The sequence below is a fragment of the Lepisma saccharinum genome, chromosome 3 (genome assembly GCF_977018435.1).
Source record: "Lepisma saccharinum chromosome 3, izLepSacc3.1, whole genome shotgun sequence".
Classification (NCBI taxonomy): Eukaryota; Metazoa; Arthropoda; class Insecta; order Zygentoma; family Lepismatidae; genus Lepisma; species Lepisma saccharinum.
In genome coordinates, this window is record NC_139231.1 from 21,399,113 (window position 1) to 21,471,201 (window position 72,089).

The following is a 72,089-nucleotide window of genomic DNA, read 5'->3' on the forward strand; positions in this document are numbered from 1 at the left end:
GATGGATGACAAGCATAGATGGCAGTGCGATCAATGTCGGTGCTAATTTTCTTATGAAAGTAATGCGGCTTTGTTAGTTTTTGGAATATATTATGTAGATTTGTTTGTGTTGAAAGGCGGTACGTGAATTGATGGAAACAGTTATATTTGTGGAGTGATTTCCAGTCACGAAATGGCATTAATTTGGAAAGAAAAGTAAATTAAAATGAATAAATAAATGGCATGCGTGCGTAACACAAGAAGAAACATCGCAATGTGATTTCGGACGTCAGGTCTTGGACTGTGTATTAGAGTTTATTTTCTATGTTATTAGAATATAAATATTATCCTGAGAGATATTTCATACCGAGGCGACAAACCACAAGTGTCGCTTGGAAGCGAGCAGTCGGAAATCAATGCAGCCTTTCGAACCGTAGGGACACAAGCTCTGACTCCACCGTTTCCTCAAGGAGATTTTAAACCAAAGCGGCACGCGACAAACGATACGAGGATTTCACACCAAAGCGACACGGGTCATTCGGTCCAAGGCAACTTTCATACCGAAGCGACACATGTTGCTTTCAAAGGAGCCAATCAAGAGCAACATTTCACATCGTAGCGGCATGACGGGAAGCACAGGCCAGCCTTCGGTTGGTGAAATCCTCAAGCGATAAGTGTCGCTTGTCGCTTTGGTGCGCAATCTCACTAAAGCAAGACACTCATTTCATCGCGTATGCGCGAACAACAAACCACGGCAACATGTAGCAAGCTATTTTTGAGCGACGCAGAAGCGACACGTGTGGCTTATCGTGTCGCCTAGATCTGTTGTTGTAATATGCGGTTTATCGTGTCGCCTATCTGTTGTTCGCAAGCAACGCTTGCTAATAGACTGAAGACACCATGTGGCTTGTCACTTAGTTAGGAACTCCCCCTGTAGCGTGTCGCTTCGGTCTCAGCACCCTTCCTTTAAGGAGTTTTCCGACCGAAGTAACAAGTAGCACGCGAATACGCCATATGAACGTGTCGTTTGCTGTTTGGACCCTCATGTGCAATGAATGCTATTTTACAGTCTGGAAGTGTGTGTCACTAGTGTGACAGTGTGTACATCCCGTGTCGCTTGTCCCATTGGTTTGAAAGTTGCCTTACACTCATGTGGATGGCACTAAGAAAGTTTTGTGGGGTTCCCCTTGTCGTTTCATGGAATCATCATTATCATCATCGCCGCGATTAGTTTAAAGCGGAAGAAAAGAGACAGTAAATATCCAAAATACAAATGCTTCAGTGTGTATATCTTTAAAAGAAATGATGATGATGATAATAATAATGAACCTAATTCATACACAAAAATTTAGTTGCCAAGAGCATTCCACGCATATTTTTTCTCCCGTATTATTAACGAAAGTATGACGATAACAGGACGTGGTCGACTGTCTAGAATGTTCGTTAATATCTTCGCGACCACTGTACCAAATATCATAGCAATTATCACATTCATAGAAATGCTTCATGTAAAAGAATCAGACGTTGCAGCGAAAACTCCATTTACTTCCATTATAAGCAGACGGATGCCAAGCACCGGGTTCAACACCAGCGCCTCTAGCGGATCATTTTCCAGTGGAACCAGCCAGAGAGCGCAGAACCGCGCCGTTTTCCACACTACATTATTCAAGGCGCTATAGGTGAAACTAAGGACTTGAACCTTATTGCAGCAACACTGATCGGCTTCTGTCAGGTTTATGACACAACTGTGATATCAAAATTGATTCGTACTGATTTAACACAACTAACAAATGGATTAATATGTAAAACAGTTTACCACAGTAATATTTTCAGTTCGAATTGCTGTAAATTGTACAGTGAGGAGCATAAGTATTATTAGACAAATTGACTATCACTATTGAATTGAGCAGGCCCCCGTAGCGGAGTGGTTAGCACATCGAGCTACGATCAAACTTAAAGAACCTATCTTATTTATGTGAGCTACGTCCCGGCGCGACTTGATCCCGTAACATACCCTACGTCACACTACAATATGTACTAATACGAAACTTAAATTTCCCTTTTTTTAAAATTCAATAATTTTTATTATCAAAAATAGCAGATTTTTTAAATAGAATAATATACAAAATACTAATCATGTTATACCGTAAATAGTGTCATTTTCATTAAACTGTAAATAAGTATGGCAGCTGATATTTGGCTAACTATCATTAAAAACACTAAAATTCGGCTACAAAGACTGTAAAATAGATTTTAAGTTAAAATTATAAAGTGCATTCACTCTAAGGAAAGTTACTGAAATTATATTAGTTTCATTAACACACTCAACAAACATTTTCATATGAGGTTCATTATGTTCAGCTCCAGAAACAGAGAAATGCATATAGACATGTAAGTTGTTATTTGCTTTAATCAAATTGTTCAAGATATACAGAGCCGTTTACCAGAAAAAGCCTTTCTATATAAAAAAAATATTTCTATGCGTCCGGTACCAAAAAAGATCATTTTTTTAAAAAAATATGAAAAAATATAAATAAAAAGCATTATTTTTATCCACCTAGCTGGGGATAAGTAAATATTTGTGTTTTCTTCTTTTGAATACATAAATGTCAAAGAAAGATATCTGGTAATAAGTGAAAATTCAGAGGTTGAGCATCGATTTGTATAATTATTAATGTAAGTGTAGCCACAACTAGCCATTCTAAGTAATTACATGAATTTCCTGGAAGAATCTGACTGTACTTGAGGGACCCAAATTTGTTTCTTGCGGAGGCGTACTTTATGATTTTGTTACGCTACTGCGTCAAATATTTAATATTACAAGAACATTAACACGTAACAACAAAATAAGATTCACAATTATTATTATCATCTAAGTCCTAAAATTCAAAGTTAACTGTTACAATTAATGTGCAACAGTCAAAATTGATAATTAAAAAAGTCAAATTAGCTATAACAATTGATTACACCAAAGACTGCACACTTATGTGGCAAATGACTATCGTTTTTAAGATTTGATGATGTCGAAACCGATTGTGTCGAAGAGCTTGTAGGTAAATACTTTGGGCCCCTAGAGAGGATTGTGGTTTAGTGCACCACTTTCCCCCCGCTCTATCAAGCACCGACATTTTATGTGCCTCCTTCGTTTTTTTCTTCTTAAGCCATGGTTTGTGACGAGAGGCAAAATCCTTTGCGCAGAATTTTGATCTCACTGACGATTTCCCGGCTGTTAATGCTATCGAAATACAACAAATTTTAGAAATTGTGCCGAACCATTCCCCGGGATATGACGGTCTCACTTATGACATGCTCAAACATCTGCCATATCAAGGTATACAATTACTTACTCACATATTCAATACTGTCTATCGCACCGGACGAATCCTTATCGAGTGGCGTCACCACATAGTCCTTCCCATATTAAAACCTAACAAACCTCCCGCAGAGGTCATACCGACCAATAGTATTAATACCAGTAGTCGCCTAACTTTTCAAACGAACACTTCAACATCGCATTAACTGGGCGTTGGAAAAGAATAAGTTATTTTCGCCAACACAAATGGGTTTTCGCATGCAGCATGGTAGCCAAGATGCCATATCCACCCTTATAGTTGAAATTCAAAATAGCCATATTACTCAAGACTATTGCTTTGAGCTATTAACTGACATAGAACATGTTTATGATGCTGTTCACATCCCGATCTTATATAAAATGATGGTCGAACTAAACATACACCCAATAGTAGGGACCCTAATCTGGAATTTATACCACGAACAAAATTTACAATTCTGGTTTGAAGATAGGCTGGAAGGCCCCCGTATAGCTCGCACGGGGATCCTTCAGGGTTCGCCCCTTAGCCCCCTACTATTTAATATCTATACCCACTATATACATCAACTAAATGTGCACGGCTTTAAATTGGTACAATACGCCTACGATGTTTGCTGCTATAAATGCACTCCTGACGCCACGCAAGGCCTACTCGCCCTAAAGAAAAACCATCACAATTCTTACAGATCACTTAGATACCTTAGGATTCACTATTTCCATCCCGAAATCCAAAATTATAATTTTTAACTCGAGAAAAATGAGCAGTTACCCTAACAATATCACAGAAATACAGCACATTCCTGTAGTCGACAATGTCAAATACCTGGATATATATACTTCGATAGGAAACTAAATTGGGCAAGGCATATACAATATCTCAAGGAAAAGGGGTTAAAAATTGTAAATTTACTTCGTTGTATTTCCACGACCAAGTGGGGAGGACACCCCCACACAATGTTATTATTTTATAAAAAATGTTTTCGCGCATTGTTTGATTATGCAGCACCAGCATATGGTGGGGCCAATCCAAAACTTCTTACGTCTATAGACGTATTACAACGACGAGCCTTACGCACATGTCTAGGACTCATGCCGTCCAGCCACAATGTTACTGTATATTTAGAAAGCAATGAATCCTCTTTGTCACACCGACGTATTAAACTCACCGTGCAATATTTGTTCAAATGGTGGGCGCGACACGCTCATCCCTTTAATAAAACATTTCCGATTTAACGACAATGGATTGGCCTCCCGACCACTCGACCCCCACTAAACGTTTTTTTTCTTACAATGTTATAATATTGGCTTACCATCAAACTTTTACCCATCCGGATCCGCTTATATATCAACTGAATATTCCCACAGAACCCCGAGTAGAGAACCCCGAGTATGAAGATCATGGCAGACATGAAAATTATAGAGAATTGTGGCCCACATCAACTTTTATTTATACTGACGGATCGAAGTCTGCAGACGGTGTGGGATGCGCTTTTTACGTACCATCTCATAACATCACTCGACAATTTTCCATCCCATCCGATATGTCTATCTTCTCGGCGGAATGTTATGCTATCTATAAAGTATTACAATTTGCCCTGCAGTTACTACTCGATCATTCTTTAATTCTCACGGACGAATTGAGTGTACTTCAAGCGTTATCACTAACATGTCGGGCAGCATATAAGTTAACGGTATTTCCCTATATTTGTCTCCGAATCGTGCTAGACCATCAACAACAGGGTCTGTCAGCGACCTTTACATATATTCGCGCCCACAGTGACCTCAATAAATATCAAGATCGCGTTGATGTCATGGCTAAACAAGCGAGAACGAAAGAAACTGTTACCCCGATGCGCCTGCCGTACACTGACCTCCAACGGGTCAAAATCAAAGTAGAACAACAATGGGACGATTGCTGCACCCAGCAACTCCACAATACCAATACATATAAATGGCATGCACAAGTCGGCAAAAAAACGCCCTTGGTTTCAACACATTAACCTACCTCGTGCAGTTTTAGTGTTTACCATGAGAATGCGTACAGGTCACGTTGTCATACATACCAGTTCATATACCGTGCCTGCAACTTTCTGTCAGTGTGGAGAACCTATACAATCAACCACACATTTCTTTTTACAATGCCCAATTCGACAACAACATCGCAATACTCTATACAAACAGTTACAACGTGTGGATATCCCATTTCCGATGTCCCTTTCGACTCTACTCTACGAACCACGGTCTGACGTCATGTGGATATTATACAGATTTGCCAGAAAACACAACATTGTAACATAAACAAACAGATACTTGGACTGTAAACAAACTTTCTCAAAACAAAACCCTTAGTCCAGGAACCTCCCAAAGTAGTCCCCACCCGGAGATCCGAACGGGGGACTATTTTACCTCCGGAATATTTTACCTTTTGAACATCCATGGCCTTATATTGCTGATTCTTGACATGGCTTTTTACAGTGCAGAGTTGTCAGCTCTACGCCTAACACCCAATATGAATGGAGGAACTACTACACAAGACAAACACATTAGACAGCACAATTACTACACAAGACGAACACAAACACATTAGACAACACAACTACTACACAAGACACACACAAACACATCACAACTATAACACAATATAAACACAAATACACCACAACTACTACACAATATAAACATACTAATTTGTTTGTGTTTGTCTGTCTTAATAATAATAATATCCGCGATATAGATAATAGTTAAATATGAAATGATTAAAGCTGATGCTTCAATCAAGTGGTTCCGGGTTCGATTCCCGATGTTGGCAAAATTGGATATCCAATTGTCTTTGTTTAAAACTTCCGATTAGCTTTTCTGCACAAAGAAGAAATGAACTAAAGTGGAAATAGGGTGCAAAAGTTAATGCTGTAATCAAGAGGTCCTAGGTTCAATTCCCGATGTTGTCAAATTGCCTAATAATGATTTTCTCTTTAAATAAAGAAGAAGTGTGTTATCAGTCCCGATTAGTATTTATGTACGAACAGATATTCAAAAAGCAAAAGAAGATGGTTGACATTGTTGTTTTGTATTAAAAATGTCCCGGGTTCGATTCCGAACGTTGTCAAATTGTCTGTTAATAATTTTCTGTTTAAATGAAAAAAAGTGTGTTGTATAGTATTTATGCACGAACAGATATTCATAAAGCAAAACAAGATGGGTGACATTTGTTGTTCTGTATTTAGAAGGCTCTGGGTTCGAATCCGAATGCTGACAAATTGCAGAATAACTGATTTTTTAAAAAAGTGAGTTACTATTCCCGATTAACCTTGATACACAAAGAGTCCTGATTAGCCCAAATGTGTAAAAATAGTATTTGTATAAAAACAATATGGCGGAGGATATGAGCGCGCAACCAATGTGTAAGATGCAAAGTTTTGAAGAAACGTGATTTTAAGATGGTGCCGAAGCTGGCGTAACCTCCCTCCGAAACCATACTGGCTAAGGTTTTTGCTTTGTAAAGAAGGTGTCGAGGGTTCGATTCCTGGTAGAGTCCGTAATGAATTGTGTCGATTAGCCTTTGTGTAAATAAACCCCAAGAATATGGCGGTGTTCGAATATCAAGTTGGGTTAGTTCTTCAAGTTGTTGCCCTGCTAACATAGAGGTCCAGGGTTCGATTCAGTACGCCGTAAAATGTAGTCAATTTTATTGGTTCCCCCCCCCAAATAAAGGTCTCTGCAAAAATAGTATTTTTATTAAAACATTATGGCGGCTGTGTAATGTGTGCAGTGGCGCCGGCGACGACGCGGTTGTGGCCGATATAGATAATAACGTAAATATAAAATGGTTAAAGGTGATGTTGTTGATCAAAAGGTTCCGGACTCGATTCCCAATGTTGGCAAAATTGGGTACACAATTTTATTTGTTTAAAAGTCCCGATTAGGTTTTGCGCACAGTAGTATAAATTCATTGTTTTCACGGCATCTTTTTGGTAGTTTTCCATCCATTAGGTAGTTTTCCATTTTCTTGGTCGAAATGCATCGCTACTTTTGTTTTTACGACCTTTTACGAGCTAAGTTAACCTACAAGGGTTGTTCTTGTCTATGTTACTTTTCTTATGACTTTTTACGATCTTATGTGATATAACTTAACCTATTCGCTTTTTTTACGATCCTTCACGAGTTAGAAATCATACACATACTAGTAGTATAAAAAGGTCGTTTCTAACTCATCATAAGTAAGAATTTCATCATCAGTAAGGGCCCTCAGAGTAATCTTCTACGATGTATTTTTTTTTTATTTTGATTTTTCGCGTCTTCGAGGGGCCCTCAGAGTAATCTTCTACATGTACTATTTCTTTTTTTACGTTACGTTCGATCCTCCGAGCAATCATAAAAGTTTTGGTGAAGCAAAGAAAATATATATTTCGTACACATCGTCCCCGTGTGTGTGTTTTCGAAACTTTCATTGCGATTTATTTTCTAGAAATGATATGAAAGAAACTTTTCTACTTGTGATAGTTTTCAAAATTGTTCCGTGATCCTCTCGTTCTTGGCGTCTTGGACGAAAGATTTCTCTGCCACGACCACGACTTGTTTTCTCTTCGATGTGTTGAATACGAACATGGGTCTTCGTGATTTGAATTCGCTGGGTGTATAGTACATGTCTTTGTTTCCCTCGATCACTCCTTTGTAAGCGCAGTACGGTTCGTATAATATGAGATAATCATCTTCTGCTATGTTCAGATTGTAATTTTCACGCGGGAACACTTCGTTGCGTCCGTTCTTGATGTATGCGTTCTTGATCTTGCAGTTGTCGAACATGCTGGAATCTTTTTCCTGGTTGTTGTCCCTCCCGGTCTGGAAGAGTACTATGACGAAATCTGGCATGTCGAACTGTATGTTGTTGAACTGCGTCGTGAGGTCGAATTCGTAATGGTTTCCGGAAGCTGGATTCTGCATGCACTGGTAACCGTAAAATTGAACGGGCACTTTGGATTTTTCAAGATTTCTGCTTTGTACTTGCGGGTGTAATTCGTTTCGTATTCTACCACCGGCATTCTCAATTCCATTGTCTGGATCACGCATTTTGCTGCTTCGGGCAATGTGTTTGGAAGCGGAGTGATCCCTTCCAGACCCATGTTACTGTATCTCATCAAGATATTGTTGTCGTTCGAGGATCTGCGAAAAGTGATTCTCAATCCTCCATTCCACATTATCTCCTTGTAGTCCGAGAAGAAACCCGGAAGCAGACGCATGGAAAACAGCACCGTGTGACTTTTCGTTGATATTTTCGTTCCCCCTTCGAATCCTCCCGCTTGGTAGTAAGCTACATCCGTTTTCGAAAATTTCAAGGTTCCCACTACAGTGGAAGTGATGCCTGGATAATCGACGCAATCGATGACCGTTCTGTGTTTTCTGACTTCGACCTGCGAGAACAGGTAGGGTAAGAAGTTGTCCATGTGCTTCAAATTTGCGTTTGGCGGGAATGCATCTCCGTTTTCTTTTTTCACCACGTGGAATTTAACGTAAAGGTCCGATCTGTGAGGATGAACGAATCCATCCCCGACCGAACCGAGAGATAGAGGTGGACATCGACGTCGGGGATGGATTCGTTCATCCTCACAGATCGGACCTTTACGTTAAATTCCACGTGGTGAAAAAAGAAAACGGAGATGCATTCCCGCCAAACGCAAATTTGAAGCACATGGACAACTTCTTACCCTACCTGTTCTCGCAGGTCGAAGTCAGAAAACACAGAACGGTCATCGATTGCGTCGATTATCCAGGCATCACTTCCACTGTAGTGGGAACCTTGAAATTTTCGAAAACGGATGTAGCTTACTACCAAGCGGGAGGATTCGAAGGGGGAACGAAAATATCAACGAAAAGTCACACGGTGCTGTTTTCCATGCGTCTGCTTCCGGGTTTCTTCTCGGACTACAAGGAGATAATGTGGAATGGAGGATTGAGAATCACTTTTCGCAGATCCTCGAACGACAACAATATCTTGATGAGATACAGTAACATGGGTCTGGAAGGGATCACTCCGCTTCCAAACACATTGCCCGAAGCAGCAAAATGCGTGATCCAGACAATGGAATTGAGAATGCCGGTGGTAGAATACGAAACGAATTACACCCGCAAGTACAAAGCAGAAATCTTGAAAAATCCAAAGTGCCCGTTCAATTTTACGGTTACCAGTGCATGCAGAATCCAGCTTCCGGAAACCATTACGAATTCGACCTCACGACGCAGTTCAACAACATACAGTTCGACATGCCAGATTTCGTCATAGTACTCTTCCAGACCGGGAGGGACAACAACCAGGAAAAAGATTCCAGCATGTTCGACAACTGCAAGATCAAGAACGCATACATCAAGAACGGACGCAACGAAGTGTTCCCGCGTGAAAATTACAATCTGAACATAGCAGAAGATGATTATCTCATATTATACGAACCGTACTGCGCTTACAAAGGAGTGATCGAGGGAAACAAAGACATGTACTATACACCCAGCGAATTCAAATCACGAAGACCCATGTTCGTATTCAACACATCGAAGAGAAAACAAGTCGTGGTCGTGGCAGAGAAATCTTTCGTCCAAGACGCCAAGAACGAGAGGATCACGGAACAATTTTGAAAACTATCACAAGTAGAAAAGTTTCTTTCATATCATTTCTAGAAAATAAATCGCAATGAAAGTTTCGAAAACACACACACGGGGACGATGTGTACGAAATATATATTTTCTTTGCTTCACCAAAACTTTTATGATTGCTCGGAGGATCGAACGTAACGTAAAAAAAGAAATAGTACATGTAGAAGATTACTCTGAGGGCCCCTCGAAGACGCGAAAAATCAAAATAAAAAAAAAATACATCGTAGAAGATTACTCTGAGGGCCCTTACTGATGATGAAATTCTTACTTATGATGAGTTAGAAACGACCTTTTTATACTACTAGTATGTGTATGATTTCTAACTCGTGAAGGATCGTAAAAAAAGCGAATAGGTTAAGTTATATCACATAAGATCGTAAAAAGTCATAAGAAAAGTAACATAGACAAGAACAACCCTTGTAGGTTAACTTAGCTCGTAAAAGGTCGTAAAAACAAAAGTAGCGATGCATTTCGACCAAGAAAATGGAAAACTACCTAATGGATGGAAAACTACCAAAAAGATGCCGTGAAAACAATGAATTTATACTACTGTGCGCAAAACCTAATCGGGACTTTTAAACAAATAAAATTGTGTACCCAATTTTGCCAACATTGGGAATCGAGTCCGGAACCTTTTGATCAACAACATCACCTTTAACCATTTTATATTTACGTTATTATCTATATCGGCCACAACCGCGTCGTCGCCGGCGCCACTGCACACATTACACAGCCGCCATAATGTTTTAATAAAAATACTATTTTTGCAGAGACCTTTATTTGGGGGGGGGGAACCAATAAAAGTGACTACATTTTACGGCGTACTGAATCGAACCCTGGACCTCTATGTTAGCAGGGCAACAACTTGAAGAACTAACCCAACTTGATATTCGAACACCGCCATATTCTTGGGGTTTATTTACACAAAGGCTAATCGAAACAATTCATTACGGACTCTACCAGGAATCGAACCCTCGACACCTTCTTTACAAAGCAAAAACCTTAGCCAGTATGGTTTCGGAGGGAGGTTACGCCTGCTTCGGCACCAGCTTAAAATCACGTTTCTTCAAAACTTTGCATCTTACACATTGGTTGCGCGCTCATATCCTCCGCCATATTGTTTTTATACAAATACTATTTTTACACATTTGGGCTAATCAGGACTCTTTGTGTATGAAGGTTAATCGGGAATAGTAACTCACTTTTTTTAAAAATCAGTTATTCTGCAATTTGTCAGCATTCGGATTCGAACCCAGAGCCTTCTAAATACAGAACAACAAATGTCACCCACCTTGTTTTGCTTTATGAATATCTGTTCGTGCATAAATACTATACAACACACTTTTTTTCATTTAAACAGAAAATTATTAACAGACAATTTGACAACGTTCGGAATCGAACCCGGGACATTTTTAATACAAAACAACAATGTCAACCATCTTCTTTTGCTTTTTGAATATCTGTTCGTACATAAATACTAATCGGGACTGATAACACACTTCTTCTTTATTTAAAGAGAAAATCATTATTAGGCAATTTGACAACATCGGGAATTGAACCCAGGACCTCTTGATTACAGCATTAACTTTTGCACCCTATTTCCACTTTAGTTCATTTCTTCTTTGTGCAGAAAAGCTAATCGGAAGTTTTAAACAAAGACAATTGGATATCCAATTTTGCCAACATCGGGAATCGAACCCGGAACCACTTGATTGAAGCATCAGCTTTAATCATTTCATATTTAACTATTATCTATATCGCGGATATTATTATTATTAAGACAGACAAACACAAACAAATTAGTATGTTTATATTGTGTAGTAGTTGTGGTGTATTTGTGTTTATATTGTGTTATAGTTGTGATGTGTTTGTGTGTGTCTTGTGTAGTAGTTGTGTTGTCTAATGTGTTTGTGTTCGTCTTGTGTAGTAATTGTGCTGTCTAATGTGTTTGTCTTGTGTAGTAGTTCCTCCATTCATATTGGGTGTTAGGCGTAGAGCTGACAACTCTGCACTGTAAAAAGCCATGTCAAGAATCAGCAATATAAGGCCATGGATGTTCAAAAGGTAAAATATTCCGGAGGTAAAATAGTCCCCCGTTCGGATCTCCGGGTGGGGACTACTTTGGGAGGTCCCTGGACTAAGGATAAGATCTACATTAGGAATAAGGATATTAAATTAGGCACCTGGAATGTTCTGAGCCTTTACCGGCCTGGGGCATTTCAGTGTACAGTTAATGAGATACTTAAGTATAAATTAGATGTAGTAGCTGTCCAGGAAGTTAGGTGGCCAGGAGAAGGGAATTGTAAAATTAAAAATTATACTTTTTTCTATGGTGGTACTGAAAATCATAATTTTGGAACACGCTTTTTCATAAATAATAGAATTATCTCGGCTCTTAAAACAGTAGAATTTATTAATGATAGGATATGATATGCAGTTTTACAGGGTAGGTGGTGTAAAATTATTTTAATAAACATACATGGACCAACGGAAGATAAAGATGATAATACTAAAGATGATTTTTATAGAGAGTTAGAACAGGTCTTTGATAAATTTTGTCAGTATGATATGAAAATTCTGTTAGGTGACTGTAATGCACAGATTGGCAAAGATGAGACATTTAAACCCACGATAGGTAAAGAAAGTCTTCATGAATTAAGTAATGATAATGGTACAAGATTGATTACTTTTGCAACCTCAAAGAATTTAATTGTGAAAAGTACCACTTTTAAACATAAAGATATCCATAAATATACCTGGTCTGCTTCAGATGGTAAAACTCATAATCAGATAGATCATATTCTCATTGATAAGAGAAGGCATACTAGTATAATTGACGTTCGTACACATAGAGGTGCTGACTGTGCCAGTGACCATTATTTAGTAATTGCTAAATTAAGAGAAAGACTCTCAGTGATAAATCATAAGCAACAAAATCTAAAAGTTCTAAAATTTGATACAGGAAAGTTTACTGATGAAAGAATTAAGAAAGATTACCAAATTAAACTGTCAAATAGATTTGATGTTTTGCAGGATTTAAATGATGATGAAAATATAAATGAAACAGACGTAAATAAGAATTGGGAGCACATACGTTGTGCAATAGAATCAGCAGCTAAAGAAAGTATAGGATACCATAAATCGAGAAAGTAAGCCATGGTTTGATAATGAATGTCATAATCTAATATAAATAAGAAATCAGGCTAGACTTAGGTGGTTAAATAACTCTGATGATACAAATCTAAGCAATTATAATAGAATAAAGCGAGAAGTTAACCGCACGTTTAGAAGTAAAGAAAGAGATTACTTGAAAAGCAAAATTAACGAAATTGAAACAAACAGCAAAAATAAAAATATCAGAGATTTATATAAAGGTGTACATGAGTTTAGAAAGGGGTGGCAACCTAAAGTAAACTTGATAAAAGATAAAGACGGTGATTTTCTAGCCGACCCAAGCGATATTCTAAATAGATGGAAGAACTACTTTAATGACCTTTTAAATGTCCATGTAGGAGATAAATCAGAAGTAAATGAAGTCCACACAGCAGAACCTTTAGTTCCAGAACCTAACTTGACTGAAGTTAAAGATGCTATTAAAAGGCTAAAGAATAACAAAGCACCTGGCATTGATTTAATACCAGCTGAGTTATTTAAATATGGTGGAAATTCATTAATATGTCAAATTCAAAAATTAATTTGTTTAATATGGAATAAAGAAGAACTCCCTCAACAGTGGAAGAATCCATAATTGTTCCTGTGTTTAAAAAATGTGATAAAATGAACTGCAATAATTATCGTGGAATTTCTCTACTCTCAACAACATATAAAATATTATCTAACATTCTTTTAACAAGACTAACCCCATATGCTAATGAAATTTTAGGTGATTATCAATGTGGATTTAAACGTAACAGATCAACTACAGATCAGATTTTTCACATCAGACAGACACTTGAAAAAAGTGGGAATATAATCAAAATGTCCATCAGCTATTCATTGATTTCAAAAAAGCATATGATTCGGTCAAAAGAGATAAATTATATAATATATTAGTAGAGTTTGGAATACCTAAGATGCTTGTTAGTATGATAGAAATATGCACCAGTAAAACAGAAAGTAAAATTCGTGTGGGTATTAATATGTCTGACAAATTTACAATTCATGATGAGTTAAAACAAGGAGATGCATTATCTCCATTGCTCTTTAATTTTGCCTTAGAATATGCTGTAAGGAAGGTAAAAGAAACTAAAGAAGGACTAAAATTAAATGGTGTGACTCAGTTGTTAGCATATGCAGATGATGTAGACTTACTGGGGGATGATGTGAATAAAATTAAGAATAATGCTAAAATATTTTTCAAAACTGCTAAAGAGATAGGTTTGGAAGTTAACAAAGAGAAAACTAAATATATGCTTACAGGCCGAAACCAAGTGTTAGGTAATAATCAAAATCTAATTATTGATAACAACTCGTTTGAACCAGTTTCCAAATTCAAATACTTAGGAGTAATATTAACAAATGAAAATTATATTAAAGAGGAAATAAAAAGTAGGCTTAATTCAGGAAATGCATGTTACTTCTCTCTTCATAAACTTTTGTCTTCTCGTTTAATATCTAAGAAACTAAAAGTTAAAATATACAAAACAATAATTTTGCCTGTAGTATTATATGGATGCGAAACTTGGTCCCTTACATTGAAAGAGTAACATAAATTGAGAGTATTTGAAAATAAGATCCTGAGGAAAATCTTTGGACCTAAAAGGGATGAGGAGACAGGTGAGTGGAGAAGGTTACATAATTTAGAACTACATAATTTGTATTCATGTCCAGATATTATTAGAATAATTAAATCAAGAAGACTTAGGTGGGCAGGCCATGTGGCACGAATGGGATAGGAAAGAGGAGTTTACAGGATTCTTGTTGGGAAACCTGATGGTAAGAGACCTGTAGGAAGGCCAAGACGAAGATGGAGGGACAACGTTGAGATGGACCTAAAGGAAATCGGTAGGGATGGAAAAGAGTATATAGAACTTGCTCAAGATAGGGAAAGATGGAAGGCCTGTGTTGCTGCAGCCATGAACCTTCGGGTTTAAGAAGGCTAGGGAGTTAGTTAGTTAGTTAGTCTATATCGCGGAATAAAAACAACATCCGCTTCGCGTCGCACAGCGCCGCAGCCGCCCGCACCCACGTCCGCGCCGCACCGCCACCGCACCCAAGGCGCGACAGCCATATTGTTTTATTCAAACACTAGATATGCACAGATAGGCTAATCGGGACCTATAATGGTGGATAAGAGCAATTGACTCCATGTGACTACCTACGGAATTGAACCCGAGATCTTTTCATTACCAGGTGACAACATTAACCTTTCGCTTCTCGCCACCATCTTCCTTGTTCAGCTCACACAGCCTAATCGAGACAATGTTTACTCCCCGATAGCGCAGTAGTTGCTTCATTGCCTTTTAATCAAAAGATCCCGGGTTAGATACCCACCCCGATGGAGGCACACACTGATTCCAATCCCGCTTCAAACTGTAGGTCCAGTCCCGATTGGCATTTCTGTGCATAAAGTGGACTTAGAGCAACAAATCACTCAATCAATCAACTTACAATACTATATTAACTCTACCAGGAATCGATCACTTGACACCCTTCACAAACACCTCCCCGATGTCGCAGTTATAACGTCGTTGCCTTGTATTCAATGGGTTCCGGGTTCGATTCCCATTGGAGGCACATAGTGATTCCAACCCCCCACTTTAAACTGTAGCTCCAGCCCCGATTAGCCTTACTGTGCACAAAGTGGACTTAAAACACCAACTCAATCAATCAATCGACGCCCTTCATTACAGAGTAATAACCTTAACCAATAGGCTTTCCGGGTACAGAAACTACGCCGCCATCTTAAAAACAGCTTTCGTCATCTCCTTACGTTTCACGCATTCACGCAGAATGTGCACGCATATCCTCCACATACAAATGTTAGGTTAGTGAACACCCAGAAACAGCGTCAGGGGTCATTTACCCCCCTTCAACTTCCACATCGGCACCGGGCTCTGAGACGGATGTCTTCAAGATCAACAGGGGATCAAATTTCTGCTGCGTTATTGATCCATGCTCTCAACCACGGATAACGTCAAGGCCACCGGATGTAGTGATCCCAAGAGCCGCTGCAACTGCAAGATGGTTGATTATTCCACTGTAAAACACAAACATTTCCTGACATATCCTTGAGTTTTCAAGGTTTTCCAGACTGGTACACTGGTAAAACGTGCAACTTGCCCGTGGCAGAAACTTTTATTACCTTCCTTTGATGAAATAGTTTCACAATATCCGTCGAAAGTAGCGTGTTTAGGCTGACTATTCTTCTAGAAGTCTTTCGAAGACCTCTGTTTAAAAATAGGGTTTAGAATGTATTTTTGTGAGCTGTCAGTGTGTATTCACCGAAACGTTATTGCGTTTCTCTTACAGCAACTGCGTTCTCTTTACATGACAGAAAAAAATAGATCCGTTCGTAAATGCTCAGGATAATGAGACTTGGACGTTCTTCATTATCTTTATTACCTTCATTTCCATAAACTGTCATTTGAGTTTTCCGCCATATTTATTTCAATAGCAATAGCAATGATCATTATAATGACGAAGCTTCCATTTCATATGAACTTACAGGAAACTTTCATGGCGATCTCCTACGTCGCAGCTCGATTAGGGGAGGAGCAAACATGGCTTCCTGCATCATGGCCACTATATATATACACCAGTCAGCTAGTTGGGGAGCCAAGGTGACTTTTAACTCAGACCAAGATGCTGCTGCAGATCGTTTGCCTGTTCGCTGTCATATTCGCTTATGTGAGTATACCATTAGCTTTCTTATACCTTAGAATACAGGGTGATTCAGAAGTAAGGATACAAACTCTGAGAATGAAAAGTGCACACTGGGGGAATCACAAAATGTCAACTTGCGAGAATATATCGAATGTTTGAGCATATGTTCGAAGTGGTATGCAAAGTTTCTGTATCCGAAAATAAAATTAATAATTCAAACTAGAAATGTGACAGAAAGAGCCATCAAATAATTTATGAATTTTCCATTATACAAATAACATTTTGTTACAACATGAAAACTTGTTGAAAGTTACAGATTAGGCCCCATGTAGGGGAGCTCAAGAGAGAACTGGGAAGCCCGGGCCCTCCTGGCCCCCGGTTTCGACGGCCTTAGCCTCAGCAAGTGCTAACATTCTGGTGGCATACGATCAGAATCAAGATTTGGCTATAGAATGCAATATTGTACAAAATGGACTAGGAGCAAAGTTACGTCACAATTTTAATGGGTAGCTCCATATTATAGAATGTACGAGCCTATACGTTGAGGAAACATGAAGTTCCATATCTATGCACTATAAGGAGACATTATGCATTGTATTCGCAGTGAAAACATTTCAAAAGTATGTCCAAAAAGGTTCTTCGAAGTTTGGACAGATTCGCAACCTGCGAAACAATTACTTACACTAGATGAGGCAATACCCATTCTTACGTCACCACGTATTAAAGATGGTGTTTGATCGTGGCATCATTTTCATACAAAATAGTATATTCGAAGAACGTGGAGTTAGCTAATATGTTGCCTAGGTTGGTTCATTTGGTGCTTTAAGTTCACTCTATGCACAGTATGGCTAACCTACAGTTTAAAGTGGGATCCAAATCATTATGTGCCTCCACCGAGTATCTAATCGGGGCCCCTTGATTACAAGTCTACTATGCTACTACCACTGTGCAAGCACATTTTTTCATCAAAGGAAAAATGTTTTATTGTTCATAAGGCTTTCAAATCACAAAATGACAAGGTTAATGGCACGAGTAGTGAGATGGAAAGGTTCAGAGGGGTCACCATCTTGCTTCCATCATGATGTGGTGGGGGTGAGTTATGATGACATCATTGATCTCAATATATACGAGAAATTGTTAAACACATCAGCCTGAGTGTATCATGAGACAGTCATGGAAGAATGGTGAAGAATCTCAGCAACAATCTTTCACATGTTCAGGAGTGGAGCTTTCAACAGGACTCTACACCAGCTCATAAGCCACAAACAACCTAACAGTGGTTTGAAACTAATGTGACTGATTTAATTTCCTCCTTAGATGGGCCATCTGGCACTAGAGACATCAACCCTCTACATTACAAATTGTGGTGTATCTTTAAGACATGCTTGCAAGAAGACACAGCCCTGTATTGCCAGTCTGAAGTGCTCTCTTGTTAAAGACAGTGACAGATTTCCATCTCAAAAAAGGTTAATTACATTTTTTATCAGTAAAATACCAAACACAGATTTTAAAGTGTCTTTATTTTCAGTATCTGCTACACACTATTCTTTAAAGCATTATTTTATTGCCTTTCTTAATATTGTACGTACAATTATGAAAAATATCTCCAATAATGAAATGTGTGATGCCTAAGCTATGAGAATGGTGGATAACAAGTATTTTTGTGTTTTATGTCCACTTTATGCACAGCAAGGCTAATCGGGAATCAACCTACAGTTTAAAGTGGGATTCGAACCATTATATACCTCCACCGGGTATCGGATCAGGGACCCCTTGATTACAAGGCGACGACGCCATTGGGGAGCCTCTAGTATTTATGTTTTGCTTAGCTTTCGCCCGCCACCCACACTGAAATATCAGAAAAAATCGGTGCCTATGGTCGAGGCCGGTTTTGCAGATTCGAACTGTTTTCGTCACTAGTTCGCCCATTTCCACCTAACATTCTTCTTTAACATATTATGTAATTCATTCAATATTATCCTTAAATTGAATATAATATATTTTAAAAAAATAATTCCACAAAGAAGTGCTTTGACCTCAAGAGCATTACGAGGCTCAGGACATAGCAACAATGCCTTCATTTTCTTTTCTGCTGGTCTAATCCCAGACCTACTTAATACATTCAATTTCATACGTACTTAAGTCGTTTTGATCTCTGTCACCTTGCTTGTTTAGAAAACCTATTGTATTACAATGAAGCATCAAATTGAAATTTTCATACGCGTAATATTCCACATGCCAAAATGTAATTTTCCTCAGATTTAATACCATTAATTGAAGAATCATAAAACATTAAAATGCTGACCAAGGCAAACTTTTATAGTATAAAAATATACATAAAAACGTAACGTTTGCACCCTCTAACAGGGTCTTCTTCAGAAGAAACTTCGCAACAAATAAACGAAAGTTACAAAACATCATCTTATATACAGGGTGTTTCCGGGCTGATGATACAAACTTTGAGGGATGATAGAGAAGGGCACATGTATCAATTTGAGATAAAGAACCCTGGTCCAGAAGCGACTTAGTCGAGAGTTATAAGCGAAAATCGGTGTATGAAGATGTAATACTTTTATTACCTGCACAAGTTTCATAAGCTGCTACATTCACAACAGTTGTTCAACATATGCGATTTCTTCTTGTGGGGTCATGTGGAAAGTCTTGTGTACGAGACACCTGTCGAGACTGAAGAGGATCTCCTGGCAAGAATTCTCGCTACCTGTGACATTGTTCGAGCGACCCCGGGGTTGTTCCAACGGGTACACCAGGACTTTGAGCGACGATGTCATGCCTGCAGCGAAGCTGGGTGACACTACTTTTAACAACTGTTGTGAATGTAGCAGCTTGTGAAACTTGTGCAGGTAATAAAAGTATTACATCTGCATACAGCGATTTTCGCTTATAACTTTTGACTAAGTCGTTTCCGGACCAGAGTTTCTTATCTCAAATTGATACATGTGCCCTTCTCCATCATCCCTGAAAGTTTGTATGATCAGCCCGGAAAAACCCTGTATACACTCCCAGACAGGGCTCATACACAAAACAACACAAAGGCACCATTCCTTATCTTACAACATTTCATTTCAGGAATTCCTGAGTGTGGAATCTCCTGACAGGTAATTGACACTACAGTAACTGACCGGTGATTGACAGGTACCTGGTAAAAGTCTGCCCTTATCAATACCTCCACTAATGAAACTAGACAGATTCCTTATCTTCTGGACTCCATCCTTCCTCTTTTCTTTCTTCGTTTTTCTTCCATCTTCTTTCCTCCTTCCATTCTCTCATCCTTTCCACTCTTTCTAGCGCTCCTTTCCATTCTTTGTTAATTTTCTGCCCCCCATTCCAGTTCATTATTTCTTCTTCTCCAGCTGCACAGTCTTTCTAGAGCCAAGTGGTCTCAATTTCCTTTCCTCTCTCCCTTTTCATCATTATATCTAGGAAAATTATCTTCTCTTCCTCTTCTGTTTCAAGTTCCAGTAATGTCCCTTGTGTTTCATCTTCAATTTCTTTGACCACTTGGCTTCAGAAAAAGTGTGCAGATGGAGTCTGTTGTCACAAAAGAAGTGATGTGAATGAGGGGACAAAAATATATTTTATAAAGAATATGGATGACAGAATCAAGAAAATATGCACGAAAGAAGAAGAAAAGGAGCGTAAGATAGAGAGCCTATGGGAGCAACTGGAAAAGAATGGGTACAAAAAGGAAGACAGACTTGAAGTAAACAGAAGAAGGAGGATGAAAGAAGAAAACGAAACAGGAGAGGGATAAGAGAAACGAAAGGACAGGTGATTTGGTATAAGGAGTATGGGGAAAGCCACAGAGACGATAAGTAAAGTGCTTAGAAAGGCGGACATAAGAACGTACAGAATGGGAGGCCGTAGTATTTTAAGTATAGCTGACAAAAGGAAAGAAGAATGCAGAGAGGAGGAAGAGGAAGGGATAATATACGAGGTTCAGTGCAAGGAATGTGAGAGCGTGTTCATAGGGGAAACAAAAAGGACACAGGTTGAAGCAACATAAGGATCACGTAAGATTAAAGAGGGAGAGAAATGCTATATTCAAGCACACAAGAGAAACGGGACACGACATAGAATGGGATGAGGCTAGGAGGATAGGGAGGAAGGAGAGAGGAATAGTGAGGAAGTGGAAAGAAGCCAAGGAAATAGAGAAAAAGGAGATGAAGAAAAAATGAACTGGAATGGGGGTTTGAAAATTAAGAAAGAATGGATAGGAGTGCTAGAAAGAGTGGAAAGGATGATAGAAAGGAAGGTAGAAAGAAGAAGGAAGAAAAACGAAGAAAGAAAAGAGGAAGGATGGAGTCCAGAAGATAAGGAATCTGTCTAGGTTCATTAGTGGATATTGATAAGGTCAGACTTTTACCAGGTACCTGTCAATCACCTGTCAGTTACTGTAGTGTTAGGAGATTCCACACTCAGGAATTCCTGAAATGAAATGTTCTAAGATAAGGAATGGTGCCTTTGTGTTGTTTTGAGTATGGAACGTGCTTGGGAGTGTATATATAAAATGATGTTTTGTAACATTAATTTATTTGTTGAGAAGTTTCTTCTGAACAAGACCCTGTTAGAGGGTGGAAACGTTACGTTTTTATGTATATTTTTATACTATAAAAGTTTGCCTTGGTCAGCATTATAATGTTTTTTTAACATGGAAGCAAGGCTTAACAGTGTTACCAATGAATCATAGAAAGCACATGGGCAATGCGATGTCATTAACCCACTGCTCACCTATTTTTAGTAACCGAATTACGAAATTTTCAATCTGCTCGTCATATTCTTGCTTGAAATTTGGTACTTTTAACTTTAGCACGATGAAATTGCTAGTTTAGTTGTAGTATGAAATTTTCTTTTTAGAATTTTCCTCATGTCTTGACTACTGGTAGAGATGGAACAAACAATTCTCAAAGAACTTTATAAGATTGTGATCCAATTACAGCAAGTAATGTACAATCTTTATTCTTGCCTGTAACGTGTTGAATAAATCTCTAGTTACTAAATCTCTCTAGATGTACATTGATTAATCCAATCTGAGGATCGTTCTTAACGAATGATACTACATATAACATAAGCCATTGTTACTAAATTTATTAAACTTGTACGTATTCAAAATTACCTATTTCGTAATATTGGAAGCTGCCGTGTATTCACACGGGATAATATTCAAGCGTTTTACACATATCCCAACTTGAAACATATAACAGATCAGTAATTAAATTCAATATTGAATTTACTTTCAAACAGTTTGAGCAGCTTGCATTATCAGTACCTTAATTTATCAACCCACTTACAAAAAAAAGCATAACGATATTTCGCACTGAACAATTATTTAGTAAAATGTCTTGTTATATTTGATTTCCCAAAGCACATCCTTGGTTATAATGGACAAATTGAAATGTTGGTGTGTTTATATTTCAAGTTAAGGTATGTGTAAAACTCGAGCATATTAGCTTGTGTGTATACACACCAATAATCTTTCACTATCAATGTCTTCTGGATTTAATTCATAGTCCCTAACAGAAACTTCGTCACCTATCAATACTTGAAGGAAAGTAGTAACGTAGGAGCTGTTGCTATAGGCTACGTCGTTTCGTGGAAATTGTTCTTTACTTATCTCATTCTTACGAAGTAGAAATATTCAATATCAAAGAAATTCTCAAAATATAGCAAAATCCAGAAAATTATACCTAACGTAAAAATTATCTATCTATCTTTGAAAATGACAATCAACGTAAATTAATGTAAGGAATGCCAGAACAAATTGCTTTCATTGAATCAAATATTTTATGATACACATTTTTATATTTTCAAGCATTCTTCAAAGTTTAGTTTTCTAATATCCAAAATATTACCCTTTCAATCACTGTGATACCGGCACTGGGTAATAGTGTATTTAATTTTAATTGAGGACAAGATAATTGATAGGTCAATTGCTAAAATGGTTCGGTTATTGCCAAGATACTGTTTAGAAGCATATCTAGTATACGTTATCTTGGATATTTCTGCCTCATTTATATGTTAAGCAAGTAAAGTATATTGGGAGATCAGAGGCAGCAGGAGTGTATTTTGAAGGACAGAATAAACTGTTTCTTCGATCACCACACAGTGACACACACACACACACACACACACACACACCATCACACACACACACGCACACATACATACAAACATCGACACATCCAAGCACAGACTCAGCAGCAAATATTAAAGCTTTGCAAGATAAAGCACGTATACAGTACAAGCGTAATATGCTCCTGTTATATTAAATAAATATTAATTCATTGATTTTCGTAGAATATTCATCCTCCTCGATGGCGCAGTGGTTGCGTTGTGGCCTTGTAATCAAGGGGTCCCGGGTCCGATACCCGGTGGAGGCACATAGTGGTTCGGATGCCACTTTGAACTGCAGGTCCAGTTCCGATTAGACTTAGGCTACTAAAGTGGACTTAAAGCACCAAACCAAACCAAAATCGTAGAATATTCAGTTTTAGACAAATGTTAATTCCGAAATATATATTTATTTTTAATGTATATACTGGATGTCGCTGTACACAGACTGTGGAGGACATCAAAACAATGAAAAATTTTGGTCGTTTTCTGTCAGGCATGCATGCCACATAGATTTTTAGTTTTTACTGATACTTATTTCTTCTGTCGGTAAACAGTTTTAGTGCGCTCCATTATCAACGAAAACAATGGCATTGAATTTTCTTTTCTCATTGAAATAATATCTCTTACAGCATGTTGTCCGATAGAAAACAAATGCCTCATGATTGCATACATAATAAACGGAAAGTGTTGTTTCTTGAGGGCCAGTGGCGGCAATGATGGGAATCTGCCACACTTCTTGCTACTTTTTCCCCCGCATTATACTGAACCTTATGTATAAACTGTATTTTCCCCCCTCCCCCTAAGTTTCGGCACCTTGCTCCCGCAGTATTGGATCCCAATCTTCGCCACTATGGAGGGCTCATAATATGTGTAGAAACGATGTCATAATGGGGAAACCATTATTAACAGAACTAATTCCCTTGATATATTTCAGACGCTCTTAGACTTTGCTTTTTTGTACCTGTCTGGGTGCGTCTGACTTCCATAACGTAATTTATTTTTGCAGGATATTTACATTTACATTTGCATTCAAATTCGGAAAGCCGATATTTGATTTATGCAAAAGTTCCAATAATGTACATTATAATATATTTCTACTATTCTTTGCAAAGTATAAGATTGACATATTACCAGTATGCCATGAAATGATTTTTTGGAAAATGACTTAGATATTTGGGTATTAGACGTTCTTCATTAAGTTATCTTATTCTCAAATTTAATTAAATAATTGTTTCATTATGCAAATTTGGCCTCCAGAAATGAAACAGGAATTTGACATTTCTTTTCAGTATGAACAAGGTGTTACAGGTGAAAAAGCAAAACTCGATGAAAGTAAGTCTGATTTTATATATTTACTATGTAATTACTGAACTTAGTGAACTACTTTACGTGTATTAAGTAGACCATACTTTCTTCAACAAATAACCAGTTAAGATGAATTTGTTATTACATAAACTATTTTTAAAAAACAGAAAAAACTTGATAAATGCATTACAAAATTATTTTTTTTACTTTATCCTAACTTTCATACACGATATATGTTTCACATATTCAACGCGGAGTGACATGGACACTAAATTGTGTACAAAGTTTATTTAATAAATATTATATACTAATAATAATAAACCAATAGCGCAACAGCCCAATATCGGGCCAAGGCTTACCTACCGACTGCTGGCCTCCCTCCCTCGCGAGCCACCAAGGGGGCGTGGAGATCTGCAGCCTGACTAGGGGGCCGGGTGGTCAGCCCGACCGATCCCCAGCCGTTGTAGGACTTCGCGACCGGATTACGCTCAATCACTCGGAGCTCCCCAATTTCCTCACGATGGTGGGTTGCCACCGGCCCTATACTTAGGCCGAATAAGTTCCGACCCGAGCCGGATTCGAACCTACGCCGTTCCGCAGCGAACGATCTCAAGACGAGTGAACGCCTTAACCCGCTCGGCTACGGAGGACGACAAATATTATATACAGCATATATTATTTAAATACATTACACAACCAATTTATCCATCTCACAATATACCAACAGCAAAAATTGTCTCTGAAATGTGCACGCTTCCTTTCCTTAAAACAATTGTTCATGCATTTAAAACAAATCAATTAAGACAAGTCTTATTTCTCTGTCTGGTAATTTACAATGCATTACAGAGAACAATGAAGCATTGCGAGCGAAGCGAGCAAGAAAATTATTGGATCCAATTTTCTTGCAGGCTAAAATCAATATTAATTTAATATAGCGCAAATAATTTCACGGAATTATATCAGTTACAACTTTTGTGCCTCTCCGATGGTGTAGTGGTAACATCGTCGCCTTATGATCAAGGGGTCCTGGATTCGATACCCAGTGGAGGCACATATTGGTTCAGAGCACACTTTAAGCTATAGACCCAGTCTCAATTAGCCTTTCTGTGCATAAAGTAGACTTAAAAAAATACAAATCAATCAATCAATTTTACAACCTTTCTTCATTTAGATGTTTCGGCGCCCAGGGCCGTCTCCCGCCGTCCCCTAACTACGGTCCTGAACTTGATAAGACTAAGAAAAGGAGGCAGTGCGAACGAAGCGAGCAAGCAAATTTTACGAAAATTATTTTTATTTACATAAAATTTGAAGTTCTGGGCGGTAATTGCCCCATGTAGGTACACTTGGCCGTCAATGTTTATTTATTTATTTATTTACATTAATGAACTCAACAGGCTGACGCCCAGTTAGAGAGTTCAGATATACAGGTTTTCATACATGCTTCAGTGAACGTTATTTGATATTTTTTTCATTACACTGTTTTTAAATTGTATTTATGGCATAGAGAACAAATCAATATTTTTGTTACGTTTTTCTAAGGCATTGTAGAGAACACTCATTCTCCAGATAGGGGATTTCTTGACAATGTTTGTTCGCGCTCTATTCACAAAAAAGGTTTGATGATTGGGTCACGTCTTATTGTTAGGAACGCGTAATTTAACTCATTTCCGACCAAGGTTGGGGGGGGGGGGCAATGCCCCCTGCCCTCTGTCGTTGCACCACTGGATTGACCACATATATCAAGAGATGACAATGGTTTCCTTTGCTACCACTGACCACAAATAACGCAGTTATTGAATGCAAAAATGGAATATTATGGCCGAATCAATCTCTCCAGACTTGTGTAAAATATAAATTACATGGATTCACACACCTCGCAAAAACACACACACACACACATAGATTGGTTGATTGAATTTAAAGTTTTGTGTGCATCGGCACACATGTTAATTTTGCATTCTTCAATGCGTAAGGGAAATATCCCCTAATCAAAAATCGACTTCCTCAAAGGGAGTGGAAGAGAGCCGCTCTTCTCAAAAAGCTAATAACATTTGCTAAAACAATGTCATTATCTCCCAGCAGGGATCATAAAGCTTTGTGCATGTGAGACTTCCTAAAGAGAAGACTAAAATCTCTTCCCAGCTTATTTTCACATCTCTTCTTTGCGTTATACGTTGCTCTTCTTAGCTTAATTTAAAGGTGGGCGGAAACTGTAGTCGAATTCTTGAATATCCACGGAGATCTGATGGATTACCAACAGTACTTTCCATCGAAATGGTCATGCAGTTGCAGAAATGGCAAAATGGGATAATAGCCGATGCTGTATTGTGGCCACATGGTATTAGCGTAAGGAGTCATTAGCAGAACATCGGTATCATCTTCACGATAAGGAATGTGTGTTAATTGCCCCAATTAATATCGTTTCGAACTTAACTTCAAACATTATACACACTTAACTAACTAACTAACTCTCTAGCCTTCTTAAACACGAAGGTTCATGGCTGCAGCAACACAGGCCTTCCATGTTTCCCTATCTTGAGCAAGATCTATATACTCTTTTCCATCCCTACCGATTTCCTTTAGGTCCATCTCAACGTTGTCCCTCCATCTTCGTCTTGGCCTTCCTACAGGTCTCTTACCATCAGGTTTCCCAACAAGAATCCCGTAAACTCCTCTTTCCTCTCCCATTCGTGCCACATGGCCTGCCCACCTAAGTCTTCTTGATTTAATTATTCTAATAATATCTGGACATGAATACAAATTATGTAGTTCTAAATTATGTAACCTTCTCCACTCACCTGTCTCCTCATCCCTTTTAGGTTCAAAGATTTTCCTAAGGATCTTATTTTCAAATACTCTCAATTTATGTTCCTCTTTCAATGTAAGGGACCAAGTTTCGCATCCATATAATACTACAGGCAAAATTACTGTTTTGTATATTTTAACTTTTAGTTTCTTAGATATTAAACGAGAAGATAAAAGTTTATGAAGAGAGAAGTAACATGCATTTCCTGAATTAAGCCTACTTTTTATTTCCTCTTTAATATAATTTTCATTTGTTAATATTACTCCTAAGTATTTGAATTTGGAAACTGGTTCAAACGAGTTGTTATCAATAATTAGATTTTGATTATTACCTAACACTTGGTTTCGGCCTGTAAGCATATATTTAGTTTTCTCTTTGTTAACTTCCAAACCTATCTCTTTAGCAGTTTTGAAAAATATTTTAGCATTATTCTTAATTTTATTCACATCATCCCCCAGTAAATCTACATCATCTGCATATGCTAACAACTGAGTCACACCATTTAATTTTAGTCCTTCTTTAGTTTCTTTTACCTTCCTAACAGCATATTCTAAGGCAAAATTAAAGAGCAATGGATATAATGCATCTCCTTATTTTAACCCATCATGAATTGTAAATTTGTCAGACATATTAATACCCACACGAATTTTACTTTCTGTTTTACTGGTGCATATTTTTATCATACTAACAAGCTTCTTAGGTATTCCAAACTCTACTAATATATTATATAGTTTATCTCTTTTGACCGAATCATATGCTTTTTTGAAATCAATGAATAGCTGATGGACATTTTGATTATATTCCCACTTTTTTTCAAGTGTCTGTCTGATGTAAAAAATTTGATCTGTAGTTGATCTGTTACGTTTAAATCCACATTGATAATCACCAATAATTTCATTAGCATATGGGGTTAGTCTTGTTAAAAGAATGTTAGATAATATTTTATATGTTGTTGAGAGTAGAGAAATTCCACGGTAATTATTGTAGTTCATTTTATCTCCTTTTTAAAACACAGGAACAATTATGGATTCTTTCCAGTGTTGAGGGATTTCTTCTTTATTCCATATTAAACAAATTAATTTATGAATTTGACATATTAATGAATTTCCACCATATTTAATTAACTCAGCTGGTATTAAATCAATGCCAGGTGCTTTGTTATTCTTTAGCCTTTTAATAGCATCTTTAACTTCAGTCAAGTTAGGTTCTGGAACTAAAGGTTCTGCTGTGTGGACTTCATTTAATTCTGATTTATCTCCTACATGGACATTTAAAAGGTCATTAAAGTAGTTCTTCCATCTATTTAGAATATCACTTGGGTTAGCTAGAAAATCACCGTCTTTATCTTTTATCAAGTTTACTTTAGGTTGCCACCCCTTTCTAAACTCATTTACACCTTTATTTAAATCTCTGATATTTTTATTTTTGCTGTTTGTTTCAATTTCGTTAATTTTGCTTTTCAAGTAATCTCTTTTTTTTACTTCTAAATGTGCGGTTAACTTCTCGCTTTATTCTATTATAATTGTTTAGATTTGTATCATCAGAGTTATTTAACCACCTAAGTCTAGCCTGATTTCTTATTTCTATTAGATTATGACATTCATTATCAAACCATGGCTTTCTTTAGCTGCTGATTCTATTGCATTACGTATGTGCTCCCAATTCTTATTTACGTCTGTTTCATTTATATTTTCATCATCACTTAAATCCTGCAAAACATCAAATCTATTTGACAGTTTAATTTGGTAATCTTTCTTAATTCTTTCATCAGTAAACTTTCCTGTATCAAATTTTAGAACTTTTAGATTTTGTTGCTTATGATTTATCACTGAGAGTCTTTCTCTTAATTTAGCAATTACTAAATAATGGTCACTGGCACAGTCAGCACCTCTATGTGTACGAACGTCAATTATACTAATATGCCTTCTCTTGTCAATGAGAATATGATCTATCTGATTATGAGTTTTACCATGTGAAGAAGACCAGGTATATTTATGGATATCTTTATGTTTAAAAGTGGTACTTTTCCCAATTAAATTCTTGGAGGTTGCAAAAGTAATCAATCTTATACCATTATCATTACTTAATTCATGAAGACTTTCTTTACCAGTCGTGGGTTTAAATGTCTCTTCTTTGCCAATCTGTGCATTACTGTCACCTAACAGAATTTTCATATCATACTGAGAAAATGTATACACACTTACAAATTTTTATGTTTGTTGTAGGTAAAATGTGGTACTATTATGTCCTTTACCAGATATAGCACGTACAGGTACAATTCTCGTCTCATGCTCTACGATTTTCATTTCTTACAGGAACGGTGACCAATCTAAAATGCAATGCGGCGTGCTGTAAGTTTTTCCGATTTTTCACTCCAACATTTTGAAATATTGTAAGACGTGAGTGCCCGAAAAATGAAATAGACATTCATTATTGATAAAGCATTCCTCACTTGATTATCATCAATAATGCTAGACAGTAGCAAAAAATTGTATAAACAAAGATGTTGCTCTGTTTTGCTTTCATAACCATCGACCATTTGTTCTTATCCTGACTTATCTAGAATTTCGATATTTCAAAGTCAAGAATACACGATTTCATGTAGAAGTGGATTATGCCACCATAAGTAAATAATATAATTTTAGCTTCCAAGCCAACTTACAAGAAAACTTACAAACATTGACTATAATGAAATACATAACCAACAAAAACATCGTAAAATCTTCAGGCCGTATACGCAACTTATACCTCCATACAGTTAATCCACTATGACCTCGAGAGTTCCTGAAAGAGAGGCAACCGATTTTTGTACAGAGAAAATTAAAACAAATTGCGTGGATTAAAAATAGCATATATTACTCGCTCACGTCATTCGATAGAAAGATTTAGTAACAGAAATACAATTACCAAATAAACATTCATAAAAATGATATGTTGATATTAGGAGCTCCGCGAAAATATCCCAAGACACGTGTGCTGCATGGTTAAAATTCCAATAAAATCATGGGATATAGAAGATACGTTTGATTTCAAAATACTGGATCAAAATTTGTAATATTATTTCTTCGTTTTCATGTCACTTTCCTTTCGCTTTTGTTAAAACACGGGAATTTTAATCAACTATATACATATACATGTTTTACAAGCTCCCGTCCACAAATATGCACGTATATATATATGTGTGTATATGTCGGGGTAAGTTATATTTCATTTCGGGAATTATCAGAATCAACAAAACAAACACAGCAGAAAGAAGATTATTTTCATACCCAGTAGCTACTAAGCTTTGCTAGAACAATGGACGCCCTAGTACAATTTCGTTCCGGTAATTGCAGCAGGGTTCCTATTATAACGTGTAACTCTGAACAGGCAGTGTTTTGTGTGTTTGAATTTGTTGTAAAGGGTAGAATTTTCTTTCTTTTTTGCGCAGTCACCTTAGGGTAAGACAATTCATCCGTGGCACAGAAAAGTCTCGCGGAGTCGTTGCTTGTGCCGACCAGGTTCCTTACAGCAGACTTTTGTATTGAAGGTCATTCCGAAATTGAATATTTTCAGCTTTCATAACCACGAAGTTCAACAGATCTCATCTCACGCGATTTATTTCTGTAGTGTTGCATCAAAAATCTCGTGGACTATACCACGAGAAACCCGACCACTGGCCAACTAGATTAAATGAATGACATTGACTGCGTCTGCGAGGAAAAACACATCTTGGAGAATGTATGCATTTTATTACATGTTTCTTCTGCTGTCTCTGTCTTGGTAACTTTTTACTGAATTAGACAAATCTATGTTGAATTATGAATTATTCTGTATATGAACAGTCACGCACACTTCTTAGCCGTAACGATTCCATTGAAAGATAATGAAAAAGTTGTAACCCAGAAGTGTCCGTGACTGTACATACGTACGTTAGTATGTAGCATGCATGCATGCATTTATATGCTGAAACAGAGAAAGAAAGGAGGAATAAGGTTTCTAAGCAAGACTGAAATTAATTTCAAATTTTGTCATTCTTACACCAGCTTCTTCCATTTTTGTTGCCAGGTTAACCCTTACTGGCAAATTAATTTATAAATGAAATGGAAATTTAATGTATTTTGGTCTCAGGGTTTGCTATAAAGAATTGGAATAAATGGTAGATATAATTTTGTATTAATAACGCTTTTGTTGTGATACAAATTGTGTATGTTTTAATATATTTTGTTTTTTCTTTGTGCCTTGACTCATCTACTTTTAAATTCTATACTCGTCTAGACGTAGAAAAATGCGAAAAGGAATGTGGTAAGTTAAAACGTAATAAAAGTACCACACAGATATACACACATAAAAAAAAGCTAAGCATATACCAGATTCTATTGTGTTGAGGTGGAACACTACTTAGATATGTAATTGACAATTTAAATATAATTTTAATTGTTTTCATGTAAAACTCAGAATAGTAAATACCATACAACGAAAACGTACACTTCTTGGTAACTTGAGACCCAGTATGAACAGAAAGAAACAAGAAATACTCCGTATGTGACTAAACCAAACAAAGTAAGGAACTCCTTAGTTAGAACATCACAAATGAAATACAGTTTTAAAGACAGTTTCACATGAGTCAATAACGTGTTGGTCCTCCACAAACCCTGAGGCACTTTTGAATGCGACGGGGCATGCTCAGTACCATATCATTATGCATTTCTTGAGGCAAACGGTCCCACTCCTCGATGGCAGCATCTTTTAGGGCCTGAATCGTTAGTGGTGGATGCTGATGGATGGAAATTGCTCTTTTAAGGAAGGTCCACGCATGCTATATGCATGATCTACTTGCGAAAATAAAATATAACACATAATATACAATAAACTTCTTACCTTTAAAACTTCAATTCAATAGGAACTCAATGGACATTTCCACTACTTTTTTTAAAGATCATTTTTAAAATCTACACCATAAGAACTCCTACACCTCTACACCAAATAACCCCTGCAATTTCCCATGTTCATGTGCGTTCGTTTTTAGGTAAAAAATCGAGTTTCTAATTTTCGAGCCGAGCGTTGAGCGCAAAATACACCTGCGCCATGTTGTGACGTCGTCGTTCGGCTCGTCCTGTCGTCTGCATTTCGCGTTGGTTGCATTTGGTTAGGACGGTGGTAGGACGTGTCTGTGTTTGCTATGAGATAATGGATGGAAAAGATACGTAACTACTATAACAGAAAATGGTCGTTACCATCAGTTTTCTCTGCTGAGTTAATATTACAAATAAGATTTTTGTTTTCTTGTCCCCGAAACAAGTTTCCATCTTGTGAGTTACAAGAGCAGAGCAGCCCAAATTTTATAGCTGGTAAGTGTTGTGGATATATCACAGTGGACAACAAAGATTTCACCATTATGCAGAAATACGAGTACCAGATGCTCCAATATGATATTTCTCAACGTACCCACGAATGAAAAAACAAACAAAAAAAAACAGATGATTTGTTTGTGTGCGATTTACATGACGATTTATCATTTACGTGAATGATAAGGTACAAGAACAATGAAATTGGTCTGTAAGAGCTATGTAAAAGTGCAAGTTACTAAAAATACTGTTCTATTTCATTACATTGTAGTGCATTACCATGGGCGTAGCCAGAAATTTTTGTACGGAGGAGCAGGTTCAGGCTCTGATAAATGTTAAAACATTAAAAATAATAATAATGGTTATGATTGTTATTGCTCAACAATATCTATTATAAACTGATAAATTAAAAGTTTTTATTTCTAAAATAATTTTATTATATCCTTCCTTGGGCAGGCTGTTCTATTCTATAAACTAATAAAATAAAAGTTTTTTTTTTCTAAAATAATTTTCTTACTTTCTTAGACAGGCTGTTCAATTCGGTCCACCAGATGAGCGAATATGCAGCTCAACTATTTAGTTATTTATTTATTTATTTCCTTTTTTTTTGCATTTCAAATACAATTAGTGTACTGAAATGCAAAATACTTTATTTTGTTATTTACATTAACACGCCTTGTTAAAGAAGAAAAATTAAGTTAGGAGTAAATTTTGGTTGTTTTTACTTCGATTATTCTGTTGGAATCATGGGCGTCGAAAGGAGGGGAGTCGGACGCCTCCCGCGTTTTGGAAATTGGCATCGTTCATTTCAAGTAAAAAAAAGAAGAAACCTTGTTACTTTCATTGTTAATAGGAGAAATAAAGATAATTTAGTTAGTATTTGAACAGAATATAGCGACAGTAGAAAGTGTGTTAGATCAAAGAAAATAAAGGAAAATATAGGAACCAAGCTCCTACGATTTAATCCAAGAAATAAATGGTTCCACAGTTTTCAATATTCCAAAAAATATAGTTTTATGGGAGAGGTCACACCATAAACCTTATGAGTAAAAATTTCCCCTACCTTTTACAGCCTTTTTCGCGAATGATGTACGCAAAAGTTAATAAGAAATACAATAGCTGTGAATTTGAGTACACTGACTGAAATGTGAACAAAAAATATATGAAACAACTTTTTACTAGGTATTCACTATTTGCTTATTTTTATTAGTATATAGTATTTATCATTGTAAAATAATTTTATTATTATCAATTGTTATTATTGTTATTATTTCTACTATTCAAGTTTTATAATTTCCCAAACTCCAGCAAAAAATTTTGACAACGCCCCTGGTTGGAATAATATCTAACTGAAATTTATTTCTGTTATTATTATTTACAATGAAAATAATATAATTTATGTTATTTGTGACTTGAAATGAACGATGCCCTAGAAGCTGGTCAACGGACCGGTTCGAAGCCCGCCCCTCCCGACGCTCATTTGCATTACATATATTTATTTTCAGCTTCGTAAGAAAAAAGAGAAAACGCTGGTTTAGACCATCGTGCAAAAAAGACGATGACATTTTTCTCCAAGTATACATATTGCACTGCAGTAATACCAGCACTACTAATGATAACTTAACAACTGAAAACTAGGAATGATTGCTACTGAGAAAAATCTGTCAACAGAATAATATTAAATGATCTTGAATATAAGCTTTCGATGAAAGTAAACACCTTATCTCTGCTCCATCCAATATCAGTTGTGCAAGATATGGAGCTACCGTGAATGCATCTGCAAATGCCGGAATTGGCTTTCGCACATCTCTCCCATGTCATAATGGAAACTTTAATTTTGAAAATCACAGTGAATACTCTTCAATATTCAGCGTTACAAACACGAGGAGCAACGAATGCCTTCGTGCATGGATTTCTGGAGCGCTAAGCAGACGACCGAGTTCACTGTCTAACGAGAACGTCATAACTGGAATATCCAGTCAGAGACCTTTCGGGTTTCGTGACGTATAGCATCAATTTGGCACAACTTCTAAGGCCAATTTCTCGCAAATTATTTCGAATTAACACAAACTATTTTGCACAACGTTAATATAAAATGAATGGCATGCAGTGATATAGTTAAAATCATATTTAAGGTTAGAGTGGAAATGTCCATTCTTCTCTTCTTCTGGGTAAATTTCAATGTGACACTTTCATAAAATGTTTCTTCGGACCATTCTTTCATTTTCAGAAGAACACTTTTCTCGATAGATAGAACAAATAAATTGCTACGCCTGACTTGCCCTTCTGTGGCTCTGAGATATGACTTGATCCTCTTGAGCGCCTAAAAACTTCTTTCAACCGTAGCAGTTGTAGACGGAAACGTTAATACAAGTTCTGCTAGTTCGTACACTTCACTATACACTAGGTCCAAATTATTCACTAAACAACACAACACAAAAGTATAATTCACGTACGAACTGACCACAATACACGCACTTACTCACCACAATACAATAAGAAAACCCGCGCACTAAGAAGACGAACTTCCTTCAACATTCCCAGGGGCGAACTACTTACTTGCCTGTGCCCTCTGTCAATCTGTTATTTTGAGCTGCAGTCATAAACCAGTTCCGATCAGCTAACAAATCTCCCGAACTTCTGGTCACCATTGTAATGCAGGTACTCTGGTTGTTTCAGAGGTCAACGGCCTCTTGCAGTGCTCATGCTCGTTTGCAAGTGTGGAAAGTGATGTCCTTGGCCCAGAGGGAAGTTTCTGACATCAGTAACCATTTCCTCCTTCCTCCAAATTCCCGCCCTTGTAGGGAAGATGCCACGCTGGGAATAATGAGTTGGTAACACTGACGGTATCATAGCAAGAAGACTGCCAACGCACGCAGCTCCCTGCGGATTTCGAAGAAAGCTGGCAAGACGGCCAACTCTCGGCGTAACAGCTTCTAAGAAATAAGTGTGCCAACTCATGAAACGCCATCATCTTTTCATTGAAATGAACAATTTATGCACATTTTGTGATCGTTTTTATCTTCTCTTCTGAGCCTGGGTTTCGCAGATAGCACAGATAGCATGGAATATACGCCTCTGGATTCAAGCATTTGTCTGGCATTTTATTTAGATGATGTCGGTTAATAAGTAATAGCTTGATATATTCGAGAAGTGGAAATTTGTAGAAAATTGACATATACAATAATAATGTTAATATTATCCACAAATATTAAGGAATTTATTTATTATTTATTGAACTCAACAGGTTTACACCAATTTAAAGAGTTCATATTGTAAAACTACAATTTCATATACAATACATGAGCATATTAGAATAGTACAATTTATATACAATGCATAGAATAGCAATACTGTAGAGTTTCATAACATATTTCCATCTATTTTTCTAGCCAAAGGAATCAAAATTATTGTCTTCAGTTGTGAGTATGACATAGCGAAAAAATCAATGCTTTTATTCTCTTTCTCTATAGCATTGTAGAACTCATGCATTCTCCAAATAGGTGACCTTTTTATGATATTTGTTTGCGCTTTGCTCACATAGAAGGTTTCATGCTTGGGTCGTGTTTTAATGTTCAGAATAAGTATTTTGAATTGTGAAAGAAAGAGAGGAGATCGAAGTTTTCCGTTAAAATTTTCCAAAGTAGCATAAAGTCTCGGGCTGTCCTTCTGTGGTCAAAACTGTCCATATGGATTTGCTCTATTAAGTTGGTATATGATTCGTACCTGGGGTATTTGTCTTCCAGTTTGAATTTCATGTATGGAAATAATTTTGACTGTACATGTTCTAAAATTGGGGTGTGTTTTTGAAATTCTGTGTTCCATATGACAGAGCCAAATTAGAGTTTTGTACATACTAGAGAATGATATAATATTTTTGGTGTTTGTGTACTTCTGAAACCACTGCCCGTGCGAATAATAAATCCAACAAGCTTGTAGGTCTCACTTATTACTTTGTCCAGATGATAGGCGAACGTTCAGAATCAAAAAGTATTCCTAGATCTCTTGCCTTTTCAGCTTTTTTAAGGTTAACATTATTTATTTTATACTGATAATCTATAGGCGTATTTTGCTTGGTGTATGTAACAGAGAAGCATTTTTTAACATTTAGGGAAACTTTGTTACATTAACAGCAGGCACTCAACCTATTTATTTCGCGTTGGAAGGAGGCACAAACGTCTGCACTTGTTCATTTTATAACTTTAAATTGTCTGCAAACAAGAGTTTACGAGAATCAATCAGATGCTCGATAAATCATTAATGAATAACAAAAATAGAAGAGGCCCTGTATTGGATCCCTGAGGGACGCCTGAGTTCACCAAAAATTCATCAGATGAGGATCCTTTGTAGGTGACATATTGTCGCCAGTTCATTAGACACGACGCCATAAGTTTTCGTAGGGAGTGTGACAAATTAAAGCTACCTAGTTTACTCAGTAGTACGTCATGGTTTACTCTGTCGAAAGTTTTGAGAAATCAGTATATATCAAATCTACATGCCCCCTTCGTCTAATGCAATTTCTCTCCAAGATTTGTTTCAATTGAGCTCTTTGGTAGGAATCCATGTTGAAATTCGGATATGGCTTTTTTCACATGGTTAAAAATATGCATGTATAGCATTTGCTCTAGTATTTTCGCAGGAGTGGATAAAATAGAAATGGGACTGTAGTTTTGTATCGTATTGTTTTTACCCGACTTTTGAATTGGGAATATAGTAGTCATTTTCCATCTATCAGGAAACTGCATAGGTGATAGGACAGAGTTGAAGATGATTTTATCAGATCCAGCGGACGTCTTTGGTTTTATCTTTTTGATAGCATTTTCGATTTCATTTATACTGATTTCTTCAATATTCAGCATATCTAGCCCTCTACTTTGAGAATGCTCTGTCATAATTTGAAGATTATATGTGGACCCATTGCGTGTGTACACAGACTGAAAGTGTTTCTCAAATTCTTCTGCAACCGCGTTTACGTTTGGTAGGGGCTCAACATCCTCAGAAGCAGAGTGTTTTGGTTTGTCGCGTTTTTTACTATTTATAAACGTCCAAAAGAGAGAACGGTCATCCTGCATATTATTTTCAACATTTAATACAAAGTTATCATACGTATGCAGCTGTTTTTTTTACTAGAGTAGTGGTGATAAGATCCCTTCAAACTAATACTTGGTACGAGGCCTATTATTTTTATTAATTTAAGCACAGTGGTAAACCTATTTTGACGATGTTTTTGTCGATTTTATAGTATTGCAACTCTGTGATTTTTCATCTCATACTTGGTACGAGGCCTATTATTTTTATTTATTTAAGCACAGTGGTAAATCTATTTTGACGATGTTTTTGTCGATTTTATAGTATTTGCAACTCAGTGATTTTTCATCTCATACTTCGTACGAGTGTCATAATTTCTTTCGAGTTAAATCACGTAACACCCACACCCACCCACACCTACACCCACACCCACACACATTTAATTCCGGTCTACTTAAGGTCTACTTCCGGTTCACTTCCGGTCTACTTCCGGTCTACTTCCGGTCTACTTGACAGACACCTGTGGGTTTTTCTAGTTTTTTTTAAGTATATAGTTTTATTAAGTATATAGTTTTTGATTTGAGCCCCAAAAAATTATATATAAATACCAAAACCAAAAATAGCAAGAGATTAAGTATACACACTAATCGATCAGATTGAGTTTTGATGTGATCAGATGTTACTTGTTGTCTCCGGAAATTCTGTATAAATAACATAGCTGATAATTTTATCGTAATAGCTACAATTATTTTATTTTGAAGGTGGTTCGAGTTGTTTTTCACATTCAGCTAATTTTCTAAGGGGGGAGATATCCAAAAAATCAAATTTTTACTATTTGTATAGTATAAAAAATAATTATGTTTTTTTATCAAAGCTCAACTTATAGGGGACAAAATTTACTTTTTGAGCCTATATCAGTATATTTTAAGCATATAAAACCCACAGCGCTTCAGCCCTTGAGAGCCTTGGCTTACCTACAGACTGCTGGTCTCCGTCCCACACTGTTCCTCCGTCACCTGTTGTAGCGTGGAGATCTTAGACCAGTATTGGGGTGACGGGTGGTCAGCCCGTCGAACCCCCAGCCGTTGTAGGTCCTCTCGACCGGGTTACCGCTCACTCATTCGGAGCTCCCCAATTTCCTCACGATGGTGGGTTGCCACCGGCCCTATACGTAGGCCGAATAAATTCCGACCAGAGCCGGATTCGAACCTACGCCGTCCCGCAGCGAACGATCTCAAGACGAGTGAACGCCTTATCCCGTTTTTTTTTTTTTTAAAAGGAAAGCCCCCTAAGCGGAAGCTTCCCCCATCACATTCACTCATATCATTTCATTCACATTTCTATTTCAGGACTTTTTCAGGACAGACAATCACAAATACCCATGCCTTACCCGGGACTCGAACCCGGAACCCCTGGCGTTGTAGCGCGCTCTGCTAACCACTTCGCCACGGAGGTCGACAACCCGCTCGACTACGGAGGACATTTTAAGCATATATTTACAATTATTACATTTTTTAAGAGAAATAGATATATTGATAATGATTTTGAGTTATTTTACAATGCTGTACAGTGCTGCGTATATAATTATTTCTCAAATGTGTGTGCATAGAAAATAGGACTGCACTTCACTCACTTCTAACTTGAGTTGGTCTGTTTCGGCCTCGATTTTTTTTATTCTTGCTACCAGTCTGCTCACAGTGACCGATAGTTGATTCACTTTGCACGTAACAGCTTCATTAGAGCTTTTTACCTGAAGCATAACTTGCTTCAGTTCGGAAAGTTCGCTCTGGACATCAACATTGTTACGTGGACCTGGGTTTTGCTCAATTCCGCCTATAAGCAATAGCGTGAACTCTACCAATCCATAAGCGACATAGCACGTATTTATTCGAAAATCACTTCCTACCTTGCCTTGGGAACATGAACGCCAAGCAGCTCGAAAGAGGCCGATCGCCTGCCGCCACTGCGTCACTGAGATCCCCATCTTGTCCCACTTGACTGGCCGCTAGAGACAAACGAAAACAAGTCCACTCGCTTTCACTTCTTTAATATAATAGCCTATCGTGTGGCCCAAAAAGAATAAACGGAAAGAGCCCTAACTCCGCCCCCCCATGGAAATTCAGACGCGAATGACGCACTTCATCTGTCATAGTTTGCGACACAAGCGACGTCGCACCTCAGGTACACCGAACTAACATGCACTCTACATCGCATGCTTGTGTTGGAATTTGAAATAACGATTGTTTCGCCATGTCCGTTTTCGTTGCGTGTAATTGTTATCGTTGGCGTTGAACTCGGGTATGAAAGTTTGTTCAAGTACGGGTTAATGTTGTCGAAAATTGAAACCAATGAAGATAGATAATTATTTGAAGCGGGCTGTAATGATGTGTGACTGAAAATGCTGGAAAAAATCTATGGATATACATACTATATAAGAGAGAGGTACGTATATGTGTGTGTAGTTGCTTACTTACTTACTGGAGTATTTCTATGCAACAAGAAATTGAGCAAATATATGAAATGGGTACACACACCCACACACACACACACATATATATACAAGACATATATATATATATACATTCATGGGTGTAAAATAAAAGGATGCTTTGGTGTGTGCACATGCAAGCGAGGCCAAATTTATCATTGAAACAAATGGGAAACCAAAATATTACAACGCACACATGGTGTTTAAACATTAACCACATACTTTTACTAAAATTGAAAGTAGCTACTTATGTTATTTTGAATTTTTCTTTATCTAATTATTTTGGCCTTTATTGCCCAGGCTTCTTCTTCTGTTTTTTAAGCTTCTGAAGGAGTTTATTTATGGTCATTCACTAAATACATAGATATATAAATGTTATTTAATTTAGGTATGTAATGTGATTGTAAATGCATTTTTCTTTTTCAAAAAGGACTAAGATGATTTTTTTTTATTACAGATATTCACAGGTGTCTAATGAAGTGGAAAGGCTGGACTGCAAGTTTACATTTCGCATTATTTGTGAAAATAATACCCTGCCTGTTTTCTGCACAATAGTGCTGAAGAAATGATTTAACGTGGTCAATTTTTGTTATCGTATTAGTGTATCTCCATTAAGGTGAAAGTGATGAATTCTGTTTCTACATACAGTGTTATTAGTTAATGAAGACATTTTTATATGAAGATCATTTAATGATTTCATTGCTGAAGATTGTGTTTCCTGACAGTGTATAGTGTTAGTAGTAATGGTATGTACAGCAAAAGGTATGTACTTTACTTACATGCAATCCTTTTTTTCCCACCACAAACACCTGTGGTTACGTTAATCTATGCAGAGACAATGGCGATTTTCTGTTTTCATTAGTGTTTATTTGTGACTGCTTTGTGGTTCCATGCAGTGTGCTAAGATACGTGGTTCTAGTGTATGAAATAATGAATTTTAAAAGAGTAATTCTATTCTGTTTGTTCTTTTTCCTTACTAAAGTGTAAGCATTGAGTACGGAAGTGAAAGCAGGCAAGTATAGGCAAATGTTAACAGTGAGAAAAAATTGAGTTGGAAATAACAGAGGTAATATGTTTAAAGCACAACCATATATTATAATGGACAAGCTAGCGTTTGGTCTATTTTCACCAGGTTCTAAACTGTGCATGTGATCTATGACGTGTCCTGGTGTTTTATAAGTACATAATTGTTAATTTGAATCAAACTTATGTTAATGTGCATTAAATGTTCATGTAGATAATCAGTACGTTTTTCTGCACACCATGGATTTTGAAAAAATACCACCAGGTATTCTCTTATGAACTGCTGCTGCTAATATGTCAGTGAATGTTCGTGTTGTTGGGTTAGGCAGCTCAGATATTGGACTGTTAGTATTAAAATTTCTTCCGTAAATACTTCATACCTGATCATGATTTTTGGTCATCAGCACCTGGTGAAAATAGCTCTCTATACTCTTCTCACTGGTGAAAATAATTCTTCGTATTGAATATTTATGACTTTTTTCAGAAGTATAGTTCACATGTTATGGTGAAGACACTTCTGACTTTATCAAAATATTCGATAGAAAACCTACATTTGGGGTGGAGGTGAAAACTAACTTAAATAGCATTTGCCCTTCATGATTGAATACATGTTAGTTATTTAAAGCTTTCAGAAAGTAATGAAAGTACTTATTGTGGTGATAAATGACATGAAACTTCAGTGTAACTCCATGTGTTTCAGAAAGTTTTAACAGGAGTGGCACGTAATGCAAAGTACACATGCAAGACCTATTGTGAACAGTTGAGTCCCAGGGTCTACGTATATTTATTTGGATTTTTCCATTCTCTTAACCACCAATTTTCTAGAACAGGTACTTGCATGTAACATTTTTTTTATGAAATAGGAGCCAACGATTTAGTATTTCCGAGAGGTCTTCCTTCTCGTAAATCACGATACTTAACCTTGCGTTCAGATGTAGTATGCCTACGTTATTAAGTTTGGTTCTCTTAGCATAAATACACTGTAAATGTATTATTTATGCTCACAGAACTAATCATAACCTAACAACTTATGCATTTAGCCTAACAATAAAACCATCCCGCAGTGACTTCAGAATGCAAGGTTGGTATAATTTAAAACCTACTGCAATGTAAGGTGAAATAAATAGAAGCATTACAGAATGGCCTACAAATAATTGTAAAAATGTGTAGAAAAGTGAAAATAAGTTTTAAAAAAGTGAGCAGGGGACTTTTCGTGAGTTGTCACTTTGATGGTAGTGAAAATATTTGTCATCAGATTTCAACCTACATGTCCCTCACACATGGCCTCTTTTTTACTCTGAATTTTCATGATTTTTAGTGCATTACACTTGTTTCGCTTAATGAAAGGAGAGGAAATAATTATTGCTTTTACTTAGGTATTATATAGACACACCCATCTTCATTACCATGGTATGATCTTAAAAAATATTTCTGCATTAAGAATCTAGTGTCTTTCTGATACACAAAATAATTGTTACATCTTTCACTTGTTTATTGAATATACAAAGTAACACAATATTTTTTTTATTTGTTTTAATTTCTTGTGCAAATATAAAATAAGAAGAATTAGCAGAATCATACTGAGGAATATGTAGCATCTGTTACGTTTTCATAGCTATTTCTTTATATGTTTGTTTTGTTATGTAATGAACGGTACACCAAAGTAAACTTTCTAAAGCTAAGGTGTGGGGGAGGGGTGCGGCTCCTCTTGGTGGGCAAATATATGTTTATTGTTGCATGATAATAATGAAGACAGTTATTGCATTAATTTATTCTGATCGGCACGTACTCCTTTTTTCACTGAGCAGTAGCAACGCCTGTAAGCGAACTGAATGAATAGTTTGTAATCAACAGTTTGTGTGAATTTTTTAATTCCACTTATGCAGAGAATAGCTATTCAGGACTGGAACTACGGTTTAATGGGATCTGAACGACTGCCTCAACCAGGAGGTATCAAAGGCAGGTCTAATCCACAGGTTTGGCCTTGATTACACTTTTAGGTTGTGAGGATGGGAGAGAGATTTAGCACCAGATATGTTTTTAAGATATTTGAGAATTCCATGCATTATTTTCCTGTGCTATTCCTGCATGCATATCACAGTCAAACATCGTTTTTTTGTGTGTTGTGAGAAGAAAGCCCCCTGTGTTGCTGCATCTCCTCTTTTCTCCCGACCAGCAGCAGGCATGATTAACTAACATTCAAAGATGGAAGTGTATGGGACAGTTTTACAACTTGGTTCCAGTATGTTTCAAACAATGTTTATGTTAACTACGAGAAATTTTAAAAAAAAATACTTATAAAGGGGGTTGTTGTGTAAAAGTTGGTAAGTAGGAAATTTGTAAAAATAATTGTTGTAATTCATAATAACCATATGAAGTTGATAAATAACTATCTGAGTTATAATTATAGCTCAAATAGATTATCCAGAATACAAGGTTTCTTCACATAGGACGAATAGCATGCTACAAATTTCCATTTCCTGTTACCAAAGAATGGACATATTTTTCCAATTATGGGACACAAGTCTGCAATTACAACATTGTTGATGTTGCAAGAATATATTTTTCCTTGACTCATTTCATAGTTGCCAGTGCAATTTTCAGCACTTTAGTATTATACGGACTACCTCATTTGTCTACGTTCAATTATATTCCCCGCGCAAACATGAGTCATTCGGTTAGGTTAGGTCCCATAAGTGGGAATCGAATTTGGTGGAATACAATTTGGAGGTATTCCGTATAATACTATAGTATCCAATTTTCAGTGTCTTGAAGACATTGTGTATAATATTATTACCTTTAAAATATATTTACAAATGTGAAGAAACATACTTTTCCCCCAGTATACACCAGGGTACCTGAAACTTTTCATGTGTACGACCAATGAGGCCGATGGTCACATTGCATTTTACTTACACCGAAGATAGTGCCTCAGAATAAAAATAAAGAGGTTTCAGAAGTACTAAAGAAACCTTAGCAAACCAGAAGTGACCCACAGGCTGCATTTTGGGCAGTCCTGAAGTGTTGCCATTGATATGTTTTATTTATTTATTTACTTGTTCCTTTCTACTGTTAAACAAATAAATAAGATGCAAATACTGGTTTTCGTTTGTAGCATTTCAGCATCACATGCACGATAGAAGAGCATGGTTTCATGCACTATTAATGGTTTTTCTCCACACTCAAAGAACATTCTCGATTTTGAATTTATATATTTTACAATTTTATTGCAGCTGCATGAAGTGTCCGAAATTGTACCTAAAATTATGAAAAGATATATTTTTTCGGGGAGAAACGAAAAAAAATACATAATAAAACTGATCTTATGGGTACAAATTAATTTACTCAAATCATAGTGATAACTTTTATCAAAATACATAAGTATTTGCTTTTCAAAGTATAGACAAATGATTTATTTTCAATAATCGAGAAACATATTTCAGTTCTTTAATATTTTGCACAAAACCAAACTGCTAAATTTAATATCAAAGTGACTGTCGGGTTGAATCTGAAAGGCGTCTGCATATAGCTTGCCTGCGTTGCTATGGCAACCAAAGTAGTTCGGTACCTAGACGGCGGCGGCAGAACAGTCGCCTGCCTGTTCCTGATTGGCCAGTTCGTTTCAAAATTTCTGACGTCATCTCAAGCCGTCTGCTAAACTGTTTCCATTGTGTAATCTTATTATCTTTGGTGTAGCCTATTTACGTTTAGGCGAACATAGAAATGATAATAAACAATTATATCTTTATTGATGTAGCAATTACTTAGTTAATTGTTTAATTCAGGAAATGAATTTTTTACCAATAATTTAATTATATTAAATCCTCTGAATTGTTAACAATATATATAATTTCCTCATAAATCTAGATATCACAATGTTTATTTAAAGAGAGAAGATGGTCAACAAATGTGTTCCAGAAACATTTCTCAGAGAATTTATAGTAGTAATCTGTTACTTTTTTGTATGATGGAGTTCGTCTCTTATGTTTAACATATTAGTTTGCTTCACTCATAGTACTCAATGAACTATTACTTTTAAGTATATCTGGAAATATAAGAGGAATATGATAGAAACAATCCCTTTCAAAATGCCAATTTGTTACAGTAGTTTCAGGAGTTTGAGTTGCTGTTTTAAGTCCACTTTATGCTCAGTAAGGCTAATCGGAACTGGACCTACAGTTTAAAGTGGGATCCGAACCACTTGTGCCCCCACCGGGTATCGAACCCGGGACCCCTTGATTACAAGGCTACCACTGCGCCATGGGGGAGGCCCAGTAGTTTCAGGAACCTAAAATGCATTTGAACTTAATGATTTAATTTGTGTTCTAGCTACTTATAAGGATCCACTGTGTGAAGACACATGCAGTAAGTTTTATTTATATGTTTTGATGTACTTAATTATTAATATTAGATTATGGAGTATATGTAATTTATTCACAATATGTTCATTTAATATAAATATGTTATTTTATAATTACAATATTACTTTTGGTATTCAATAACTAATTTATTTAATTGTAGTTTCTAGTTTACGTTTCATAATTCAGGATTAAGTTTACTTTTTGAAATACGTTCAAATTTATATGTAACTTAATATTATCGATAAGTTTTAGAAACAATAATTTAAGGAATCAGATAATTACGTCAGGAAGTACATACTAAAGAGAAGTAATTCGTAGGGTTGAAATTTTATTTGATTTATGAGTTAACTTGATCGTCATTGAAGGGCTGTGTTTAATATAACAACGTATTTCAAGTTATTGTTTATTCTCAGTCATGGGCTATGAAAGTGTATGTTCGTGGATTCCCGAAAATGGCAAGAGCTGTACACTAAGGCAGGTCGGTTTCTTTTATCGAATATCAAAACTGAAAAACTGCATAATTTGATGAAACGTTTACATAAACAAAATATATAACATTATTTTTTATTTCGGCACACTCTGGTCTCAAAATTTACAAAAGTAAGATATTTTCAATTTTTCATTACATATCTCTTTCAGACCTAACGAATTTCCCAAACCTCTATTTTTCAAGTTGGCGGAGAAACTACTTGAAATACAACACGAACACATTTTTTTTTATTTCTTGCCTTTCGAAAGATAGGTTTTGACCATCGACTTGTGTAACTTTTCAAAACACACTGAAAAAGGGAAATGGTGTAAAATTGAAAGAAGAAACGACTTAAAACAGCCAATATTACCCGGTTAATAGATAAGCACGCCCCCCAGCAAAAAATGCACGTATCCAAATCACCCGCTCCATGGATTTAAAATCGAGTAAGGAAATTGTGGAAGCTTCGCGACTACTTTCATCTGAGATATGTAAATACAGGAGACCCAGACGCTGTCCTATCATATACTTAAATACTTAAGAAACAGAGCCAAAAAAGTAGTCAGAAACGCAAAATTTAAACACTATATTGGAACGGTAAGTATGAATATAAAAAATGTTAAAAACTTATGGTCTAACCTCAGAAGCGTGGGGACATTTACCAAATAATAAGAGTAATGCGCTCTTCTCACATAAATTCAGACTGGATGCAGTAAACGAGATCTTTGTTAACCCCAGTGCGCCTGCAGATAACAATGCAGTGGTGAGTAATGATACTAACACCTACATCCAGCAATCCTACAATGACACTTTTTTTACTCCACTAAGTAGCGAACAAGTATGGAAAATCATAAACAAAATGAAATCAAAAGCGTGCGGTTAGGATGGCATAAAACTAACTGTTCTACAATATAGTATCCCCGTTCCCTTGTAAGCGCTTACATAAATTATTAACCGTTTCCTTTCCAAAGGTTGCTTCCCCCAAAAATGTAAAAAATGTAAAGTAACACCTATAACTAAAGAATCACAATCTCACAGAAATTAAAGATCTAAGACCAATTAACATTCTATCCACAATGTCCGAAATACTTGAAAAAGTATTTCATGAACAAATACTTCCGTATAGTCAAGGTTTTCTACTAGACTTAAAATGTAGTTTTAGAAAAATGTACTTGCACTGCAGTGGTGGGTATCATAGACAATATACATAAAGACAGAGAGATAGATGAAAGTAAAGTCACACTTTTAGTCTTTTTGGACTACTGAAGAGCATTCGATTCTATCAATCATGAATTACTTTTGTCAAACCGAATCACCATGTCATTACGGGAAACGAGCTAGATTGTGTTTGTAAATATCTCGGCAACGGAAACAACGTGTCGAATATCGGAAACCGGAAGTTACATATTCTATATGGTTAGCTGTTCAACAAGGTGTCCCTGTATCCCTAAAGGAAGTATATGAGTTCCAGTAATGTATATGATTTCACTAGCGGATTTCGACCATGCAACTACCATCAGTATGCTGAAGATCCTCAAATCTTTATTCAGTGTAGTCCTGAAGGTTAGGCTATGACAATTAGATGACCAAACTCCAATCCGATCTTGGTCAAGTATGAACTCACTTTATTTAAATCCAATAAAATGTTGCAACTTGACCATAAGGATTCGTGATAGATACGTGCTTTCGCCTCCAACTCTGTGCAGGATACCGCTAAGAGAAGTGGATTCTAACAAAAACTTGGAGATTGTGTTAGATAAATACTTATTTTTGAAGGCGTAAGTTGAATTTATTGTGAAAAATTGTATCGGGAAACTTAAATCTTTGTATCATTTAAAACATATTCTCGACGCTAATGTTAAAGATCGCCTTATCGCACTCGTACCACCCACATCAGACTAGCCCTACAGCATACTTTAATATCTGCCAGGACATAAACTACAAACTTAATAAACTTGCAGAACTATTGTATAAGTTTCATAATCCAGCTAAAAAGAGAAGAACATATATACTCTTATTTAGAGAACCTTTCCTGGCTAGATATCAACAACAGAAGTAGGGCCTTCCCGATGGCGCAGCGGTAGCGTCGTGGCCTTGTAATCAAGAGGTCCGGGTTCGATACCCGATGGAGGCACATAGTGATTCGGATGTCACATTAAGCTGTAGGTCCATTCTCGATTAGCCTTACTGTGCATAAAGTGGACTTAAAACACCACATCAATCAACCGAAATCAATCAAATCAACAACAGAAGTAAATACAAAATACTCACCTTGATGCACAAAATTTTTAAGAACGGCTCCCCAAATTATTATTTATCCGATAAAATCTGTTCTCGCAGAACATCGGTCGAACATGATATACGCAAGAAACACAATCTAAAAATCCCCAAACATAAAACCGCACTTGCAACAGGTCCTTCGTTGTTACAGGGATTAGGGAATGGAACAAACTGCCTGCACCATTGACTAACATTATTTGCAATGATACCACTGTAGAACAAAATTGAACTCTTTTTGGCACACGAGAGATAATACCTGATGCTAGTAGAACATTTCACGCTGAATTCAAGTATGAAAGTAGTTTTTCTCCATCACCCACATTATTTTGTAACACCCAGGTTACATTTGAAATATTTTTGTTTATTTTTACATACATATATGACACTCTTCAACTTACTAAAATGCGAGACTTGTTGATTTCCTTCTGTATTTTGTATCTGGAACATCCCTCTTCAGCATCCAACAGTAATCAGCAAGAATTCTTGTATTCCACTCTCCCTGCCACCTCTTTCCCATGACAGAGATGTCTTGGTGGAAACACTCCCCATGTTCGTCACTGACAGCACCAAGTGAGAGTCCAAGAAATGTATTTTGAAGGACAAATTACACCCCATATCATTGTAAGACTGTTATCACCCCCATAATCTCACGGTAGTTCGAGCTTTACCATTTCCTAAAACGTTTATACGCAACGCATTTAAATGAACTTCACGCTAATCTGTCAACTTCGCTAAACAGACCTTCGATCTTTTTATCCTTTATCAAAGCTCTAATTTGAGAGCAAAACGAAATTCCTTCCTTGATTTTAGCCTCGCTAACACGAGGAAATATTTTCTTCAAATAATGAAACCCAGTCTTAACAAGAAAAGCCCTAACTTGATATGAAGTGGAGGAAGAAGAATGATATCAGAGTTCACTAATGAGTGATGTACAACATTTTTATGTCCTGCTGTATGTGTTCACGTGTCAGCCATTCTTTCTTGACGTAATGTTTATCCTCATTCCTGATGTCCCATTCGCGCAAGAAACAGCAAAATGTATATATTGTGTAGCGCCAATCCCTTTCAAAACGCAATTACTTTTAAATCGCAGCACATGATCCAACAACACTTGTCATACTGACGTTTTCCTAAGAGCATTTTCATATTTCAATATATTTCCTTCATCTTCGTTTCACAAACTAACGGCACAGAAGGAAATTTGTTCCAAATGTGAAAAGGAACAGACTTAAAACTAGTTTTCGAGGAATCAGTGAAAGGTCCCCGCTATGTTGTTTCATGTTCATGATCAAGTAAATCCATCACAGCACAAATATTATTACAATATACTAAATCGTTTTCTTTAGAATAAAAACCTTCAAACTCTTCCTGTCGGTTACGAAAGAAACACACTTTGATGGCTTTCTGAAGAACATTCCGGCCTTTCAGCCTAAGATCCCAAATGTTCGGCCACTTTCTTTCCCAATTTTAAAATCCCGAACAAGGTCGTTTAATTCACCTTGAGTTAGCAGATGAGTTTCACAGGAAGGGGCTTCGAAAGTAGAATGATCTTGTTCCTCATTTTGAACTTTAGTAGCTGTTTCATGTTCCCAATCATCTTCTACTGTTAGATGTGCAGGAGAATTTGGTACAGGTACTGGCCTCATAGTGGATGTCAAATTTCGGTACCTTACTGTGTATCTGGAGTTACTGCATATTCCTTTTATCTTTGTAACACAGAAATAACAGTTCAATGAATGATCTAGTGGTATAAGCCACACCTTTCCATATCCATTTAAGTTGAATCAAATACGAGGTCCTCCCCTCTTCTATGTTGTTCAGCCCTCTCCGATGTAAATCATGCGTGCGTCATTGTTCGTTAGTAAAGGTTAAATTGTTTGTGTCCATCTTCTGTTTGAAATCATTTACATACATTACTTATCACAGGAAAAATACCTAAATTCCAAAATGCAACAAAGACATAAGCACTAGCAGAGATATAGGTCACTATTAAAGCAAAATACAATGCAATGGAACAGGCAAACTTGAAATAAACGATTGCATTGAATTGCTTCCAATGTATCGAGATAATATGCCCATTATTAAGCTCTAATTATTTTTATCACCAAGTAAATTGAAATTGAGGATATCGACATCACGCTCCCCTTTCCCAATTTTTTTTTAACTTTGACCTCTCACATGACTCATTGGCCTAATGCATTTTTTGGTACATAAAATTCAACCATGTCTTGCGGTTTTTTTTTTACTTGGAATGAGTATAACATTTTCGACACTCAGTCATTAGAATCACTCGTTTTCCAATTAAAATTCAGGTATCTCATTCATGTTTCTTGTTTCAGAAGTATCTACTTTGTGAACCAATGAATTTACTACAAATAAAAACCACTCTCTTAAGCAAGGAAACACACATTGAGGTTTGCGAATACTCACCTGATTTGATATGTTTCTTTTAGTACATTCGGACCTAGTACGTGAACATTGGTTGTTTTCCCTTGTATGTATTTTTTATGATGATATTTTATGAAACAGTGACTGTCTTTCCAAGAATTAGGCATGTTGAAATTTAATTCTCCACCCCTAACTGGCATGGTATAAAAATCGCGACTTTCCCCAAACGAAACTGGATTTGACGTTTTTCTCTATATTCCAGCATTTACTATCGCTTTTGTCCAACCTTGTTCCACATGCTTAAGATGCTACATTGTAATCTCAAAGCCAGAGGTAGAAAATATCGCATGTCACGTAAATTGAACATTATCAGCATGGAATCATTGGCGTGTATTGATATTTCGCTTTTACAAAACATTACAAATTTACGGGTGAATGTATATTGCTATTTTGACATTTCTATTTTAATACATTTCTGATTTCAAGTTTTTTCTCCACAGAGAAGAATGTAGAATCATACCTTAACAACAAACAATGTCAAGAGAAATGCAGTAAGTTACTAATACGTATATAATTCTAATTCTTAAAAATGTACATTATAATGTATTATAATGTTAGCAACATAATGCATTCATTACAAAATTTATTGGTATTTAAGTATATATTTTATCTAATTTACATTTATTTTATATAGTTGAAACAAAATGAATATGTGAACACAGAAATTCAGTGTGTACATTATATTTAGTACCATAATAAAGTTTATCTAAACGTGGGCTTAAATGTAGTGACTATGCATGTGATAAAAGGCATAATCTCACTCTGATTGCGATAGATTCACAAGTTTTAGCAAAATAATATTTCGGTAAATATACAAATCCGCAGACTGGAAAGAAATGAGAATGTGGGTAATTGCTGCAGTGTTGGCTAGCGTAGAGCGCTTTCATCAGAGAGACTTAGGCTCAATTCCGACCAGGGGCAATTTTTTTATCTTTTCTATCAGTGAAGAACTGTGTAATATTTATGTCCATAATTTTTTGTGGAAAGGACACACATCAAATTTGATCCTTCAATTATCCTTTCATTCTTCTAATAAGTCCTCTATCACGAGATGAGAGGTTCCCTAGCAAAGCGACGGATATCTTGTCAATGGTCCCGCAGCTATGATTCTCCACTCTCTTCCACCTCTCTTTCTTTACTTTGTGTATTCAAACTCACGAAATAACATAAATCTAAAGAAAACACACAGAGATAGTAAGAACAAAAAACACATCTCCCACCGAATGTTCCAACCTTTTGGAAGGTGTCTATAATTGTGTATCCATTTATCATCTTCATCCAAACAACATTACTCATCATTGCAGCGATTAACCTAAGAAGTAAACTATGCGGCTTAAATTACAAAAAAATATAAAATGCAATACACAGATGTCTATGCATGTTATATCTTGGGAATTAGCAACATCAACAGCAGCGATAACAGACTGCAGAGGAAGATTACATTTACCATATATTGCTAGACCGACAGAGAAACAACAATGAGAATAATGTGAAAGAGAGAGCGAGTAAAAGGGAATACAATCTTAGGACATAAACATCAGAATTCCTTCGATTCCTTGAAAGTAAATTTTCTTTTCAGTGGTCTACTTGAAAGGAAGTTTCGCGTTGTCTCGCTTGGAGTGTTGGTTATCGTATCAGACTAACATTTAATTTCGCTATTTATTGTACATGGGTGATTTCAGGTTTCATATGAATTTTATACAAATTACTTGGCACAGAATGATAATAAAATTGTCATTTTGCAAAAATGTTTTCGCAATGTATACTTGCCTGACAACATCTCGTGCTTGGCTCTGGTTTTAAGGGGTGTATCTGAACATTTTGGAACTGACAACTTTATTATTTTTCTGTGCAAGTTAATTTTTATAAAATTCATATGATGCCTGAAAGCAGCCATATACAATAAGTAATGAAATCGTGTTATAGACATAGTCGGGTTAATATAGGGAACATATCAACCACGTATCTGAGGGGTATCAAAACAGTGCCGTGATCTTTTACTATTAGAAGTGAAAATCCAAAATAAAATCGGAAAGATTTTTGAGTACATTCACACGGGCACACAGACTGATTCAATTATATAGCGACCATTAAAAACATTTAAAACAGCTCATATGTGGTACTAGTAATTTCTGGTGCCTGTTTATCCATTATTTTGCAACTAGTGCCATAATCCTATACAATTATATTCACCTTATAAGACAACATAACCCGCGGCTCTACAGCCCTGGAACGGCTTTGGTCTATCTCCCGACAACTAGTCTCTTTCTCACAATCCTACCCAGAGGTCTGGAGATCTTGAAACGGTAATGGATTGACGTCGGTCATCACGTCGCATACTCAGCTGTTATAGGAGATTTTTCAGACCTTATTCACCTTATATTCAACGTTAATTTGCAATTTTACATACTAAAATAGTGATGTGTACCTATTAATATAACACGTAAACGAAACAACGAAAAGTACAGAATAAAATAAGGTTCTGTTAATCGTCTATTACAGAAAAGTGTAGAGGAATTGAAAGGTAACATTCTTCTCATTGGTGATCGTTTAGAAACATCATTACATAAATATGCGTGCTAAATACCGTTAACTTAAAAAAAAAAATGAAGAAAATATGTTGACTATTGTAGCTATATTGTCCAGATGGGAACTGCTGGTCCTCTTGTCGCAACTTGACCAATTTAATTAAGCCATGGGTATATATATATAATTATATGCATAGATATATGCATATACGTATATATTAAGAACATTATGTCTGTCATAAAGTGTTTAATATGCATATATATATATAAACTCTTTGCTGGTTTTGAAGAAGCTGGAGATGAGATTGCATACATAATGTTGAATTACGCATCTGGAATTTGAATTAAATGTAACATAATGTAACATATTAATATATTGTCTCATTCTTTTGGAATGTAAAATTAAAACTTCAAATTGAAAATGAATATTTTATACATATATATAAGCATAAACACAAAATAACGTTAAATGCCAGGTATTGTTATTTTTACATTAAGCTTATGCTTGTCTTTTTTCCAGATAAGGTTGACATGGAGAAATGCCTTAAAGAGTGTAAGTTTTATCCCTATTATATATATTTTTGAAATCATATAACTGGAAAGATTCACAATCAGTGTAATGCAAATGCATTTTCCATGAAGAATATATATTCCTCTGCTTATTTTAAAATATCCGAAGTTGTATCACATCTATTACGGAAGGTCATTGTATTCCTTTGCCATCCTGAACTTCATAGTTCATTCAACCCATCATCCATTTTTTTCCTCAAAGTAACATGGTTTCAAGTATTTTTTTGCTACAAACACTAGCCATTACTTATTACTCTATATGTACACCTAGCCTTCTAAACAATGAGGTCCGAGGTGGTACAACCTTCCCACAAAGGACATTCGCACTTTCAATATGGCACATGAATACAACACACAACACTGAACACTCGAGGCACACTTTTTTCCCGCGCGCCTATACCTCTTAATGCTAATAAAGCCTTGTCGAACAAGAGGTGAACTATCCTTTCAACCTACCCCTTAATTTTCGCACCCTGTTCATCGCCAGTAGTGGCGCTTAAAACCATTCACAAGTCCTAACACAACGCAACAAAAGCAAGAAAGACTCCGCAGTAAAACTTATCTCTACACTTTGGTGAGGCATGACACATACTGGGCGTTTCTCAAGCATTGTGCAGTGATCGGTGAGGGAGAAGTTATTCCAAAAATAGGCCGACATTCCAACACTCGAGGCGTACAAACTGGCCACAACATTTGGATCGTTGGAAGCAAAAATACACGTTTTGAAGCAAGGGAAATAGTTTTTCTGTTTTCTTTTTTACATAATTACATTAGTATGTTCGTGTTCACGAGCAATTGTCCTTTGAACACCTGTAATATGAATGAAACACCCAATAAACACAAGGAGTTGGTAAAGTTAGTTGGACGTGTCCTTTTTGCTGCACAACCATGGTGGTAATTAGAGGAATCTGCTGCAAATCTTGTAAAGTCATACGTAGAATCGTTCATATTTCGTTTTTGACAAGAACACGAACTATGAAGTAACACTGTTAATTTTTCATGTTCAGGAAAGGTGTGAGGTGCATTTTGCTACCCTGTTTTGCCCTGTTTTGTCACGAAATGATGGAAAATGATCTGCAAAATGCAAAACACACTCTTAAAAACGACATTTAGTGCTTAGTTACTGACGCGACACTTTCCGAAGTTTGAATTATCCTGCAAGTTATGCACTTTTCAGTAAATTGATTAATATTGCTGTAAATATTTGAGAAGCAAAAATGGACTATTTATACAGGAATAAACTTAGTAGTATGTTAATTACATAAATGTACTATTAGACGGGATATGTTTATTTTGTGTAATAAGTGCAGTTTTTAAATCAAATTTAGGATTATATTCACAATTCTCAAATCAAAATCTCATTTTTACATACCGATGTTGATCCGATTTTTCGCCGTTGTAACACCGAAATTTTATTTCATTTACCGCTTTTGCACACGAAATTGATTCTGTTTTTGTACTGAAATTTTGCTTTTTTAACTACCAAGAATATGTGTCTCTAGTCATACGTAATGCGGGAGTGCATGCACCCGAAATTTCAAAAAAGTTCGCTGACTCTTTGACTTGAAATACCTACATCGAAATTAAAAGTGACCGTTTTTGAGCAAGAAAGAAGAAACAAAATGTTGATATTACAAATAACAATTCTAACACTTTTGACTTTCTATCACCTATGGTGGGCACGTTTTTTTATTTATAAAATATCTTAATATATGTTCAAGTAACGTTCTGTGTTATACATCTTATTAGTAAGATCGAAATTAATTACAAAAGTAAGACGAATGTTTCAAACTACAGGGTGACTCAATAAGTCACTTAACACCCTCAGTACAAGGCCACTGCGGCATGGAATGTAAAAATGGCGATGACCAATCATTGCCTGGCCAAGGGGGAACCACATTGACGTCACCCACACGGTCGGCGGCCATCTTGATGTCCGCCATCTTGAATTCAACTTCAGAATTTTAAATGGGAAGGAGGTGATATGATATATCAAATCAGGCTAGAATTTCACGAGAAATGCAATGGTGAAGGTTTTTTCGACGTATCTTTAACCAGTAAAAAGTTATGACTGAATTCTTGTACCAATTTGTTCCTTTTCAAGGTGTTAGAAAAATGCCTTAAAATTTGTTTAGCGCATCGGTAATGCATCGAGATCAAAGTGACGTCTAGGGAGAGAAGTTCGCATGCCATTGCACACGATTTTAATCGGATACATCCATGAAGAGCTGCGCATTATAAATGGTTGTCGCGAACAATTTACAGTGTGACGCTTCTCGTGAAATTCTAGCCTGATTTGATACATCATATCACCTCCTTCCCATTTAAAATTCTGAAGTTGAATTCAAGATGGCGGACATCAAGATGGCCGCCGACCGTGCGGGTGACGTCAATGTGGTTCCCCCTTGGCCTGATAACGATTGGTCATCGCCATTTTCACGTTGCGCGCTGCAGTGGCCTTGTACTGAGGGTGTTAAGTGACATATTGAGCCACCCTGTATGTTGTCAGAAACCAACAAATAATGACATTTTCTGGTAAGAAGTATATTTGAACATGATTATACAAAACCATATTAAGAAGAGTATCAGGTATTATAAATTAAAATTCACACATATATATGTAGTAGGGAATGTGATCATAATAAGTATTCTTCTGCTCACTGCACCTCCGATGAACCTAGAATAAACAAGGATGTTGTTTGCCATTCACCACGATGCAGTTTTTCAGATATGTATCCTCCTGAAGTTCTCTTTGGCAGTGATGACGGTAATAAAGTCTCTTCGGACTACATATATATATATAAGAAGATATACGAATATGCATTTCATGTGATATTTTTTCGTTAGGTTCATCTCAACCTGATAAGGATAAATGCAAGCAAGAATGCAGTAAGTTCTCAATTATTTTATCTTTCTTCTCATGTGCAAACATTTATAAAGAATATATTGACATTGTAAGTCTACTTGCATTACATATATGTATGTATGTATGTATGTATATATCCTATGTCCTAATCTAGCCCCCAAAAATATTGTTTTTGATACTCATATTGTTGCATAAATGCGAACAGCTCTTTGTCGATATTCACGTAATCATTCAAAGTGAACTCTAAATGTAATATTTTGCTTACATGTTACTCGAATGCCCATGTACCTCTCCTCGAGGTACGGTGCATTTCGTACTCCGCTCTGATTTGCCTACAGTTATACAGGGTGTTTCAAAATGATCTTTACAACTTTGATCACGTATATTTCAGAAATGGGGATTGGTAGAAAGGTGCGGTTTGCGGCAGAATGTTTACACACACCTAAAGTTTTAGTAGCCGTTTAACAGGATATCTAAGCGATATTTCAGTTCCACCCATGTCCGGCCTAGCATGTCCTCATTAACGTGTGCAATTGCTGCTCTGATGCGATCTCGCGGTTCCTGCAGGTGCCGCACCAGGGTCCGGTAGACAGTATCCTTAACAAAGCCTCAAAGAAAAAAAATCTAACGGGGTTATGTCTCGAGACCTTGGGGGCCAGGGAATGGGTCCTTCTCTGCCAATCCAGCGACCTGGAAATGTATCGTCCAAAGTCTGCCTAACGATCAAGGCCCAGTGAGGAGGGGCACCATCCTGCTGCAGCATGATGTCAGGTTGCAGTTCTTCGACCTGTGGAAATGCAAACTGTTCCAACTTGTCCAGATACACAGTCGAAGTTATTGACAACTCTGCAAAGAAAAATGGTCCCACCACACGGTCATGAAGCAGACCACACCACACGTTGACCTTTGGGCTGTCGCGCATAATTTCCGTGCTAAAGTGGGGTTCTCAGAGTCCCAGATCCTTACATTGTGTCGGTTTACCTTCCCGGACAAATGAAAGCAAGCTTCGTCCGTGAACATTACCTTTTTCAGAAAGTCTGGGTCATAGTCGATGCGACTTTTGTCTTCTCGTTTAACATCTAAGAAACTAAAAGTTAAAATATACAAAACAGTAATTTTGCCTGTAGTATTATATGGATGTGAAACTTGGTCCCTTACATTGAAAGAGGAACATAAATTGAGAGTATTTGAAAATAAGATGTTTAGGAAAATCTTTGGACCTAAAAGGGATGAGGAGACAGGTGAGTACATAATTTAGAACTACATAATTTGTCATGTCCAGATATTATTAGAATAATTAAATCAAGAACTTGTTGGGAAACCTGATGGTAAGAGACCTGTAGGAAGGCCAAGACGAAGATGGAGGGACAACGTTGAGATGGACCTAAGGGAAATCGGTAGGGATGGAAAAGAGTATATAGAACTTGCTCAAGATAGGGAAAGATGGAAGGCCTGTGTTGCTGCAGCCATGAACCTTCGGGTTTAAGAAGGCTAGGGAGTTAGTTAGTTAGTTAGTTAGCATAGTCGATGCGACTCAGAATCTCAATTGCAAAGTATTTGCGATGTGGTCTGTCATTAGGTTGAATCGCATGCAGCAGCTACACCTTGTAGGCATGAAGCTTCAGTCTCTTGTGTAGCACCCTGTGCACCGTGGTTGTTGGTAACTGCAACTAGCGAAATGCTCGACGGATTGATTTGGTTGGCCTCCGGGTAAATGCCTGTTGCACCCGTTCCACATCTGCATCACTCGCGCTCGGACGCCCAGAACTCGTCCTCTTCATGACACTTCCGGATTCCTTGAACCTCGTGTATCACTGTCTGATGGTAGGACGTGATGGTGGTGTGCTTCTGTAACGTGTCCGGAAGTTCCGCTGGACCTGGGTGTCAGATTTTGTCTCTATTATCCACCATTGCACACACTGTGCATCTGCTGGTGGGTGGCCATTTCGTCAATAACTAACCTGCAAAAACAAAAAAACAACAACAGAACTTCAGCTATGTGTGAACATTATCAATGACTAACCTGCAAAAACAAATCAAAAGAAAACTTTAGGTGTGTGTGTGAACATTCTGCCGCAAACCGCACTTTTCTACCAATCCCCATTTCTGAAATATACCTGATCAAAGTTTTAAAGATCATTTTGGAACACCCTGTATTTCGTAACCAAAATGCACTATGGTTGTAACAAAATCATTCTACTTTCACACACACATATAAACTTCCACTTTATACCTATATTGCATAAATACACATTCTAGTATTCGTTGAAATTTAATCCTATTACATAACTGCGACAAATATTTCATATATTCATTTACACGTTGTCCAACAATACGACCATGCCATTGGTCCGTAGTAAAAAAAATCCCTCTTTTTGGAGTAAATGTGGCAAGCATTGAACATTAAATAACGCCTCCCTATACACTGCTGGAGAAGGAAAGCACTGTAAACAATGTTCACCAACCCCTTAGGCACAGATAGAAAGATACTGATTAGTCTACCATACGTTGCGAGATGTTGATTGACTTTTTTAAAATTTTTATTTCATGATTACATTACAAGTTATTACATACTAACTCGGCGAATACAGCACATTTAAGTAATTAGCATAGAAATTGTTATTTTTGTTTACTGACATCATTTGAGAAGTTTGCCATAAGTAATGCACAAATTGTTCGTGAAAATCAGAGTTCTGATAAGGGAGGCAAACCAAGCATTGTACCCCAGTATCCACTGTACACTGTTCTGTTTCTGTCGTGGATAATAGTCAACGTTTGGAAACAGTAGATGATGAACATATTTCCATGACTAAGCGGTTATTTGGCAGTCACTAAGCTTATGAACTAAACTTTCAGGCACGTGACAAAGTAAGCATAATGACGAGTCTGCCATGTGCAGGTCATGAAGTTTCACTCGAGTCAGCAGTATTTGGTGCACTATAACGAACCATGCCGATCGAATTCTTGATGGGAGATGCCTTTCGTGTATATTTTTCCACACCTTAGGCCAACGAACTTCCGGGTGGCTTGCAACGATTTTAACCAACTGTTGAGAAGCTACACGCATGCCTCTGTACATTTGCGACATCACTGGAACAGGCAAGGTAGGAGTTTGTAACAATCCATAGCAGATCACCACTAAGGTATCTCGAAGGTACCTAAGGTTGGGGGGAACAGAAGTCACGTTTATGGGAGAATCCAACGGTATATGAGCCAAGCAGTATCGAAGGACATAACTGGTAAGGCTATCAGGGCTCTGAATCATCGTCTCGATGTCCGCTTGAATGCGGAGCGTCTGGCTCTTGTGGTGCACGTGTGCAAGATTCAAGCCTCCTCCTGTATTATGTAAACACAAGGTCTCGTGATTAACACGTAACAGCTGCCCATTCCACACAAACCAGTTCACCACACTTTTCAGTTTTGTGACATCTAGCATAGTCATCGGAATTATTTTGACTACAAACCACACTTTCGAAAGAGCATATACATTAACAAACGTGACACGTGATTGCAAACTAATAGTTCGAAACTTATTAATTTGTAACACTGATTTTACACTCCCAATCACTCGATCATAATTTACTTGTATCATTCGTTGCAGAGAAGGCATAAAGACTACCCCAAGAATTTTTAAGGTGTTGACAACAGGGAAGTGTTGTACTGGTGTGTGTGATGGACCGGTATTTAAATACATCAGACAAGTTTTTTTACATTTATGTGGAGGCCTGAATGCACACCAAATGTCGTCGTTAATTTATGAACCATATCAACATCCACAGGTGACTGAACTAAAATGCTGACATCGTCCGCATAAGCTAACACTTTGAGAAACTTCGACAGAATAGTAATGGCTTTCGACTGTGCTTCCAAAGAAGTCAGCAGGTGACTTAGGGAAATACAAAACGCTAGCATTGATAAGGGATCTCCCTGTCGGACACCGGTAGTTATGCAAAGCGATTTTGTCAAAAAACCATTAATCTGTATTTGCGATTCAGCATTGTCATAGAGCCCCTGCAAAGCTGCGAGGAAAGTCCCACGTATGCCACGTTTATTAAAAACATGAAACACATAATTATGGGTCAGAGAGCCAAATGCACGTTCGAAATCCAGAGCTAAAATCTCTTGATCTTGTGAACTTTTTGTATTGTGATTATTAGTAACCACCTCACGTAGCGTTTGCAGCACTGCATAAATGTTTCTGTTTCCACCATATACATATTGCATATTACCCACAAGTTGATGGAGTATGGCATTAAACGTGCAAGCATACATCGGAAGAAAATTTTATAGTCTGCGCACAAGAGTGTAATGGGGCGATAATGAGTAATTTCTGTCGGCTTTGCACATTTCGGTACTAATTCTATAATTCCGGTCTTGGAAGTTTTACCCATTTTCTGTTGCTGAAAGACAGCATTGACAGACTCAGTTAAGGTCGGGCCCATTAGCGTCCAAAAGGTTTCAAATAAACATGTAGGAAGCCCATCAATACCAGGGGCGGAGAATAGCTTTGCCGCTTTCACCGCTTTATACACTTCTTCAATTGTAAAATCCGCGTCAAGGAAAGTTCTATCTTCATCTGAGATTATCTCCGAAACGGCATCCACCACTGTACCATAATTTGAATTGTCCGGGTGATTCTGTGAAAACATCAAACTAAAGTGCTCATATATTTTACCTTGTATATCCTTAGGTGCTCTGATTTTATTACCCGCACCATCTGAGAGTTTAGTGATGTTTTTCCATTGTGCATTATGCCTTTCTTGGATCACGTGACTAATTGAGACAGCTTCGTCATGGTCAACCTAAGGGAGTCTACTTCGAATTTTAGCACCCATACGTTTGTGAGCTGTCGTACGTAAGAGTATAGCTTGTACGCGTTTAATTTCAGTGTTGACCGGTCGTCCTGCCGATACTTCTTCTATTAATTCGCGCAAAACACGTTAATAAAACTGATATTTATTATTCCAGTCACGAGACCTCTCTTTACAGAATGATAAACAGAATCGTTTAATTGCCGGTTTTAAGAAGTAGTCCCACCAACGAAGGATGTCAGTATGTCGAAATCGGTGCGCCTCCCAAAGTCTCCATTGCTCATGAAGTGCACGTTTGAAATCGTAATCAGAAAGGATTGACGTATTCAATTTCCAATACCCATATCCCCGAGGCACTAAGGGAAGATCAATGTTAATTGCCATTACCACCGCCAGATGATCCGAAAAACATGTAGATGTGAGGTAAATTGAAGTTACTTTCTGACGCAGTAACGGTGTAACATAGAACCGGTACAAGCGGGACGCACAATTGTCTCTAATGTATGTATACCTCCTCTTACCGAAATATTTATCTGTCCGAAAGTCTACAAATTTAAAACCCGACACCAATTTTTGAAAACTTTCGGTCAGGATTCATTTATATAAAAAAAGTTGGTGGTCTTAAACTTTTGGTAGCGATTGTAGATTCCGATTTATTCTATAAAAAAGGAGGCTACATTGATTGATTGATTGATATATAGATTGATTGATTTGGTGTTTTAAGTCCACTTTGTGCATAGTAAAGCTAATCGGGACTGAACCTACAACTTTAAAGTGGAATCCGAATCACTAAGTGACTCCACCAGGTATCGAACCCGGGAAGGAAGCTGGAACCTCCCTTAGCAAATACATCTCACAACGTAGCCGGACCCTTTGGCTGAGTGGTTAGTCTCGCGGAAGCAGCCGTACGAGCAACATCGTCTCGCGTCACGCTTGCAGCTTGGTACGTACGCGGCCATATCCTGGTGAGTAAGAAGGAGTACTAGTTACGAGTCAAATCGAAGTAATTTTGACTGTTGTATAATGGAAACACGTTTAAATTGTCTTTTTCGAGTGCACAAAAGAGACCCACGTCAGTGAAGTTACACCGTTGGATTAGTAAAACGCTGGCTCTCACCGAAGACCAGGTTATAAGCATTGAAATTGACCATTTTCGTAAATGTGTATACATTAAACTGGTATCACACCTGTTAGGTGAGCAAATAATACGGAAGTGTAGACGAATGTTGGTGTTTCGTGATGAGGATGGTGATCATGATGTACGACTGGAATGGGCTGACAGAATATCAACGATGGTGCGACTACATGTAATAATAAAGTGGTAATAATCTAGGTTCTAGTGTTAGTGCTAGTGAAAGTAAAATACTCCATGAAAATTAATGATGCGTGTAATAGTGTTACTGCTTATTGGTTAATGTTTGGTATAATGTATACAACGAGCTTCTTGCCAGTAAGGGGGCTAAAGCGTCCCTGATCAAGTTTAGGAATACCCACTTACAGTGATGGACAAAAGTATTCATACAAAGGCATTGTCTGAATGAAACATGTTATTATACAAAGAAGACCGTAAAGGCAAGTCAAGTCTGTAGCACATATGCTCCATTGGAATGGCAAGAATAGAAACGCAAAGCAATTGTGTGCATACAATTGAAATTGTCATGAGAAATGTGGGTAATCCTTAGAGAAACTGCTTTCTGGATGGTCATAAGTATTCATACGCCAGGTTATAAACCCCAAAAAAAGTTCGTGAAACAACAGTTTCCATCATTCAGTGCCAGATATTTGTTTAATGCACTTGCACCTGTGTAAGGAAGTGGTTGGTTTGGTGTTGGCGTGCTGCAGGAAGTCAAATGGGCCGCAAAGGGAAGGAAACCACGATCGAAGAGAGGAGAATTATGATATCATTATACCACAATAAGAAATCATATTCTTATATCGCAGACATAGTTGGGAGAAGTCGTGCGACTGTGCAAAGTGTCATCAAACGATATAAAGACACAAAAGTGCTGATAAATAGGGAAAGGATTGGACGTCCTCAGAAACTTACTTCGAGAGAGAAACAAGGACTGTTGAGAATGATCAAGAAAAACCCAAAATTAACATCGTCAGCAGTGTCGGCAGATGTTCACGAATACCTGGGGAAAAAAGTGTCCTCAAGAAGTATTAGAAGGCTTTTCAACCGAGCAGGGTACAGAGCTAGTGTACCTGGAAGGAACCCATACATCAGTTAGAAGAACAAGAAGGCCAGATTAACATTTGCAAAGGAGTATGTGAGTAAATGTTTGGACTTCTGGGATAAAGTGTTGTTTACGGACGAGAGCAAATTTAATATTATCCATAGTGATGGTAGAATTTTGGTGTGGAGAAAGCCCAATACTGAGCTTGAGCCTCTAAATCTCTTGGCTACAGTTAAACATGGAGGTGGTGGCGTTATGGTCTGGGGCTGTAGGCTATGTCAGCCTCAGGTGTTGGAGAACTCGTCTTTATTGAGGGAACTATGGATAGATTTGTCTATTTGGATATTCTGAAGAACAATTTGCAGCAGAGTATCGATAATTTGGGTCTTGGGAATGATTTTTACTTCCAGCAGGACAACGACCCTAAACATACAGCTGAGATTGTCCGCCTTTGGTTGTCATATAATACTCCCCACACACTCAAAACTCCACCTCAGTCCCCGATCCTAACACCATTGAACATCTTTGGAGCCATTTGGAAACCAGACTCCGAAAACATGACATAACAATCAAGAATAGACTGAAAGAGGTCATTTTGCATCAGTGGCACAGTATTACATCTGAAATAACCATGCCTCTTGTTCATTCTATGCAAAAGAGACTGCCAGCTGTTCTCCATACCAGAGGAATGCATACTAAATTATGACGACATGGTATTTGTTTCTTTCTTTTCTTCAAAGTGAACTTTTATGTTGGTGTATGAATACTTTTGTCCAGCCAAAGAAGCGGGTATTGAGAATGTATTGTATTTTATTTTTCTACAAGCAGCATCTGATATTTATTTTTGTTGTCAATATATCGTTTGGTGCATACATGGTCAAGCATTAACAGTTTTGACTTCCTTATTATTTTCCTAGCTGCTGCAATTCGTTCTTTCTTCCTTTCAGTTCCACTGTATGATTACTTTTGTCCATCACTGTAGCTATATTTAAAACACTCCGAATAGCCACGATTAACATTAATAAACTGCAAAACCATAATAAACAAGAGGCTCCGGGTGACTTTATCATCAAGTCGTCCCTCGATATAGCCTTCCTCCAGGAGGTGCAAGTGACAAACTTTGACTTGCCCCCATCCATAGTACTGTATAACAATGCAAATTGTCAGGCAACGGGTACTGCTCTTCTCGCGAGAAATATTGTGCCGATCACTAACGTTGCGTGTCACCCAAACGGGCGAATTATATGTGCAAAAGTGACAAATGTTTGGATTTGCAACATATATGCCCCATCATGAAGGACAGAGTCAACAGAGAGAAGTAATATAGTGTGTGAGGCATATATTGCCGAAAAATATTGGTATACGTCTAGTACTTCTTGAGATACGAAAGTGGAAAATCAAATTTCTTAACTGAAAAATCCAGCATTTTGAAGTAGAGATGAATGTACATACACGTAACCAACGTTGTTATGACAGTACTGATTTTTTCCAGTATTGTGGAACATGAACGAAAGCTTTGACGCAAAAAAAATTCCAAAAAAAATTCTCGTGTTTTATATTTTCCCCCCTAAATTTCGCAAAATAAAAAAAAATCATCGAAAACTGAGAGGTCTTCAGATAGCAATATCTTCCTCAGCGACTGCGCTGGAGTGAACAAATTTTATCAGTCATTAGTTGAAATTTGTGGCGGAGAGAGACATATCTCGAGTAGCAGCATTGTGCAAGTCTAAACCTGTTTTCGTTACACTTGTTAAACCGAACCCTGTGGGCGAGTGGTTATCACATCGCGCTGCGACGCCAAGGGTCCCGGGTTCGAATCCTGCTCGGGCTTGGTTGTTTGTGAATGTCCATCCATTCAATTTCATCATTTCATCACTCATCCCCATCTTCGAAAATTATCCAAGAGGCACAAAACGCGAAGTAAAATAAACTAAATCAATCAATCAATCAATCAAGTTACACTTGATAACATACAGTCTGTTTGAATTGCAAGCTACGTGATAATGGGGAAAAAAATCTGAGCCCAAATGTGCTTGATACGTAAAGGTGGACCTATTGACTATTAAAATTTCACACTTCATTCATCTAATTTCAGGAGAAATGTTTGTTTCCAAGTATATTTTCAAAGCTCAGATTTAATGATTTTACAAATTGTACCTATAGTTGCATCTGTTAGTTATAAGTGAATTAATATGCCCTTACACTTTCTTGATCTTGATGTACCTTCCAATACCATTACATAATAATTCCAATTTTGTATTAAAGTGTTTATTTCATGAAAAGCACTCGCATATGTACTTTTTCTGTTTGTTTGAAAAACACGGACAAGGTGGTCTTAAACTTTTTTTAGGGACTGTAGCTGCAGAAGGACTGAAGCTCACGCAGAAAAAAACACGTTGTCAAACGAAATTCTCCCCTGCCAGACAAATTGAAAGTGTAGGGTCTTTAGATTCGATTTGGTGTCCAAACCATCCTAATTGCGCTGTGTAGTCCCGTGTGCTGCAACCGAAAAGCAATAAATTCTAAGTTACCCAATAGCCTCATCCTTGCAACGAGAGGCTGTATTTTCACTCCATGTCCATACCCATGGTTCAAAAGAATCCCAGGGAAATACATGTTTTCGCATCGCTCGAACTTGAAAAAAGCCTAAAGATTATCACTTCCTGGTACTACTTGTCGATAGTTGATCTGCATCAACCTTCAGTTAACCTTGCCGATTACCACTGGTTTCGCCCTTTGTCGCCACGAGCACATCTCCACCGTATATCCAAACATGTGTGTGAGTCTACATTGCAGTCGAATTTCATCTATCCTGGAAGAACGATAAATACTCTAAAACGTACAATGTTTCACCCACGGGGTGAAGGTTTCCTTTAGTTTTGGAACAAAATTCTCATGAATGTTATTATTTGGGAACACTGAATACCTATCTTGAATTTCCCATTGCTGTCGTCAATTTTGTACTATTTTGCTCCGTTAATATATATTATATAATATTAATAAAAATAGGTTACATTAATTATTTGTGCTTAGAAAACGGTAAAAATGGAGCATACCTGTAGTTAAGTTTGAATATACTTACATCGATTGAATAACACATTTTGAACTTTATTTTTAAAATAGATGACTGGTAAGTCCACATTTATTTTTACAACCATATTTTAACGGGAATCCATTTTTCGGAAACGTTTAGATGTTTGTATCACACGATCAAATAGTAAAATATATATGAAAGTTATTTATAATTGCCGAAAATAATATGTTTATTTTTTGCAATGTAAGTTATATGATATGTCATATATGTATGTGCGTGTGTAATATCGTTGTTTGAACAGCTAGAAATGAGTGCTCCTAAAAAGAGCAAAAGTTACCATTTTCACAATGAGTAGGAAACCGAGTACTTTTTTGTAATGTTGAAATACAAATGTTGTTGCTTAATTTGTACGTAACGCCTCAGTATGATTGCCAAAAAAGGACAATTTAGAACGTTATTACAAAGCACTACATAGCAATAAATACGATGCCGATTTTCCGCCCAAAACTGACATTCGTTAAGCTAAACTGAAAGAACTTAAAACAAATTAGTTGCTCAACAACAATTTAAGATGAAACCAATTTCACAATCCATCAGAGCTACCCTGTCTTCCTTCAAAGTTAGCCACCTGATAGTTAAAAATTGCAGATCGTTTACCGAAGGGGAATTCGTAAAAGAGTGTTTTTTGATAATCTTTTTGAGGGAATTAAGAACCAGAAAGAGATCTCAGCTTCTGTTAAAGATGTTCAATTATCACGAAACACTGTCGTGTGGCGAATCTAGAAATGAATCAAAACATAACGGAACAAATGTTGAAATATCTTTCTAATTGTGTTGCTTTCTCACTCCAATTGGACGAATCTACGGACATCAGAGACACAGATCAGTTACTACTTTTGATTAGGATTGTTTTGGTATATTTTAAAGTTAAAGAAGAGCTGTTAGGAATGGTATCTTCGAAAGGAAGAACTATAGGTCAGGACATATATAATTCATTTAATTCTTTTGTTAGAAAGCTTAATGTTCCATTGCACAAACTTGTTTCCATTACTACTGATGGGACAAAATCAATGACCTGGGACGTTAATGGTTTTATTGCTCTCTGCCGACAGCATGAAGACTTCCCTGATTTCCTAGCATACCACTGTATTATCCATCAACAAGTTTTGGCAAGCAAAAAGCTTAACACAAAAACAGTCATGGACGTAGCTTTTACTATAGCAAAATCTCTTCGTGGTAAATCACTTGAAAGGTGGCTATTTAGTCTCACTCTTGAGGAAGGGCAACCTGATGTCATTTTTCACATTGATGTCAGGTGGCTCAGTAGGTTGGTAGTCAGACGTCTCACTAGCCAAAAGGTAAGCCATTTCAGTTCAACACACATTATTTTTATTGTATTATTTATTGTTTTATTTGTATATTTACCCTACGGTGCTTAACGATTAATGTAGTAGCTCACTGCCTGTTGTGACAATAAAAAGTAGATCCCTACTTGATTGAAGTTGGACATGCCTGTGATATGAGATTGTCTTCAAATATCGTTCAGACCGTTCATGTACATTTCAAAAGCAATCAGAGCCTGTTAATAATATATATACTAAAACAGGTTTAATTGCACAAATGCTTTTGTAAAATCACGAAGTAAGCCAGAATTCATTTCACAAAAACTTTCGATTTGTAAACAAACTGAACAGATGTGATTTGCCCAAATTTGACTTCGATCACCACTGTTTCCATAACACCATCTTCTACATTTGGTGTACTCATTTCACTTCGCGAGTACTTTGGAAAAATTGTCCTCCACAGAAAGAGCACATAGCATCAACATCATCATCGTCCACGTTATCGTAATCATTCGTGTTTAAGAGCTCAGGGTCTTTGATGTTTTCTTATGAAGCATGATGCAGGTACTTTTCGCTAGATGCCGGGTGAAACATTCCGTAGAAATCCGTATGTAACTTTTAGAGACTATAACTATTACTGCTACATAGAAATATTACCGAATCCGGTGCCTTGTTGTGGTGCAGAAAAATATGAATTCTAAAATCCATAAAACAATTAAATTCGCAATAAATCACAATGAAGCAAGATGTATTACCGTTCACTGAATAGAAAAGAAACTGTTCGGAGTTGGTTCCACTAAATGTTGAGTATGGGGAGAATGAAATATGGTGAGGGGACGATATTTGATATTCCCTTGTACATCAAATCATGACAAACACAATGTCAACACCATTTATTGTGTTTACGTCCCATACGAAATTCAGATAACAACATTAAAAAAAATACACCAACACATTTCCACATAGGGCAAGAAAAGAACAAATGTCCGTTTTTAAATTTAACTCACAAATTTCACATTCACATATTTTAAATTACTATAATAACATACCGTCGCACCGATGCCAATTCCAGAGAATTTCCAAATTATGACTTTTTCACCCAGTGCTGTTTCCGATTCTCTTTTATTCATATATTCATATGCTGACTCATACGACCTAATAGTCATAAGTAGGTACACATTGGACTGATGAGAACATTGATAAAAGCTGATTTCCTTTTTCAGGACATTAAGTATTGACATCATTTTATCTGATTTTAGATTTAGAATATTTGTGGCTTTTGTGGCCGCGGTGGCTCAGTCGGTAGCGCGTCTGACTACCATGCTAAAGGTCACGGGTTCGATCCCCGGCCGGTTCAAATCCGGGAACTTTTCTAACGATGGAAGCGGCCCCGGCGCCCACCCAGCGTCGAATAACATGGGTACCTGGGGGAAACCCTGGGGGGGTAAAGGCGGTCAGGGGCGTGATGCTGATCACATCACCCCACTCACGACCGGATCAAGAAAGTGTGGGGCGTTACCCCCTACACCCCCTATACGCCTTCATGGCGTGGTGCTATGCACAGGGGAACATTTTACCTTTATATTTGTGGCTTTTGCATTGGTGTGACAATAGGTAGGCACGTTATCAATAGGCAGTCATTGAATTGATACGCTTTCTAAAAGTTGCAAAGTATAGCAGTTGTTATAATTGAAATTCCGTTTGTAATTTGATAAAAGAGTGCAGTTTGTCTCTGTCTTTTGTCTTCCAATCGTTTCGTATAATCATATCTTAATGTTTCCATGAAGAACAAAATTTGATAATCCCATAAATTTATGAAGTAATAAAAACTGAAATTAGTATGTAATAATGTATTGGTTTTTCGTTCACTTCATGGTGAAGATATTTTGAAATGTCGAAATGACGCAGTAAAAAAATGTGAGAAAGTAAAGCCTGTACATGATAATAATTTATATTTGCAACTATGGTAATTGCCAAAATAGCGCAATAATTAAATGTCAAAGAGAAAGCATGTAGATGATAATTTATATTTTTATGTTACAGGATTGAAGAAAACAAACAAGTAAGATTGTTATTAAATAAAATTGAACAAACGTTGGCTTAAGCATAGCATAATTGCATTGACACTGATTTCTATCATCTAAAGTTTGTCACAAATATAGATATGACGACCTACGTGCTTCAGTAGTTAGGACAGCACGCTACAACGTGAGCAATCTTGGGTTAGAATACCGGCCGGCCCAAAGACGAAGTGTACGTGACCCAAAACTCTCCAAACCGTCAATTGTTTTGGTATTTCCGGCTATTACACTTTAAGTCAACATAATATATTGTCCGAGAGCAAAAATATTTTTGTTGTTATCTCTCACGATGGAGAGCAGAAAATAATACCCCTATCATTTCGAAGTTTTATCACTTGTTCATGTTGCTATGCCCTACTGTCCAGGACATGTAGAGAGGAAGCAGCTCTTAGAAAATTGATACAACGGACCTTTCATCATCCAGTTAATGCCACATTATGTAGAGGGAAAATTTACCCGTATCCTCAGGAGCTGAAATGCAGTAGGATCCGGCGGTAAGACCTGCTGATGTATCCCGTCTTTCGAATTTGACGATGGAGTATATACATGCAGGACTTATGTTTTTACATTGTCAACTTTGTATCAGATTAACGAACCAGGTTTTTAAGGAAAGACTCTTCAGGACAAGCGCTATGTATTTCAATGCACACTCTACAAAGCCATATTTCTGGACATTTCGTTTGTAACTTTAGTTTTACACTCCCCTAGAAACTCTCGTATTGAATATTGAAAATTCGTTTTTCTATATTTGCTTTATTTTTTAGTTTTATTTCTATTGTTGAAGGCAATAAAAGATGCGTTCTTCACGAGCAGGCCGCATAAATGATCCTGATGGATTGTGCTGCATTTTTGATGAATATTCTGTACAGAAACAAATAAAAACATCACTGACTTTGTAAAGAAAACATATATTGCATATCGAAGAAATTTGTTAAGTCTTGAATAAAGGTGGCGAGTGTTTCATTACATGCATAGATCCATTCATGGACTGAGTACTGAGAAACTAAAAACGGGGATCTTTGATCGACTTCAAACTCGTAAACTCATTAATGATTCATATGTCTCAAGTTTTAAGAATTATATTAAAGCTTCTACATGATTCAGTTATGTCTGAGTAATCAAGAACTTCTTCGGCAATCACAAACATGAAAACTATGAAGAACTGGTGCAAAACTTGCTCACAAACTTAAAATATTTTTGTAATTAATATGAGCATAAAGATAAATATCCTCCAATTCCTCTTTGACAGTTTTCCAGATAATCTTGGTTATTTTAATGAAATACAAGGGGAGAAGTCCCACCAACATATATAGGAGATTATGGAGTTAATATTTCAAAACAGAGGGGACAGATACGAGATAGCAGATCAATGGTGGCGATTAGGAGGGGTGCGGAAGACACTTCCCACCCACGTTTTGCCTCCACACTATGGTATCTCAATGATAAGCCATGTCTACTAAGGAAGAGTAAACTGCCTTGCATCTGCCCCCTCCCCCTTCCTCTTTTAGTACCCAATCGTCGCTAGTGTGGCAGATTATTGATGGGATCTTCAACGTGATTGTTCCGACACCCTACACACAAGATAATCTCAGCAACCACGCTCTTCTCATCATTAAGAGTGATTAACAATGATATTAAATTCCCTTTTTATGTTTTTTAAAGGACAGCCATTACTCAAAAACTAGAGCCAATTTAGAAAACTGATATCATATTCGAAATCACAATGGTAAAAATACCCTAAAATGACTATAATTTCGTTGATAATAAAATGTGTGTATATTAGTGAGGGGTTCTACATCGTTCACCAGCCAACCTCCGTGGCGGGGTGATTACCTACGACGCCAAGGATACCACGTTCTAACCCAAGCCTGGGCATGGGATTCTTTGTGATTGTCCGTCCCTTTATCAGTTTCATATAAAAATATCATCACTCATTTTCATTGTCACGATTAGTTAGAAGTGACAGAAAATAACAGAAATCAAATATTCACTCCCTCTCTCTATCCCATCTCTACCAAAATTACCAAAAGATAGATGTGGGAAATAAAAAAAAACTGATCAGTTCTAACTTCATAGCAACACATCCAAACACATTAGGCACCTTTAAGACAAGACCACTCAAAATGGCCCAACTGTTCTAGACAGGCCCGTACCCAAGAGAAAGGGGGTCATGAGGGCCATGCCCTCCACAAGTTGTGAAAAATTTTAATATGGACATGTAAAAACCTACGATAA

The 72,089-nt window shown here is 37.0% G+C and overlaps 1 protein-coding gene and 1 long non-coding RNA gene across 2 annotated transcripts in view; both read left to right on the forward strand.

Annotated features, from left to right (window-relative positions):
- The first annotated feature begins 16,719 nt into the window (after nucleotides 1–16,719).
- Nucleotides 16,720–59,196, forward strand: LOC145985483 (uncharacterized). Its single transcript, XM_083119554.1, has 10 exons — nucleotides 16,720–16,801; nucleotides 24,199–24,241; nucleotides 29,336–29,371; nucleotides 31,278–31,304; nucleotides 35,740–35,769; nucleotides 45,216–45,251; nucleotides 50,885–50,935; nucleotides 53,493–53,525; nucleotides 56,390–56,496; nucleotides 59,098–59,196. Exons 1-10 carry the CDS (start codon nucleotides 16,757–16,759, stop codon nucleotides 59,194–59,196), a joined length of 507 nt encoding a protein of 168 aa, XP_082975680.1. The 5' UTR covers nucleotides 16,720–16,756.
- Nucleotides 59,197–69,809: 10,613 nt separating this feature from the next.
- Nucleotides 69,810–72,089, forward strand: part of LOC145985720 (uncharacterized) — a 7,511-nt gene continuing 5,231 nt past the window's right edge. Inside the window, exon 1 of the long non-coding RNA XR_014441439.1 lies at nucleotides 69,810–69,835. This is a non-coding gene — a long non-coding RNA (uncharacterized LOC145985720). The remainder of the gene's footprint in view (nucleotides 69,836–72,089) is intronic.

Bases quoted from the DNA above. Each gene is read 5' to 3' on its own strand.
- LOC145985483 (XM_083119554.1), top strand. From the start codon at position 16,757: ATGCTGCTGCAGATCGTTTGCCTGTTCGCTGTCATATTCGCTTAT. The intron at 29,372-31,277 runs GTAAGTTTTTCC...ATACTCGTCTAG, and splicing joins AAAATGCAATGCGGCGTGCT to ACGTAGAAAAATGCGAAAAG. The intron at 50,936-53,492 runs GTAAGTTACTAA...TCTTTTTTCCAG, and splicing joins ACAATGTCAAGAGAAATGCA to ATAAGGTTGACATGGAGAAA.